Source organism: Mirounga angustirostris, unplaced genomic scaffold, assembly GCF_029215605.1.
Source record: "Mirounga angustirostris isolate CCGP_5_RB_7025 unplaced genomic scaffold, mMirAng1.0.hap1 SCAF_10, whole genome shotgun sequence".
Classification (NCBI taxonomy): domain Eukaryota; kingdom Metazoa; phylum Chordata; class Mammalia; order Carnivora; family Phocidae; genus Mirounga; species Mirounga angustirostris.
Window position 1 is genome coordinate 76,014,025 of NW_026991718.1, and position 50,893 is coordinate 76,064,917.

Below are 50,893 nucleotides of genomic sequence, written 5' to 3' on the forward strand. Positions count from 1 at the left end.
TAAATTTCAAACAGGGTATAGCACCTGAACTTAGAGGTAAAATTTTGAGGTTTGTTTTAAAATACTCTGGAGGAGGGGTGCCTGGTTGGCTCAGTCGGTAGAGTCTATGACTCTTGACTTCTGCGTTTTGAGTGTGAGCCCCATGTTGGGCTTAGAGATTACTTTAAAAAAAAGAAAAAAAATGCTGTGGAGGAAAATCATGTGTGTGTTAGGGAGAGAGTAGGATAGATGAAAAAAAAAGCAGCAAGATCTTGATAAATTTGAAGCTGGGTTATGGGGATATGGGGATTCCCTCTAGGTTTATGTGTTTGAGAGTTGCCATAATAAAAAACTTTTTTTAAATCTCCCTTGGAGATGATTACGAAATGTGCTGGGTATGCATTTGTGGTGCTTTCTAAATTTCCTCCAGGGAACGAAAACTGTAATTAACTGTAATCTGTAAAGTTCATTGTGACCCATCCAATATAATGTCATAACTAAAAAGAGAGGAGTCTGCAATCTAGAACAAGAACAGTCAACAGATGAAAATATGTCCGAGTGGGGGCGCCTGGGTGGCTCAGTCAGTTAAGTGCCTGCCTTCGGCTCAGGTCATGATCTCAGGGTTCTGGGATGGAGCCCACATCTGGCTCCCTGCTCAGTGGGGAATCTGATCTGCTTCTCCCTCTGCCCCTCCCCCTGCCCCCTACTTGTGCTCTCTCTCTCTCAAATAAATAAATAAAATTTAAAAAAAGAAAGAAAGAAAAAGAAAATACATCCAAGTGTATCAATTCTGTCCAGGGAGACAGTATTTCTAAGTATCCTGTGTTGGTTATTCAAATCAAGCCTACTCTCCTAACATATTCCTAATGACTTCCCACTTAACATTCTAGCTCTCTTAGAATTTCTCAGTATATTAATATTTAATTTCTCAGTGTTTTAAGACATTAGTATTACTACATTATCATATTGCTAATATGAGCATATTTGTATGTTAATTAAGAAATTAGTATTTGGCTTTATCACTTCATTACTATGTGACTTACGCTTCCCAGTGTGTTTACCCATCAGTGAATTGATAAAAATCAATACCTCAGGGACGCCTGGGTGGGTCAGTCGGTTAAACCCTTCGGCTGAGGTCATGATCCCAGGGTCCTGGAATCGAGTCCCGCATTGGGCTCCCTGCTCCACGGGGAGCCTGCTTCTCCCTCTGCCTCTGCATCTCTCTCTCTGTCTCTCATGAATGGATAAATAAAATCTTTAAAAAAAAAAAAAATCAAGGGCGCCTGGGTGGCTCAGTTGGTTAAGCGACTGCCTTCGGCTCAGGTCATGATCCTGGAGTTCCGGGATCGAGTCCCGCATCAGGCTCCCTGCTCAGCAGGGAGTCTGCTTCTCCCTCTGACCCTCCCCCCTCTCATGCTCTCTCTCTCTATCTCATTCTCTCTCTCAGATAAATAAATAAAATCTTAAAAAAAAAAAAAATCAATACCCTGAGGACCATCTCTCAGATCTGTGGTGGCTCTAAGAAGGGACAAATGAATTAGGGACTGCCTCTAGGTCTCCAGATGCCTGCTTATCACAGGGAAGTTGGGACATAAGATTCACTAAGAATTGCAGGATGAAGGTGGGAAGGAGGGAGGAGCACTCTGGCATGTGAAGTTGGAATGAAAACATCTGCTCCTTTGAGATCCACCTCTACCTTTTGACCTGGGGCAAATTACATAACCTCTCTGAGCCTTAAATTCTCCATCTGTAAATTGGGTGTTGAAACCTACCACACTGAATTATTGACAGCATTAAACAAAAGAATGTATAAAGGATGCATAGTCACATTTTAGACTCAAGAGTTCTGTAAGTACCCAAATTACTATTGTTTGTAAAGCTTTGTTACAGCTTGTCTTCTTGTGTTCTGAAGTGTGTTCTGGGAAAGTGGATTTGGTCCCTCTAGGAGAAAGTACATGTGTTGGAGGTTGGTTTATAAATGGAATAGAAACCACTGACTGATTTGAGAATATTGCTCGGGGATCTGGGGTGCAGTGTAGAAGTGTAGAATGTACAAATCCTATCACTGGGGTTTATAATTAAAAATAGGATAAGCCCTGTCTTTGAAGGCCAAACAACTTAAAAAAAAAGGCTTTGTGGGTATAATATTCCTCATTCACCTCCTGCCTATGGAAGATGAACAGATGGAGGAGCCCTGAGCTCTCCAGATGCTGGACGAGGGAGGAAGGGCATGGGGACAGCTGAGCTACAGCTATGATAGAAGCCAAGAGAGGGGGTGAGTGAGGTTGGAAATTCCCATGCTGCACAGAAGGCTCTAAGAAATGGCAGGCTCTTCAGTTCGAGCGGAGGCCATGGGGACAAGGGAAGCCATCCTGGGGCTTTGGCAGTTAACCTGGCCCGAAGTCCTGAGCCAACCTGATGATGGAGGCCACTTCCAAAAGTCTGACTGAGGATTATTGGCTCTGGCATGGAAGCCAAGAAGTCGAAGCTAGACTAAACGCTGATGGATAAAGACTGAAGATTAATGCATGAGGAGCCCAACTGCAAAAATATGATTGTATTTCTTTACATCATATTCCACTTTGTATTTCTTTAAACAACTAGACTGGGGCCCCTGAGTGGCTTAGTCAGTTAAGCGTCTGCCTTTGGCTCAGGTCATGATCCCAGGTTCCTCCTGGGATCCCAGGGTCCTCCCTGCTCAGCTGGGAGCCTGCTTCTCCCTCTCTCTCTGCAGCTCCCCCTGCTTATGTTCTTTCTCTCTCTGTCAAATAAATAAACTCTTTTAAAAAATAAGAAATAAAAAAAATAAACAACCAGACTCATGCATGGCTGTTTTGTAATAAAGATTTCTATATTCTATAAAGTCATGAAGACTTTTATGATGTTCCTTGGTTCCAACATTTCTCAATGAAAATGACAGCTTGGAATGCACTGGAACTAGACAGGTTTGGGTTTCAATTCCTGGCTCTGCTGATCTCGTTGATCTTGTATGACCTTGGGCAAGTTATTTAACCTCTTTGGACCCAGGTTTCCATCTGTAAAAGGAGACCAATAGTAACATCTACCTCAAATAATTGCTATCAATATTTAAATGAGGAAAGAAGTGGAAAGCACAGTGTCTAGCACAAAGCACTCGATAAATGGGAGGTGTTTTTTTTTTTAATGTTATTTATCACTTCACATCTGGATTACAATGGCAGCTTCTTGGCTGGACTGCCGCCCACCATTCGCCCAGCAGACTGCCGACCATTAACCTTCCCAATTTTTAGTTTCTATCACATTATTTCCCCAATAAGAATTTTCTGGCTCGAGGGGCGCCTGGGTGGCTCAGTCGTTAAGCGTCTGCCTTCAGCTCAGGTCATGATCCCAGAGTCATGGGATCTAGCCCCGCATCGGGCTCCCTGCTCGGCGGGAAGCCTGCTTCTCCCTCTCCCACTCCCCCTGCTTATGTTCCCTCTCTCACTGTGTCTCTCTCTGTCAAATTAATAAATAAGATCTTTAAAAAAAGAATTCTCTGGCTCGAGGGGCGCCTGGGTGGCTCAGTCGTTAAGCAACGGCCTCTGGCTCAGGTCATGATCCCAGGGTTCTGGGATCGAGCCCCGCATCGGGCTCCCTGCTTGGCGGGGAGTATGCTTCTCCCTCTCCCTCTGCCGGCCTGTCTGCCTACTTGTGATCGCTCTCTCTCTCAAATAAATAAATAAAATCTTAATTTGACAGGGAGAGACACAGCGGGAGAGGGAACACAAGCAGGGGGAGTGGGAGAGGGAGAAGCAGTCTTCCCGCCGAGCAGGGAGCCTGATGCGGGGCTCGATCCCAGGACCCTGGGATCATGACCTGAGCCGAGGGCAGACGCTGAATGACTGAGCCACCCAGCTGCCCCTAAATAAAATCTTAAAAAAAAAAAAAAAAGAATTTTCTGGCCCTCCATAATTGGATTAAGACCAAACTCCAGGGGCGCCTGGGTGGCTCAGTCATTAAGCGTCTGCCTTCGGCTCAGGTCATGATCCCAGGGTCCTCGGATCGAGCCCCGCATTGGGCTCCCTGCTCGGCGGGAGGCCTGCTTCTCCCTCTCCCACTCCCCCTGCTTGTGTTCCCTCTCTTGCTATCTCTCTCTGTCAAATAAATAAATAAAATCTTAAAAAAAAAAAAAAGACCAAACTCCCGTTTGTAGGCGAATGGCACCACTTTGGGTGTTACTTTAAAAGAAACTGGGAGGGCTCCTGGGTGGCTCAGTCGTTAAGCGTCTGCCTTCGGCTCAGGTCATGATCCCAGGGTCCTGGGATCGAGTCCCACATCGGGTTCCCTCCTCGGCGGGAAGCCTGCTCTCCCTCTCCCACTCCCGCTGCTTGTGTTCCTGCTCTCGCTATCTCTCTCTCTCTGTCAAATAAATAAATAAAATCTTAAAAAAAAAAAAAGAGGGCGCCTGGGTGGCTCAGTTGGTTAAGCGACTGCCTTCAGCTCAGGTCATGATCCTGGAGTCCCGGGATCGAGTCCCGCATCGGGCTCCCTGCTCGGCGGGGAGTCTGCTTCTCCCTCTGACCCTCCTCCCTCTCATGCTCTCTGTCTCTCATTCTCTTTGTCTCAAATAAATAAATAAAATCTTTAAAAAAAAAAGAAAAGAAAAGAAAAGAAACTGGGAGTCTCTGGAAGGTTTTGATCAGAGGAGGTATATAATCTAATTTATATTTTTAAAGGACCACTCTGCTGCTGGCTTGAGAAAAAAAACTGTAGGGAGGAAAGGGTAGAAGCAAGGAGACCAAGAATATTGGTAACCCAAGTGAGAAAGGAAGGTGCCTGGGGCCTGGGCGGTGGCAGCAGAAGTGGGGAGAGGCAGCTGGAATTTACATGTATTTTCAAGGTGCAGTCAACAGGATTTGCTGATGGAGCTGACAGAGGCATAAGAGAAACAGAGGAATAAAGGATGACTCCAAGATTTTCTGGCCACAGCAACTGGAAAGATGGAGTTGCCATATACTGATAGAAGTGAAATTGTGGGAGATAAATGTTTTGGAGGAAAGATCAGTATTTTAATTTTAGTGATACTAGGTTTATGTGTCTATTGGACATCTAAGCAGAGAACAGGCCCTCTGACCCCAATCATCATCCCAGTAAGACCAAATTCCCAATATTTAAGAAAAGCAGTTGGGGGTCAGGGGCAGAGGAAGTTTATCAATTGATTAGCCTTTAGTAGAGAGGGTTTTCCCTTACCTACTGTGATAGCCAGACTCTAAATGGCTCCCACTGACCCCTGTCACCTGCTCGTGGATAGTCCCCTCCCACAGGGTATCAGTTTTGGTCCATAGGACCAATAGAATAAGGAAGACGTGGTGGTATATCATCTCTAAGGCTAGGTCATAAAAAACATTGTGGTTTCCATCTTGGATCACTTATTATAGGCAAAGCAAGCTACCATGTTGTAAGGAGCCCCATGAAAAGTCCATGGGACAAAGAACTGAGTCCTCCTGCAAATATCCATGTGAGTGAGCTTGGAAGTGGATCTTCCAGCCCCAACCAAGCCTTCAGATGACTTCAGCCCCAGCCAACATCTTGACGTCTGTTTGTGAGAAACTGAGCCAGCTAAACTGCTTCCTAATTCCTGACCCACAGAAACTATGACCTAATAAAGGCTTACTATTTTAAGCCACTAAGTTCTAGGGGTAATTTGTTATGCAGCAATAGGTAACTCTATTGATATACCTCTCAAAGTCAAGCGAAGGAGGTGCTCTAAGAAAATTTGGAGGGTCCTGCAAGAAGAGAGACTGGCATCTTATTCCACAATCAAACCTCTGCTCAGGCAGTACACTTACTGTTCTGCCCTGGGCAGTCTATACTGTAACCATTGGGAGGACTCTATCAGGAGGGGCTGCCTGACAGGCAAAGTGTCCCCCAACAGCAAAAAGCTGGATTAAGTAAAGACAAATTACCCTTCTTCCCCTCTTGCCCTACCAGGCCCCAATACTAGAGAAGTTTGACCCTGAAAAGGAAGAGGGGAAGTATCCTAGAACCAATACATGACTCCCTTTGCTGGACACCAGACACATACACACACACACACGCACGCACATGCACACGCACACGCACACGAACACCTCCCCACCCTGAAACTGGCTGCAGTGATTGGAGGACTGAAGGCTGACCAAGGCCCTTCCCCCCCTCCAAGTCCCCAGAGCAGAAACTGGATCCCAAGCCTGGATGATAGGAAGGGGGTGTAAGTGATGTAAACCAGAAACGAGATAGGAGTTCTTAATAAACCTGAGTGGACTTCTAATACCAAAAGTCGCACTAAAGCTCTGGGATCATCTAGGATCTCAAGAAGGAAGGGTAAAGGGAAATTTGATAGAAATTGGTTACAAGATTGTCATGTTAAGGCCCCACTGAGTGGAGATTCCTCAATCAACCGATTACAATTCTGTTCCTCTAACCCAAGTCCTTAGAGGGGCAGCACAATGCATGGGTTAAGAAGGTTTGGAGTCAAGACAGGTTTGAACAGTATTGAAATCCATTTTTGTGTGATCCTGAACAGGTTTCTTAAGCTTCCAAATCTCTCTTTTCTGATCTGTACAGAAGAATAATGGTACCCCCCTCTCACAGGGCTATGGTAAAGCTAAGAAAGAAAGACTGCAGGGTGCCTGGGTGGCTCAGTGGTTAAGCGACTGCCTTCGGCTCAGGTCATGATCCTGGAGTCCCAGGATCGAGTCCCACATCAGGCTCCCTGTTCAGCGGGGAGTCTGCTTCTCCCTCTGACCCTCCCCCTCTCATGCTCTCTCTCTCACTCTCTCTCTCTCAAATAAATAAATAAAATCTTTAAAAAAAGAAAGACTGCAGTCAACAGGGAGAGAAGACATAGCCCCAGAGAGCTCAAGGCCTCTGATCTCCAGTTAGGGACCCTCTCCCCATATAAAAGCCCACACCAGACTCCTGATTGGCCCTTCTTGGTGTCCTGTTCACCCTCGGTCAATTGACAGGGCCTGAGATACTTTTGTCCAGGCCTGGTCCATTGTCCGTCTCCACTAGAACCCATGGGAAAGGAGGTGGGACAGGTCTCCAGAGAATAGGGAGGTACTGTTCCCTGAAGAAGGGGACAGGAAGCTGGACAACTCAGAGCAACAGATGCCCACTACAACTGATCTTGTTGATTTCACCTTTACCTTCCTCTCTTGGTTGCCTAGGAAAATTAATACATCAGAGAATTTAAATAAGGATAGAACCTCATTATCTGACCTAATCCCCTCTTGTTGGAGATAAAGGCCCCAAGGCCCAGTGTGGGATGAGCCAGTTGTTAAAGGCTCCACAGGTTATTTGGTGCCTCGGCAATTGTTTTGGACAAACCTGCAGAAATCCGGACACTCGGGAATGAAAATCTCAAAGGCTGTCTCCACTCTGGCAGACAATAAGATTCAGTAATCAGGCACTTGCCTCACTGATCTGCCTGGGGAGATTTATTGCCTCATGTGGATTATGCCAGGCACTATGGTTGTGAGTGTCATTCACACAGAGAACATTCTAACTCCCACCAGCCCTCCTAAGGCTCCTCCAAAGAGAATTCCAGGGTGCCTGGGTGGCTCAGTCATTAAGCGTCTGCCTTCGGCTCAGGTCATGATCCCAGGGTCCTGGGATGGAGCCCCGCATTGGGCTCCCTGCTCGGCGGGAGGCCTGCTTCTCCCTCTCCCACTCGCCCTGCTTGTGTTCCCTCTCTCGCTGTGTTTCTCTCTGTCAAATAAATAAATAAAATCTTAAAAAAAAAAAAAAAAAGAGAGAGAATTCCAGTGTATGCCCATGAGCAATGCATGAGAGTATTATTCAAATTGAAGATCAGTCAAGAAATCAATTTAGTTGGTTGAAAAGCAGACTTTTTTTTTTTTTAGACGTAGGTTAGAGTGGAAATTATATCAAGGGGTAAATGTAGTTTCATGAGACCGTTTTCTCGGTTGCAATTTTATAAATAAAGCTACTGGCTAAAAGCTTCCCCCTCATTTCCCATTCCTGGCCCCCAACAGGATTATTCCTACCTCCTTTTTAAGGGAAATCCAACTCATTCCACAAATGCATATGGAATGCCAAGCATGCCGGATACAGAGAGGACTATGACATAGTTTTTGTCCTTGAGGAACTCTCAACCCAGTGGGAAATGGCCTCCAGTGCAGAGTGGGGACAAGGAGAAAATGAGGAAGCAGAGGGTGACAGATTACAGAAAAACAATCTCTGGGCAGTGGCATAGGGGAGGAAGGGGACCCTGTGTTTTCTATTTTTTTTTTTTTAAAGATTTTATTTATTTATTCATGAGAGACAGAGAGAGAGAGAGAGAGAGAGAGGCAGAGGGAGAAGCAGGCTCCCAAGGAGCAGGGAGCCCGATGCGGGACTCGATCCCAGGACCCTGAGATCATGACCTGAGCCGAAGGCAGACGCTTAACCATCTGAGCCACCCAGGCGCCCATGTGTTTTCTATTCTATACTTTGAATTTGTGGCAGTGAACATGTACCGCTTTGGTAATTTTAAAAGCCCAATAAAAAGATAAAGATACAGGAATGAATAAATGAATGAAATGTAATGTGAAAGTCCTAGTCTGAGGGAAGGAAAAGAAACACATTTAGGAGCAGCGCTACCAAACTTGGGCTCATTTAGTACTTTTAGTCCGACACAAGGGTCTCTTGATCCCCATCTTAAAAATGGAGAAATTGAGACCCTAAGAGGTCAAGCACTTGGCCCCAATTCACCAGCTGATAAGGGACAGAGCCCAGGGCATTTCTGCTACGGCCTGTTTCCATTTGCCAACTAAGAAAAAGGGTCAGAAACAGAAGGACAATGACTCCAGGAACTTTGTTCTTAAGCTTTTGTAAATACTCAGTGCCTGTTATCTTGTTCTTCCTTATTTTTCTTCAGCGATTAACAGTGAATCTCTTAACATAAAAAAGGGTCTTTGTGTTCTGGGAGGCAGAAGGAAAAGCTTGCTGGGGTAGCCGGTCCTGGGAAAGGAGGAGGGTGGCCAATGGCGGGGGAGTGCGGGAGCTCCAGTGCACGAGAGGAGGAGGGAAGCAGAAAGGGGAGGAGGCAGAGTCCTGGGCCCGCTGGGCCTCCCCCAGACCCTGCACTGCCTGGCACTCCTCACAGGGGCCCAGCTGCGAGCAGGGGGCTTCCCAGCAGTCCTTGCCTCATGGGCCATCAGGTCTCCTAGATCCCAGTGATAGGCTTCCCTCTCCCCAACTTGCCAGCTTTTGCAGCCTGAGCCCCAGAGCCCGTAGGCACTGCGCAGACCCCTGTCTTACCTCCAGTGGTTCTACCTGTGCCCCAGCCTCTTTTCTTCCCTTAGCCCTGAGGCCCAAGGAGTCCAGGATGTGGTCTTGTTTAGTCTCTTCTTCCCCACCATCCTCTACGGATTTTCTCTCTCTGCAGGAAAGGGAAGGGAAAGAACAAGAACACAGTGGATGGGGTTGGATGGAGACACAATGGAGCTGAAGAAATCTGAGTGTCCTCCAAAAATCCTAGCCCTGTCATGTCCATCACCATCATGGTGAGGGATCATGTTTATTGGGCTCTTACCATGGGCCAGGCATCACCTCACTCAGCACTCCAGAATGTCCCAGAGTCCCAGGTCACACAGGCAATCCCTGGCAGAGCCAGCCCCACAGTGTGCCTCCTGAGCTGTGCCAGAACCCCCACGGCGGGGCATCCTGCCTGCTGTGGTCCTGTCCCAAAGGAGAACAATTTATCCTCTGGCCATGGAGCCTTGAAGCCGACCCGATTAATACAAATGCTTCCTCCCCTTTGCTGCTCTGGCATTCCACTTCCTGTCACGGGCACATCCTTTAATGGGCCTGGATCCCCTGATCTGATGCTTTCATCCCCTCCTCAGCTTAATGAAGTGTCTGTCTCAGGTAGAAAATGACACCAGGTCCTCATGCCCCCACCTGTTGGGGTGACCTGAGTTGGGATTTGAGCTAAGGTACCATCTCAGCTAATCCCATGCTTGCTCTGTGCCTCTGCAGAGGGATGACTACCCCTTCTCTCCCCAGACAACTTAATAGCACAGATAGAACCTGCAAATGCTCAGGGGTATTGCAGACTTACAGACAGCTGGGGAACAGGCCACTGCATTACCCCCAGCCAGGCTCTTGAACCCCAGGACCTGGGCATCCTCCGAGAGACTTGTGGGGCCCTGGTGGCCACAGGCTCTGAGCTCCACCAGCAGATGGGGAGCTGCTGCCCGAGAAGCAGCAGCTCCCCATCTTGGACACCCAGAGGTTGAAGAGGACTAAGCAGCCTGGGAGGATCACAGCCTGTAGGGAGTGGTGCCAGGGGTCCCAGGTTACTAATTCAGGACCTTGTTCACCACTGGATCCTCAGCATCAGCACCATGCCAGGTACAAAAGAAGGGGCAATAGACTTTTAAGTCTGTCTCCCTGCACAGGACCGGAAAGGCGTGGGCTCAACCCTGGGGGTGTGGACATACTGCCATAGAGTCCAGAAACCTGTCAGGTCCAAAAGTCATGAATGGAGTGCTTTGAGCTGCTCAGGAGTCAGGTATCAGACCCCTCTGAGACTGATCTTCACCGAACTCCTTACTTGCGAATGGAGACAGGTGAATAAGGGCTTCCACCCTGGGGCCGAGAAACAGGTCTGACCCTCAAAGGAGACAGACTTCTCATTCGCACATCACTTTCTACAGTTCTCATGGCCTGGTGCACGGAAGCCACACGTTTGTCCAGGCTTCCTGACTCTTCACACACATAGACCTCCATCTCCATGTTGTCCCCTCCACTCGGTGGGAAAGGTTTAACTCTGCAGATGAGGAAAGGTTAAATGCTCTCATCAGGGATAGAAACCCGGCAGGGATAGAAACCTGGACACTGGTCTGGACCTCAAATACCTCCTCAAGACATTTTCCAAGTTATAGTGCTTTTTTTTTTTTTAAAGATTTTATTTATTTATTTGACAGAGAGAGACACAGCGAGAGAGGGAACACAAGCAGGGGGAGTGGGAGAGGGAGAAGCAGGCTTCCTGCCGAGCAGGGAGCCCGACGCGGGGCTTGATCCCAGGACCCTGGGATCATGACCTGAGCCGAAGGCAGACGCTTAACGACTGAGCCACCCAGGCGCCCCAAAGTTATAGTGCTTTTAACTTTGGTGGAGAGATTCTTGTCTCTTCTGCTGGATTGAAGGCTCTGGGTGGGCAACAAAGAGTTTTGTATCTTTACTTCACTGAATCTGTTTTTTTCCCTTTTTTTGGTAAGATTTTACTTATTAATTTGACAGAGAGAGAGAGAGAGCACAAGCAGGGATGAGGAGCAGAGGGAGAGGGAGAAGCCAACTCCCCGCTGAGCAGAGAGCCCAAGGGGCTGGATCATGACGAGCTGAAGGCAGACGCTTAACCCTGACTGAGCCGCCCAGTGGCCCCGTTGAGTCTGTTCTATTCATCTAAGTATGCACGTGAATGCAATGGTGGATGAGTGGAATTAAATGAACTTTAGCAGAAACTAATTCTTCCTACCAGACCCTCACCACCCCTCCCACTTTTACCCAAGTATCTCAACAGCTTATTTTTTCCTTCGCTTTGTTGGCTTGTCGTTGGACTCAGTGTATACATAAAGAGCTCTGAGCACAGACAGTTTGAAAAGGGCAAAATAAAAATAGCCGATTAGTCGATAATAGAATGGCAAAGTCTCTAAGTACCATGGGGGAGGGCCTTAGTCTTAAAGCTGGCTGGAAAGAGATGAGGTGGGGTGGGCAGAAGCCTCTCTTGAGAGCTGGGCTTTCTCTGAGGTGATGGCAGATGGTTCCTCCTGGTCAGTGGAGATGGGAGGGAACAGCCAGTCAAAGGTTCTTTCTGCTTTTGTTCTGTCTTGGCCAGTGCCCATCCCGAGGCTCCTGTTCCTTACCAAACTGGCCTGCTAGATGCTCACTGTGGAATGGGAAGTGAGGTGCCTACCTGCAAGGGACTGCTTCAGTCTCGCCTAGTATGCAGGACCCTCTACCCCTGCTAACAGTACTTAGCTAAATCAGGCCTCTCTACCACCACGTCCCCTCCCATGACACTGTACCTGATTGTTCCTCTCTGCTTAGGCTCTTTCTGGCTGGTATTGATTGTTGCTTTTATTGGCAAGCAGTATACCACGAGAAAAATAAAACACAAGTGTTTGTGCAGGGAGAGTAAAATGGCTTCTGTGTCTCCAGGGCTGGCAGAATACTTGCTCTGAGACCCAGTGGTCAACCTGGTACCTGATTCTCCCCTCAGTGCACCTCTGCAATTATTGTAAGGACGTTTGTCTGTCTGTCTCCTTCCCCTTGACAGGGCAGGCGGCTGTGGTCTTCCCCACACCTCCTAAGTGCTTAGTGCTCAATTCCTAGTTGCTAACTGACACCAAGGTAGGGCCTTCCAGGAAGCAGTCATTTCAGGGCTAGGCCTGGCGCCACACCTCTCAGCTCATTTTCACGTGTCTGCCCCAGCTGGCCAGTCACCACCACAATTGGGGGTTAGGGGTTTGGTCCCGTAGGGCAGGCAACAACATCAGCTACATAGAACATTCAGAGTTCTCCTGTCCTGTTCAATGCCTAGGCCAGTTGTTCCCATAAGCTTGGAGAGGTGGTGCCCTATTATTATTCTTACCCCCATTTTAGAGCTGAGACACTCCAATGTGCCTTACCAGTCACACAAGCCTCTTCTTAAAATAGCAATGTGGGGGGACTCCGATTTGTGCCCAGGTTCAATTTCTTCATCTGTTATATGGACAAATAACACTACCTCTTAGGGTTGTTCAAAGGATACTTGTTGATGGTCTGTTTCTGCTCTTGACTGTAAAAAGTGGGCAGGGACTTTGGCTTATTCACTGCTACATTGTCAGAGCCTGGAACAAGTGTCCACCCGGCACATAGTGGGTGCTCAATATTTGTGTCCTAAATGGAAATGGCATGAAAAGAGCCTGGGCCAGATCCTGACGCTTCCATCTGCTAGTACCTTCTATATCCTTAGTTCCCCAGATTCTCCTCCCACCAGGTAGTCAGTGGCCGAGGGGTGTCGGCCTGGGGGCTAGGCCCCGGGAACCTACTTCTGGCCTTGGGACAAGGTCGGCAACAAAACTCCCAGGCCAGAAAAGTCTCCAAGGGCCAGTGTGCCATTCCGGTGGACCTGAAGGCCTCAACCCTCAGGATCCCCTTTTCTTTCTTTATATCAGGAAAATCATCCACCACCCCCACCCCCGCCCGCCCCGGCCCAACGCCGTGCTGCTTCCGAGGTGCCTGCAGAGAAGGGCCACCCTGCCCCGAGCAACAGCTTTCTGGGGAAGGAGCCCAGCACGCGACGCCCGACTAGACTGCAGCAGAGGAACGGCGAGTCCAGGCGTGCAGGCCCGGTGCAGGAGACCCGGCCGCACCGACGCCCAGCAGGCCGGAAAGGCCGGCAGGAAAGGGCGTGCGAGGAGAAGGGCGGGGCGAGCGTCCGCCCGCGGCTCCCGCGCTCAGGCGCCGCGCCACCTTAAGCTCGGGACCCCCTTAAGGGCGGGCACTGGAGCCGCGCGCCCGGAGGCGGGGTCTCCCATGCAAATGAGGGGCGTGAGTCGGCGGGGCGGGGCGGGCGGGGCGCTGACCTGACGTCAGGCCGGCGGCCCGGGCAGTTGGCTCGGCGGCGGCGAAGCGGCAGGAGCGGCGGCAGCAGCGGGGCCGCGCGGCGGGGCGCGGGGAGCGGCGGCGGCCGAGCCGGAGCAACATGGCGCCGGTGGGCGGGGGCGGGCGCCCGGGCGGCGGGCCGGCCCGAGGGCGCCTCCTCCTGGCGGCGCTGCTGCTGCTGGTGCTGATGTGGGCGCGGGGGGCCCGGGGCCAGGGCGACCCCCAGCGGGGCGCCATCCTGGGCATGAGGCTGGCGAGCTGCAACAAATCGTGTGGGATGAACGCGGATGGCATCATCTTCGTGTCCGAAGGCAGCACGGTGAACCTGAGGCTGTACGGCCAGAGGCTGGGCTCCATCTCCAGCAACCTGATCTCCTTCACCGAGGTGGACAACTCCGAGGCCATCCACAACTCCACCAACTGTCCCGAGCTCACCAAGGACCTGGTCGTCCAGCAGCTGGTCAACGTGAGCCGCGGGAACACGTCCGGGATGCTGGTGGTGCTCACTAAGTTCCTCCGGAGGAGCGAGAACATGAAGCTGTATGCGTTGTGCACCCGGGCCGGGGTGGATGGGCCCTGGCAGAGGTGGACCGATAAGGACTCGCTGCTCTTCATGGTGGAGGAGGCTGGGAGGTTCCTGCCCCTCTGGCTGCACATCCTCCTCATTATGGTGCTGCTGATGCTGTCGGGCATATTTTCTGGCCTCAACCTGGGGCTTATGGCCCTGGACCCCATGGAGCTGCGCATCGTGCAGAACTGTGGCACCCAGAAGGAGAGGCGCTATGCCCGCAAGATCGAGCCCATCCGGCGCAAGGGCAACTACTTACTCTGCTCGCTGCTTCTGGGAAACGTGCTGGTCAACACGTCCCTCACCATCCTTCTAGACAACCTCATCGGGTCTGGGCTCATGGCGGTGGCCTCTTCCACCATTGGCATTGTCATCTTTGGGGAGATCGTACCTCAGGCCTTGTGCTCCCGACACGGCCTGGCTGTGGGTGCCAACACTATCATTCTCACCAAATTCTTTATGCTAGTCACCTTCCCCCTCAGTTTCCCCATCAGCAAGCTCCTGGATTTTGTTTTGGGCCAGGAGATTCGCACCGTTTACAACCGGGAGAAGCTGATGGAGATGTTGAAGGTAACGGAGCCCTATAACGACCTGGTGAAAGAGGAGCTAAATATGATCCAGGGTGCCCTGGAGCTACGGACCAAAACCGTGGAGGATATCATGACCCAGCTCCAAGACTGCTTCATGATCCGCAGCGATGCCATTCTGGACTTCAATACCATGTCAGAGATCATGGAGAGCGGCTATACCCGCATCCCCGTGTTTGAAGACGAGCAGTCCAATATTGTAGATATTCTCTATGTCAAAGACTTGGCCTTCGTGGACCCTGATGACTGCACCCCCCTCAAGACCATCACCCGCTTCTATAACCACCCAGTGCATTTCGTCTTCCATGACACCAAGTTGGATGCCATGCTGGAGGAGTTCAAGAAGGGTAAGGCCTGATGGAGCTCTCCCCATTCACTGGCTTTGTGACGCTTCTCGTTCCCTTGCCTGTTCTGTGTCGGCTGGTCTTAAGTGTTTTGGTGTGACTGTCCCTTTGCCCATCGCTTCCTGTGCCTCTGAGGTGAATGGCATTTGGGGCAGCAGGAACAGTTCATAAGCATCTGCCGTTTGCCAGGTACTGTGCTTTGTGCTCCAGGTGAATCAGAGCCGAGACACGCTGGTGCACTTGGAGGGATGGAGCAAGGCCTCAGGGAGCTACTGAAGCAGGACAGAGTAAGGCCTTAAAAGAGGCCATGGAGATTACAGTGTGGGGCCACACATCTGGTGAGGTGGGGAAGGGGCTGGGGCCCTGGGAAAACCTTCACAGGGGGAGGGAGCGTTGAAGGGAGAGCCTGAAACCTTGTGCCTCAGGCAGGGGGAGCCCCACAAGGAGCAGGGCACCTGAGTGGGGAAGCAAAGGATGTGCTTGTGGCCCAGCAGGTGGTCCTATTGAGCTGGGTTTGAGTCTGCTGCTCGGTGGTCAGTGGGGAGAGGCTGAGTCATCTGGGGCCGTGGGAAGCACCTGAAGACAGGGCGGTGCGTTTGCTTGGAGCTTGGCGCTCTCGGAAGTTTTTGAGCAAGAGTGGTATTTCTGGAGCTCCTAACCCACAGAAGCTGAATTAGGAGGTCTCTGGTTGGCTCCCCACTCAGAACAGTCCATGTAATGCTTTCGACTATTCTGCAGAAGCAAGCAGATCAAGTTTTGGTTATTGTTCTGTCTTTTCCCAGGCGCCAAACATAAGCTTCCCTCCTGTGGTCTGCTGCTGGAAATCGTCAGCTGGCCTTGCAGTGCCTTGTGTTTTTTTTCTCACATGGGTTCTTGGCCAGTTCTCAGGTAGTTAGAGAGGCACTTGGAGGTTTTACTCATCAGCCTCAAAGCTCAGGGCACACACCCCTTTCCTTACTTCCAACAAAACTTTCCTCCCACCTCTGCCACTCAGAAGCCCTCAGTGGCAGTAAACAAGCCAATTATGGAGTAAAACCCTCCTAGGCCACAGGGAGTGAGGAGGCAGAAAGGGAAGCTCTTTACAAAGGAATGGGTGAGGGGAGGGCGCACATCTTAAATCCAGGACTTTGCTTCCCTTCCCCATAGGTAGAGCTCCTGCTGGCTAAGGCAGCCTGCCAGCCCAGGGCACTCCAGCAGGGAGCAAGCCTCAGATGGGGAGGGGAGAGCCTGGAACTGGATGGGTCAGTGGTGATGGGGTGGGATAGGTAGGAGCAGGCCTTGCCCAGTTTGCTCTGAAAAGATGCTCTGGTCAGGACCAGAGTGGGATACTGATACCCTCCCTTTTTCAGAGGGACGGACAGAGTGAATCTCAGCATCAGAACTGAGAAGGACTCGAGTAATAGAAGTCCAAGTGGGAGACAGCCTGGTAAGGTGGCCTCATTGCAGAGAGACTGAAGGGACCTGGACATCTGGTGGTGATGGCACTGTGCTGGGGGAGCTTTGCAGGTGCAGGCCCAGGAACCTGTTTCTCCCAGGTAGCCGATCCTGGAGTAGAGAAGTGAGGATCTGTGCCCTAGCCCCACCCTGCAGCCTCTTGGCCCTGAAAACTTCTCCCATGTTGTTTGGTCAGGAACCTGGTTAGGCCTCACCAGGGCGGCTTCCTGCTCACCACCTCTATGGTCTTTGGGACGGTTGCTGGTGACACACCCAGCAAGCACGTTTGCATCGTTCAGCTTGGATCTGGAGCCAACTGGTATGGATCGGCTTGGCCAGGCTTCCCAGCCCCTGATCAGGAGGGCTGAGCTCTTGTCCGGTGGGAGCTTCCTGGGTCTTGGCAGGGGCATCTTTGGACTCATCTTGTAAAAAGGAAGCTGAGAAAACAGAGCTAGCATCTTTCAGGCCAGAGCTCGGATGAGTGGAATTCTCCAAATGTACATTTTAGTTCACTGGAGTCTCCTTAACAGAGGCTGGTGGTCTGAGCCTGAGCGCGAGCGCTAGCCCTAGCCCTAGCCCTGGAGGGGGTGCTGCTAATTCCGTGGAAACGCAGGCACAGTCTACCCAGGGCAGCATGAAGCCGTGAAGGTGTGAGTGTGATATGATGGTCACCCCTAATGGACACACCCTGGGGCTTTGTGGTTCCATCCTAACTCATTGCCACTCTGGGCTGCCCCCCCGTATGGTCTCTCACAGATCTTTTCATCTGGCATTTACCTTTTTAGTCTGAGGCCCTCTTGGACATGGCAAACACTTTACATCTGCATCTTAAAAGATTCTCTTTACAAATCTGGTGTTGGGAAGGCTTTTGTAGCTAAGAAAAACAAGGGAGCAAGGTTACGTGGCCAGCACTGTCAGCAGCATCAAAACAAGAGCTGGGGGCCTGCCAGGTGTAGCCAAGCATCTCCCTGAGGGTCTTTCCTATGCTTCCGTGGACTCTCCAAGTTGGGTAAGGTCCCTAACCTCTGCCAGAGTCTTTCTGCTCTGCGTGTAATCCTCTTTTAAGATCATTTTATTTCCTCCTTGCTCCCCAGCTTTATGAGCTCCTCGTGGGTAGGGATCATACTTTACTAGTGTTTTCACCACTCAGTGCCTGGAAAGGGATGGGTCTTTAGTAAATGTTTGTTAAATGAATAAATGAATGAATGAATGAACGAAAGAATGAGCAATGAATGAATGACAGACAAGCCCTGCCGGCCTTCTTGCTGTTCCTTGTACACACCAGGATGCTCCCGCCTGAGGGCCTTTGCCCTGGCTGTTCCTTCAGGCTGGAATGTTTTTCCCCCAGATGTTGTAGGCCTCACTCTCTCCCCTCCCTTGTGTCTGCTTCAGCTTCACCTTCTCAGTGAGGCTTTCCTGGTGCCCTATTTAAAACTATGACCTCCTGGGGCTCCTGGGTGGCTCAGTCGTTAAGCGTCTGCCTTCGGCTCAGGTCATGATCCCAGGGTCCTGGGATCGAGCCCCGCATCGGGCTCCCTGCTCAGTGGGAAGCCTGCTTCTCCCTCTCCCACTCCCCCTGCTTATGTTCCCTCTCTCGCTGTCTCTCTCTGTCAAATAAATAAATAAAATCCTTTTTTTTTTTTTTTTAAGACAAGCAGGGGGAGTGGGAGAGGGAGAAGCAGGCCTCCTGCCGAGCAGGGAGCCCGATGCGGGGCTCGATCCGAGGACCCTGGGATCATGACCTGAGCTGAAGGCAGACGCTTAACGACTGAGCCACCCAGGCGCCCCAAATAAATAAAATCTTAAAAAAATAAAATAAAAATAAAACTATAACCTCCCATCCTCCCCGACCTTCCTCATCTCCTCTACCCTGTGCTAATTTTTCTTTTTCTCATAGCACAAATCACTTTCTAACAACTCCGTAATTTACAAATCTACTATGCTGTTTATTGTCTGTTTCCTCTGTTAGAATATTAAGTTCCAAAGAGCAGAGCTCTTTGTATTGTTCACTGGCATATCCCTAGCCCTTAGAATGGTTCTTGGCACATAGTAAGATAAGATCTCAATAAAAGGTCACTGTGTGAATGAATGATCTGTTAGATTTGGGACAGAATTATCCCCTTCCATAGTGCTAGAATGTTGAGGAGCCGATATCCAGGGAACTTGATATTTCTAGTTGCACCGAGGAAGACAGGAGGGGCTCCTACGATGACATATATATTAATGGTTCAGGGACCGAGAAGCAGAGTTTGGGGTCTTGAGAGTGATGCACGGTTCCCCTTTCCTTTGCCTCAGTTTCTGTGAATAGCGGTTTTTGACCATCAGGCATGTACATAGCTTCCCTCATTAATGTGAGTCATGAAGATGCTCCTACGTACACACTTAGAGACAGGCTCCGGGAGTCCATGCAGGCATGGGTCTGAGCTTCCCTTGGAGACTAAGGCAGGCTTACAGCTTCCCAGCTGCTTTGCCTCCCAACTCAAGGCATTTATCATTAGGTATTTATTGAACCTCATACTCTCTGTGCAAGACACGGAGCTAGGCACCACAGGACCTAGGAGTTAGACCATCTGGTTGGCTAGCGCTGTAAGGCCACTGAGAGGCTCATGCCATTTGACCTTGGTCCTTCAACTTACACCTCGCCTCGAACTGTTTGCAGCAAGAAGTGTTGTGGTTGACTTTGTCTACAGCTTGAGATCTTAGAAAGAGGCTCCCTGGGCTCCTCCTGGCCCAGTTGCATTTTTCTTTTACCAAAGATGCCCTCCCAGACCCTGGAGGCAGAGTAATGAATAAACTCTCCCAAGTAGAAGCCAGAAGCTCCAGCCCCACAATGAAGCCCACCTTCCAGCTTTCCGCTGTCCCTCCCTCTGTGACATTCCTGTCCCTCTCAGGCACTGGGCTCATCTGTAGTCATCTTATCTGTCCCCACCTACTTTATGACCATCTAGCCCCCTGTAAAGACTTGGGTTTAAACTCCACCCAGCTTGGTCTCCGACCCATGAGGTGACTTTGGACCTATTAGTGGCCTCATAGAAAGTTAGCGTGTTTACATATTGAAGGGGAAAAAGCTAGAAATATTTTTGTTGAAAACTCCTCCCGTATTTCCATCTGTGCCACATCACACTTCTCCCACATACTTTTTTTCTTCCTGAAACAACTTTATCAAGTCAAGAACAGTGCATAATTTTTGCATTCACTTTTGGTTCCTACCATCTGACACACTTTTAAGTATCTTATTTCCCTCTGTTTGCTTGTTCATTCATTTGTTGCAACAAACATCTAATTTTCTGAGGCCTGTGGTGTCAGACACTGTACTCGCTGTTGGGAGTCAGAGAGGACTAAAACAGCCCTGTTGACAGAACTCTCAAGTCTAGCAGGGAGACAGACCTTGTAAACAAAGCTTACGTTCCCGGTTCAGGTAGGTGCAGTGGGGCTGAGGAAGGCCTGGGCCCGTGAGATGCTTCTGAAGTCGGAATAACAGGACTCGGTGATCACTTCGGAGATGTTGGAGTCAGGACCAGGAAGCAATTGTGAATATCTGAGCTTTCTAGCTAGGGCTTCAGGTTGATGATGTTGTCATCTAACAGAAGTGGGGAGAGGGAGAAGCAGAGACAGTTTGGAGGGTTGCGGCGGGGGGGGGGGGCGGTTGGTGGTGGTAGTAAACTACAGCAGTGTGGCCCTTTATTGGACTCCTCTGTGCTTACCAGAGCTTCTCACACTGAAACGTGCACCCGAACTGCCTAGATGTTTTGTTAAAACGCAGAGGTGAACTCAGGGGGTCTGGGGTGTGGCCTAAGAGGGTGTCTTTCTGGGAGGCTCTCAGATGATGGTGTGGTCCTGGACCACACAAAACAGCATGAGGGCGCGGTCCGTCCAGGCAAGCGTGCAGGTGAAAGTGCCCATGTGGGACTTGGGAGTAAGGCCAGGACCAGGGTTAAAGGCTTGAGAGTCAGCCGAGCGCCGGCAGCACATGCGAAGCGTGTAGAAGCCCCATTAAAGTGGCTCCTCGGAGAGGTGACAAAGAGCCAAGCAGGCGTGGTTTGGGGAGCCTTCTGGGGAAGCCAGATAGGGTGAGGGCCAAGCACAGACTGTGGGGCCGGGACAGTTAAGTCGCAAGATGCTGGGAGAGGACCGCCTCAAGAGTGGAAAGTGCAGGTAGCCACCCACCTGGTCTCCCACAGCAGCTCCACCTGGAAACAGTCTCCAGCTGAGCTGGCGACTTGCTCTTGAGAAGCTGCCCCGGGGGCAAGAGTATCTGCAAGAGGGACTGGAGCCGCCTGCTAGGGCGGAGGTGCCCGCCGGGCAGCTGACAAGACGCTGGCCAGGCTCCTGGGCCCTTTCTCTTTGTGAGGCGCTCACGGGCATGGAGCATGGCCGCCATGGGTAGCGTGATCGGGTGCTGGCCAGCAGGCATCTGCAGCTCTTCCCTCGCTGGCCTCGCTCGGCCGCTGGACCAGCTGCCATAGAGGGGCCCGCGCTGAGAGCCGCTTCCTCAGCCTTCTTTTGACAGATCTCGCCCTAAAGCTCTTATTTGTGCCCCGGAAGGCAATGGCTTGTGTCTAAGCCCAAATAAGAGCTTAGATCACACCAAGATCACACTGTTGTTTACTTTTCAAAAGTCTTACATTTTCAATTGGAAAGCCCAGCTCCAGAGTTTTTAGGACAGGGGGGTCCTGAACAGATGTTTAACCTTGAAAATACTTGAGTGCACAGAAACACAAAAACACAGAAACACAAAAATACTCCTACAGGAGAAATGCGTAAGGGGCAGGGCCTTCCAGGAAGCGGACGCCTTTCTGGTCAGTAGAAGTCAGGGAAGACACTCCAAAGGAGGTGGCATTCCCACTGGATCTTCAAGGGTGGAGAGACACGACGTTTTTCCAGTTCTGTGCCTCTTGTTCTGGGAGAACTTGGACAAGACCACAGGATGAGAATTGAGCTTCTCAGTCGTTGATACCAACTTTGGGTAAAACTGCTTCCACATGTTTCGACTGCTTCTCAGCCCTTTCTGTGGATATGAGAGTTACGGAATTTGCCAGGGGTGCCCGAGATGGCCCTCAGCGAAGACAATGGGGCACAACTGCCGTTTGGTCCAGCCCCCTCCTCTCCTTCTCTGAGCCTCTCCGTCTGCTGTCAGACACAGCCCTGTGACAAGGAGCTGGCCCAGCCTGTCCCTCAGGTTACCCCTCTCGTCACGCCTGAGTGTGCCAAGACAACCTGTCATGAAAGGCTTTGTGGCTGCATGAAGGACTCCTGGTCCATTCCACAGACTGAAGTCTGGACTCCTGAGTCTATCCTTGTTCCATTTGTTATACGATTTTCTTTTTACTAGTGGTTATTATAAGAGATACATCTGATTTTTTTTTTTAAGGATTTTATTTATTTATTTAACAGAGAGAGAGCACATAAGCGGGAGGAGAGGGGGAGTGGCAGGCAGAGGGACAGGGAGAAGCAGGCTCCCCACTGAGCAAGGAGCCCAAATGATGCAGGGCTCCATCCCAGGACGCTGGGATCACGACCGGAGCCGAAGGCAGATGCCCAACCGACTGAGCCACCCAGGCGCCCCAGAGATACATCTCATTTTCAGACCTTTAGAAAACACACACATCTAAACAAAAACAACGCATGAACCTGTGATCTGGAGAGAACTACTTTTAAATATTTTGATTTATTACAATAACCTTTTTAGAAATTGACTCTAAAAGTCACGTCACAAACAGCAAGATCAAAACCATTTTCATTTTACAGCCGTGTAAAGTTTCCTATTAGCCACTCATATGTATTTTCACGTGGAAACCGTTGTCTATACTGCCCTGCTTTTGGAACCCAGTTTAGATTGGTTCTTCAGATTTCTCCTCCGATAAGACAAGAAATCCCTTTCTGTCCCTGGGCTTCTTGGGAGGAGCATCTTGGAGGGTATCCCCAGACTGAGGGCTGGGCTGCACTGTGTGGCTGATGAAAAGGTGAGCCCGGAGGGCTGGGGTGTGCAGCCTCCAGCCTGGTTTTTTGTTGTTGGGTTTTTTTTGTTTGTTTTTTGTTTTTGCCGCCCAGCCTGTTTTGCTGGGGGTTAAACTTGGTGTTGCTGGAGCATTCCCCAGAGGTTATAGTCAGAGTCGCTTCCATGCTGCAGGGCTGATTTATTGTGACCTGGGCAGGGTTCTTGAAAGACTGGTTTCCCCGGGCTCTCTGGAACGCCGGTCTCTGGCCAGCAGGCAGCCAGGAGCTGCTCCATTCCCCCAACCCCAGGCAGGCTTACTCCCACACACACTCATGCCTTCCCCCACCAAATACACACAAGGACAGGCTCACACATACACACACACACCCCCGCCCCCACACAGGCATGCTTAAACACACACTTCACCCCCACACACAGGCAAGCAGACTCAGACAGTTACCCCTGCAAGCAGGCTCTCACACCCGGACACATGCATGTACGCACACATGCACAGTCACCCGAGTCCTGCTTTAAAAGTAGTCCAGGCGCGCCTGGGTGGTGCAGGGCGTTGAGTGTCCGACTCTTGGTTTCGGCTCAGGTCGTGATCTCAGGATCTGTGGGATCGAGCCCCTGGTCAGGCTCCGTGCTCAGCGGGGAGTCAGCTTGGGGTTCTCTCTCCCTCTCCCTCTGCCCCTGCCCCTCCCGCTTGTGCTCTGTCTTTCTCTCAAATAGATAAATAAAATCTTAAAAATAAATACATAAAATTAGTCCAGCTTTCCTCACACTTCCCTAAGAATAAGTTTAAAGCTTATGCAAGTGGAGTTTATTTCATGAAAGGCTCAAAATAGTGACTGACTCGTGGTCTCTGAAAAATTTCACTTTGGTTGCTGGTGATTTGGCCATCCACATTAGTGATGGTATCCAGCTCAGAGGGCTGTGGTGAGGACTAAATGAGGTAAGGCATATAAAGTCCTTAGCTCAGTGCCTGGCACCATTGTCCTCATGCAATAAATGTTAGCCATTTTAAAAATTATTGTTATTACTATCCAAAGGTGCCCCAGTGGGCGCGGGTACCAACTTGGGCTGAGGTGGTTCTCATATACTGGCCCAGGTGGCAGGCTGCCCCACTGTCCGGGCATGGTGCCTTTCTTGGAATTGTGAATACATTGAGGTCAAATGGGCCCACTAGATAATTACATGCTAATTCAGATACCATCTTATCTGGGTCCTAGTGTGTATATTAAGGGGAACAGAAGCCAGAGCTTAAGGGAAAAAAATGTATGGCAGAGAAACTTAAAACTGAGGAGATGCTCCTCATTTACTGAATTGTTTGTTTCCTGCAAATTGGAGAAACTTAAGCTTGCTATCCTGATTGGCCGCACATTTGTGTTCTCACTGCAGGAGCATAATCTGAGGATCAGGGAAGCCGGGCAGGGCAAGGGGTTTTTGCACCTCTCCTTGAGTTGTTTCACGTCAGGATTCCCTGGTGTCCCAGTTAGGGAGAGAAGAGGTTAAGATAGATAAGCAGCAGAGAGTAGAGAGGCATCCAAGGGAGCAGAGATTCCCCAGGAGGCCCAATCTCCCCGGAAATGCCCCAGACCCAGAGCTCTGGAAAAGGCTAAGTAAGAGCAGAGAGCAGAAAGAAGTGCCTTCATTAATGGTTAACCTTTATTGAATACTTAATCTCCCAAATGCTATAGATAGGAACTGAGGCTCAAAGAGGCTAAGAATCTTTTCCAGACGTGTGACAACTAACTGGCAACCCCAGCTATTCTCCTCCAGAGGCCAAGCTCTTAACCCTTGCTCTGTGTCGCTTTTCAGTAAGATCGTGGCTATTAAGAAAGAGAAGATTGGGAAATTCCAATAATTCCAGGCTGGAAAATTTATTGTCAGTTCTAGATTTTTTTTTTTTAATTGAGGTACAGTTGACATATAACAATTTGTTTCAGGTGTACAGCATAATAATTCCATATTTTCATAAATGTTTGCCATAGTAAGTCTAGTTAACTATATCCATCACTCACCACACGTAGATAACAAAATCTTTTTTTCTTGTGATGAGAAGTTTTTTTGGTTTTTTTTAAGATTTTATTTATTTATTTGACACACACACACACACAAAGCACAAGCAGGGGAGAAGCAGACTCCCTGCTGAGCAAGGAGCCAGATGCCGGACTCGATCCCAGGACCCTGGCATCATGACTTGAGCCGAAGGCAGATGCTTAACAACTGAGCCACCCAGGTGTCCCGTGATGAGAAGTGTTTTTTTTTTTTAAAGATTTTATTTATTTATTTGACAGATAGATAGAGAGCACAAGTAGGCAGAGAGGCAGGCAGAGGGAGAAGGAGAAGCAGACTCTCCACTGAGCAGGGAGCCCGACGCGGGGCTCAATCCCAGGACCCTGGGATCATGACCTGAGCCGAAGGCAGCTGCTTAACCAACTGAGCCACCCAGGCGCCCCCCGTGATGAGAAGTTTTAAGATCTTCTCTCTCTCTTAAAAGATTTTATTTATTTATTTATTCATTCATTCATTCATTCATTCATTCATTCATTCATTCATTCGAGAGAGGAGAGAGCATGAGCATGGAGGAGAGGCAGAGGGAGAGAGAGAAGCAGGCTCCCAGCTGAGCAAGCAGCCCCCCTGGGGCTCAATCCCAGGACCCTGGGATTATGACCTGAGCTGAAGGCAGACGCTTTAACCTACTGAGCCACCCAGGCGCCCCTAAAATCTACTCTTTCGGCAATTTTCATATATATGAATTAATATTATTAGTTACCGTGTAGTTACTGTAGTTACCATGCTGGGCATTACATCCCAGAACTTCTTTATCTTACAACTGGAAGTTTGTACCTTCTCACCACGTTGCCCCATTTTGCCCACCCCCCACCTCTTGCCTCTGGCCACCACCTAGATTTGTTTTAAAGGAAACTTTTCATTGAAGCAAAGTGCATAAATCATTAAGTATACGACTTGATAGTTTTTCACAAAGGAACACCCCTGTGTAACTCTTACTGAGTTCAGGAAATAGAACATTACCGACAACGTCGAAGGTTATGTACCCTCTAGGGTACCCTCCCAATTACTGCCTCTGTTCCCCCAGTCATCGTGGGTTAATTTTTTCCACTTCTGAACTTTTACAAGCGAATCATTAGTATGTGTCCTTTGTGTCTGGTGCCTTCTGCTCAACATGAAGGTTAGGAGTTTCATCCATGTTGTATGTAGCTGTAGTTTATTCCTTTTTTTTGCTAGATAGTATTCCATGATAGAAATATACTGGGTTGTTGATGACATCTCAGTTGTTTCCAATTTGGAACTGTTTAAATAAGGCCACTAAAAAGTGCTCTCATGCATGTCTTTTGGTGATGTTATGTAGGCATTTCTGTTGGGAATATGCCCAAGTTTGGACTTGCTAGGATATAGTATAGGCACAGGTGAGACCGTTTTCCAGAATGCTCTTTGCTCTTACCAGTTTACACTGCTGTCCCTACAGCTGTGGTGTTATCAGCTCTTTATTTATTTATTTCATTTTAGCCAGTCAGGTAGGTTTGTGGTAGTATCTCCTTGTCATTTTATTATACATTTCCCTAGTGACTGGTGATGTTGAACACATTTTCATATACTTAGTGTCCTTTATGGGTTAGTGTTTTGTTTTGTTTTTTTTAAGATTTTATTTATTTGACAGAGAGAGAGATAGCGAGAGAGGGAACACAAGCAGGGGGAGTGGGAGAGGGAGAAGCAGGCCTCCCGTGGAGCAGGGAGCCCGATGTGGGACTCGATCCCGGGACCCCGGAATCATGACCTGAGCCGAAGGCAGACGCTTAATGACTGAGCCACCCAGGTGCCCCTGGGTTAGTGTTTTTATATCCTGTTTAAAGATTCTTTGCCTAGGGGCACCTGGGTGGCTCAGTGGTTAAGCGTCTGCCTTCGGCTCAGGTCATGATCCCAGGGTCCTGGGATCGAGCCCCGCATCGGGCCCCCTGCTCAGCCAGGAGCCTGCCTCTCCCTCTCCCTCTCCTGCTCCCCCTGCTTGTATTCCCCCTCTAGCTGTCTCTCTGTGTCAAATAAATAAAATCTTTAAAAAAAAAAAAAAGATTCTTTGCCTATACACAAGTTAGGAAGCTGGTATCCAGTGTTATTTTCTAGAAGCTGTAATGTTTGCTTTTCACATTTGGATCTGTAATCCTTCTGGAATTTTTTTTTAGTGTCTGAGGTGTTACAGTCTGATTCTTTTTTTTTAAATCCATATGGATTATCCAGCTGGTCCAGTACTGCTTATTGCAAAGACTGTCTTTCCCCACTGAGCTGTGGTATATGTGTGGGTCTTTCAGGACTCTCCTATTCCCTTGGTCTGTTTGTCTGTCCGTGCTCCAGTACTACATTGACATACTTGCCGTAGTTTTCTAATAGGTGTTGATATTTGGTAATAATGATTCTGTTCTTTGTTCTTCTTCAAGATTATCTTGACTATTCTTTAGCTTTTTTCCTGAGAATTTAATGGAATTGCACTGAATCTAGAGATCCACTTGAAGACCTGACAGTTCTATAGTGGTGAATCTTCCAGTCCAGAGACATGGCTACCCCTCCATTGTTTTTTTTTTTTAAGATTTTATTTATTTATTTGACAGAGAGAGACACAGCGAGAGAGGGAACACAAGCAGGGGGAGTGGGAGAGGGAGAAGCAGGCTTCCCGCTGAGCAGGGAGCCCGATGCGGGGCTGGATCCCAGGACCCTGGGATCATGACCTGAGCTAAGGCAGACGCTTAACCGACTGAGCCACCCAGGTGCCCCAGATATATTCTTTATGATACAACACAAGTAAGGATAATTTTTGTATAGTGTAAATTTTGTATATAATTTTTGAATCCATTGACCTTGTTAAATTCACTCATTCTAATAGTTTATTTTAGATTCTTTTGGACTGTTTACACATAAGTATGTTGCCTGTGAATAATGGCAGTTTTATTTACTTATTGCTACACCTTGTACATTTTATATCTTGTTCTTGCTTAATTTCATTGGCTGGGACCTCTAGGACGGTGTTGAACTGGTGCCTCATTCTAGGTCTCAGGGAAAAGCTTTCCAAATTTGTCAGTAGGTATGATTTTACTGTGGTTTTTTGGTAGATTTCCTTTATCAGATCAAAAAGGTTTCCTTCTTTTTCTAGTTGGCTAAGAGTTTTTATAATGAATAGATGTTGCATTTTACCAAATCCTTTTTAAATAACTGTTGAGATGATTGATTTATTGCCTTTATTCTGAATTATACCGATTGATTTTTGAATGTTCACCCATAAACATTTATTGCATAACCAGAATAAACCTGACTTAGTCATGATGTATGATCCTTGCCACGCATCATTGGATTTGATTTGCCAGTATCTTTATTTAGAATTTTGGCATCTGTGTTCATGAGAGAAAGAGGTCTACCACTGTTTTTTCCAGCCATTAAACAACCAACCACCGAGGAAGACATTACAAGATATCTCTGTTAGGGTTTTGGTTTTTGTTTTATGGCAGGAAAAATAATTGTTTAGTAATTAAGTCCTTTCCCTCTTCTAACTAATAGCCCAGTTTGGGTGAGCAAGTTTGAACATATCAAGTAATATTCTTGCCCTCTTCCACCTCCTCCCCTGAACAGTATAAGCCCCAAACCAAATGTTGCTTCAGGTTTTCTTCCTCTCAGGTTTGGATGTGAGGTCTAGGATGATTTTTATAGTTTGTAAACATTTGGACACAGTATGTGATTATCAGTTACCACTGGGGGCTCACCAAGGTAAAAAAAAAAAAATGCTTGCTTTCTTTTTTTTTTTTTTCTTTTGTGATGGGGATAGGATTACTCCGTTAATTAGAAAGCTGGCCCCAGACTTAATGTATCTTGATGTCAGTCAGCTAAGCATTTAACAATTTCCTGTTACATCTTTGTGACAAACAAACATGGGACATGTGGGCTCATTAATAATGGTCCATCTTTTAGATCGAATCTTCTGTAGGTTACTAGCTGGTTGCACAAACAGGGCCGAAGAATGGGTGCTTCCCAGGGCAGTAAGGGAGCTCTGAGTCTGTAAGCAGTTGAGCAGAGAGGCATGATAAAGAAGGGGCTCCTCCTGGGGGGGGGGGCGGCTAGGGTGGGAGGCTAGATGGCCAGGAGCCAGGATAATAGAGGACAAGGTCAGAGGTGCTCCTGAGAAGAGAGGACAGGGAGAAAGGGGGAAGCAGTTTGCTGTAAGGGTCCGAAGTCGAAAGGAGGCTGGTGGTGCTGACGGATGGCTGGGGACCCCCTGGGCACCTCCTGATCGGTCGTTCGCCCCTGCCCTTCCTTCCCATGCTCAGGGAGGCATTGTCAGCCGGGCCAGCACCTTCTCTCCACTTCATTTTCTTCGGTGGCACAAAATAGCTCTAGTTCTGTGTATTCCTCCCTGCCTTCCGAACTGCCCCTGGCTGTGTGCTCCAGGAGAGGTTTCCACATCCCTGAGAACAAAGACACCAGCATTAGATCTGACCTCACTCCTTAGATAACCTAAGAAGCTTAAAGCCCCAAACCTATCTTTTGACCCGGTGATTCTCCTTCTAGGAATGTATCTCAAGGACAGAGCTATAACCAAATATATTTATTACAAAGATTTTCATAATGGAACAAAGTGGGGGGGCACAAGTTAAGAGCCCAGTGGGGTTTGGGATTATTTACAAATGTGTACAATGAAATATTATGAGGCCTTTCAATTTTTTAAAATGTTTTTATGACATGGGAAAATAGAGAGAATGTGAAGTATTTACAAATTATCTAATTTTAAAAAAAACCCCAAAATAGTTAACAGTAGTTGTCTTTGAAAGGCAGGATTATAAGTGATCTTAATGTCCTTTGCACTTTTGTTACCAATATCAGAAAAAAATATATACATATATATATACAAATCAGGTGTAAAAATCATTATAAGAGAATTGGGGAAATTAGAACACTTGATGTTAACGATCTTAAGGAATTATATATTTAGATGTGGTATTGTGTTCTATTGTGGTCTGCGTTGTAAGAGTCCTTATCTTTTAGAGATACCAACCCAAATGCCTGTAAAACTTATAGATGTTTACAGATAAAATCTGAGATTTGCTTCCAAATAAGCCAGTGAAGTGGGTAGGAGGGAAGAGGAAACAAGATGGGCCACAGGAGTTGGAGTTGTTAATTGTTTAAGTTCAGTGAAGGGCCCTGAGGGTGTAATTACATTATTTCCTGTACTTTTGTAGATGCTTGATAGTTTCCATCATAAAAGGTGAAAAAATTAGAGACTGCTGGCTAAATGAAAAAATCAAAGGCATGAAGCCCTGTCCCTGGGTGAGAGACCAGTCTTAGGGTCTCCTGACATCCGCTTGTCAACAGCTTCACCCCTGGGGTGCTTGGGTTAAAAGAATATTATTTAGAGAAGCCCGATTTCTGAATTCCAGCCCCCCCCCGCCCCCCCGCCCCGCAGTGTGATGATCCTGGACAGGACTTCCCTGAGCCTCAGTTTCCTCCCGTGAATAGTAGATGTGCGAGGGATAGTGCCTGGGCCCCCCTCCCCAGAACATGCTCACCCTCACTGTTCCATAGCTGGGGGGGGAGGTGGGCCCTGAGGGGGACACCCGAGTAACTCCTCTGAGAGGGGACAGTGAAGGTCTGGCCACCACCTTCAGGGCTCAAAAGGGAGCTCTCCAGACTTTTTTGTTCATGCCACCCTATTAGAAAAAACGTTTTAAAAATTTGTACCTCCGTTCATTCAAAAATTGTATACATGTACTGTTTTACTAATACATATGTTCTTTTTTTTTTTTTTAAGATCTTATTTGTTTATTTGACAGAGCGAGACACAGCGAGAGAGGGAACACAAGCAGGGGGAGTGGGAGAGGGAGAAGCAGGCTTCCCGCTGAGCAGGGAGCCCAACATGGGACTTGATCCCAGGACCCAGGGATCATGACCTGAGCCAAAGGCAGATGCCCAGTGACTGAAAGGGGGATGCCACCCCGGCGTCCCTTCAAACCGTTTCTTTACAATTTTGAATTATTTTGGCCAACCACTCCTCAGTCGTACCCCCCCCCCGCTGCTACTGGTGTTCCCCCTGCTGACTGACAGAGGGCTGGCAGGGGGAGGAGAGGACCCACTCTGGACTTTGTAGGTGCCGTGCTTGCTTTACTCGTGTTCCCTTCACTCTGGGATTTCCTTGCAGGGGTCTTGTTAAGCGACGGTCCATTTTGTGAGCATTGATTTGGCTAAAAGTGCTTAACATGATCTGTAAACCGTGTCACTGGGCACACCTCATCTGTAGCTCCTCTCACTTGGCTGGGGAGCGATTGAGTGAGGCCAGGAGCCCCTTCCCGTGGGGACAGAGCCCACTGTCAGTCTTGTATAAACAAAAGCTAAAGTCACTTATTTATTTTGGAATACAAATAAATGTGAACGGAGTCTGGGATGAATACCCCTTTTGGCGACCCTGTTCTAGAAGGTCCCAGACGGCTGGGCTGTGTGTGTACGTGCAGTGTCAGGCTGCGTTGTTGTCTTGCTCAGAATGGCTGGGCAAGTCTCCTGGTAAGTCTCTAGAAATGCTTTTCTGTTTTGGCAACTGGGCTGCAGTGTCTGCATTTCCATTTCTCTTTTCCCTGCAGCTGTCCTCCTGTTCCTTCCTGTCTTTTTTTCTTCCTGCTTCACTCAGTTTTTTCCTTTTTGTTTTGCCTTCCATTTTCCTTTTCCTTTTAAAAATATAGACCAGCTATAGTGGCTGTATTTATTGATGGCTTACTTATTGGGCACCTGCTGTGTATTTAGCCTCGTACCAGGCATTAAGGAACGAATCAAGAGCCAGTGGATATAACTTCTGCTGGCGAGAGTGGAAATCAGGGAGCCCTACCAGGGAAGGCAGTTTGGAGATTTTGGACAGATTTGGCCAGTGCACAAACCCTTTGACCTAGTAGCTCTGCAGCTGTAGATGTATCGGGATCTCACATGCATCAAATGAGGGAGCACAGGGATTTTCATGGCAGCACTGTTTGCAGTAGAAGGAACGGGAAACAAGTGTGTGTCCATCAGCACAGGGAGAGGGTTGAATCCACCCTGGCATCCACCAGTGGGACACTCCACAGGGGAAGGAGAAGGGAGTTCGGTGCTCCAGTGACATCACTCAATGTAAAACTCAAGGTGCAGAAAGCTGTAATATATTTGTAATTACAATGTAAAAGTAGGGCACCTGGGTGGCTCAGTCAGTTAAGCGTGTCTTCTTCTCAGGTCATGATCTCAGGGTCCTGGTCAGCAGGGAGTCTGCTTCTCCCTCTGCCTCTCCCCCCCGCTCTGATCTCTCTCTCTCTCACACACACACACACATACACACACACTCTCAAATAAATAAAATCTTAAAAAAATAAAATGTAAAAATAAATAATAAATTTATTGTAGAAACTTTCAGAAAGGAGGAAAATGATTAGAAAATGAAAGGCCCCCCTTTTCCCACCACTCCGAATGTGAATTTTTTTGGTGTGTTTTCTAGTAAGTCAGCAATGAACCAACTATGTTGCTTTCTCCCGCCCCTCAATATGAGACATCATTCTTATCCTTTCTGATTGTAAATGTAAAAACAAGAAAGTAATATATGCTGACTTTAAAATGCATTAAGCAGAAGAAACTGGCGTAGTTCACTTATTGTCTTGTTTTGTAACTTCTTGCTTTACGCAAATGGTGAACTGCTCTCTCTAAATAAATTTCTGTCTACGTCAGCCTAATTTTTAGTGGCTGCAGTAGTGTGTCATAAACCACACTGGATGGACCCTCCTGGGCACAGCTTGCACACCAGCCCAGGTTTTCCCTTTGTATTAAGGTCTTTCCTAGAAGTGGAAGAAATGGCTGAGGCCAAGGTCTTGCACATTTTCCGTTTTGACACGTGCTGCCAAATCCTGAAGAAAAAATGCCATTGTTCTCTCCAGTACTGCACTGATTTTGTCTCTGTGGTCTTACAGTAGATTTTAACTTATATTAAAATTAAGGATCTCCTCAGTGTTCTTTTAAGTTGCTTATTGATTGAACAGCTCACCTCCTGCCCCTCCCGTCTGGTCCTCTCTACTTAGGGATACTTAACAGAAACTTCTTGTTGTGTGTAGCTCTCCCAGCCTCTTGTTGAGGGGTGCCAGGGTGGAAGGTTGTGCAGGGGTGTGTCTCCTGCTGATGGGCTTCTCTGCTTCCTCGCCTACGCCCAAGCATGCCCCCACCTGTGTCTTCTTGCTGGGATGGGCTGCCCCTCCTGCTGGTCGAGGTCAGCACTATTAATAGTCAGCTTAATCCTGCCCCTGGCCTGGGTGGAGGGAGGAATGAGGGGGGATTCCCAGGAAATCAGGGTGCCCTGTTGCCTGCAAGTGCAGACCCATGGCCCGAGGTCCCATCTTTTGGCAGCCAGGCCAGCACCTCTCCCCAAGGGAGGTGTCTGAGAGCTCAGGGCCTGTGCTGGGAGCCTGGGAGGTTGGGGGCTGGGATTTGCTGGGGGACGAGCGGGGAAGATGCCCAGGACACCATTTAGGGTAGTGGGAATCCCTTGTCTGATCTGGGGCTTCTGGATTTTTCTGCATGAGAAAAGGCAGCTGGAGCTAGTGAGTAGGGCCCTCTCCAGGACCTAGTGGACTTTGAAACCCAGCACCTTGTAATGTGTTTCTCTTACGGTCTTTGAGAGATAAAGTTTTTTATGGGGGGGGAGAGGACACAGCCGTTTGCTAAGATGGGCACTGTGGAAGGCTGGACAAAGGTCGATGGAAGGCAGAGTGGGCAAGCTTGCCAGCCAGGTGTGGCCCAGAGCAGACCGAGGGCGGCTTAAAGGTGCCTCCGTTCCCACAGCCAGGTTGCCCCTTACCAACAGTGCGTGAGTTTAAAAGGTGCTAGAAGCCCCAAGTCCCTGGAGGAAGCAGAAGGAGAGTCTTTTTTAAAGTTACTTTAATGAATGTATTTCTTTCTGATTATAAAATTATAAAATTAATACTATTGACTTTGGAAAGGTTGGAATTTCTCTTCAGAAAAGTGTAAGAAAGAAACAAACCATCATGAACCCCCCCATACGTTTAGGTTTAATCATATGAAATTGTCATTGTGGTTGGTCAAAAATGGTCAAATATCAACAATTTCACATGGATCAGCCAAATAAGAGCATTTTGCTGTATTTCCTCAGTCTTTTTTCTGTGAACAAGGACTACTTTGAAAAATGGGGACTTCTCAGCTTTTGGGGTAGATTATTATTTACATTTTCATGTTCCATTTCTCATCCCAGCCACCCCCAAAATCCAATTATCCAGTTGAATGGACACTAATAATAAAATGAGGCAACTCATTAAGATAAAAATTCTGTAGTAGACTTAAATTTCATACAATGAGGATCATAAATAAAGGTCCTCAGTTGGCTCTTTTATTTATTTATTTTAAATTTTTAAATTTTTTTAAAGATTTTATTTATTTATTTATTTGACAGAGCGAGATACAGCGAGAGAGGGAACACAGGCAGGGGGAGTGGGAGAGGGAGAAGCAGGCCTCCTGCCGAGCAGGGAGCCCGATGTGGGCTTAATCCCAGGACCCTGGGATCATGACCTGAGCAGACGCTTAATAACTGAGCCACCCAGGTGCCCGGCTCTTTTATTTTATTTGTTTATTTATTTTTAAAGATTTTATTTATTTATTTGAGAGAGAGCGTGCATGAGAGGGGGGAGGGTCAGAGGGAGAAGCAGACTCCCCGCCAAGCAGGGAGCCCGATGTGGGACTCGATCCAGGGACTCCAGGATCATGACCTGAGCTGAAGGCAGTCACTCAACCAACTGAGCCACCCAGGCGCCCCCAGCTCTTTTATTTTAAAAGGTAAATAAAAAATGATTTTTGAATTATAGAAACTTCTTAATTACTAAAATTCAAAAGAATTCTTCTAGTCTTCACCCCTTTCCCCCTTTGCATTGATTACATTTCTCCTAAGGAAACGTGTGAACTGAGTCATTCATTCCACAAATATCCATCCATTAAACACTTGCTGTGTGCCACTCACCATTCTGAGTTTTGGGGACACAGACTAAAGCCCCTGCTGTGATGCAGCTCAAAATCTAGCAGAAGACGGGCCATAAACGATAAATAGAATGAATAAGCATTTTTTTTTTTAAGATTTTATTTATTTGAGAGCGAGAATGAGAGAGAGAGAGAGAGAGCATGAGAGGGGGAGGGTCAGAGGGAGAAGCAGACTCCCCGCTGAGCAGGGAGCCCGATGTGGGACTCGATCCCGGGACTCCAGGACCATGACCTGAGCTGAAGGCAGTCGCTTAACCAACTGAGCCACCCAGGCGCCCTGAATAAGCATATTATATCATGTATTTTAGGTGCTTTAATGACTAGGGTTGGGGTGCTGGAGGAGGGGTCGCAGTTTTAAGGGCCACATTTGGACAAAGACCTCAAGCAGCGGGGGCAAGCTACCCAGTTATGTGGGGCAGGAGCAAGCCAGGCAAAGGGAGCAGCCTCTTGTATGAGGAACAGCAAGGAGGCCTGTGGCTGACCTGAGCGCTGGAGAGAAAGGAGTAGGGACGGGAGAGGGTCAGCATCAAGGGCCCTGAGACCGGGGCCACTGTGGGGGGTGGGGCTTTTCCTTGCAGTGAGTCAAGGAGCCGCTTGGAGGTACTTGGTGGGGCATGAGGTGACCTGACTGTGCCCCTCTTGCTGCTGTGTTGAGAGCCAACCCGGGCTCTGGGATAAAGCAGGGAGCTGACCAGAGGCTAGTCTAGCTGTGTGGATGAGGAGGAGATGATGTAGCCCAGACTGATAGTAGCAGTGGAAGCCACCAGAAGTGGCTGGAGTCTAGGTGTCCGATGCAGGCAGAACTGACGGGATCTGATGGAAAGTTTGGATAGAGAAGGGTAGAGAAACAGAGGAGGCGCAGTTTACTCCCCCATGGCCTGATCTACTGGACAGACAGAGATGAGGACTGGACAGACAGAGATGAGGAAGGCTGGGCGGGGAAAGGGCAGGAACTTGGTTTGGGCCATGTGGAGTTCAAGGTGTTAGGCATCCGGAGGAGCTGGCTCGCTGTCAGCCTGCAGTTGGGTATAGAGTTTGGAGGATGCAGGACAGGGATGGGCCCCAAGTGTTTATTGGAGACACCTTGACATACAGTTTGTATTTAAAGTCATGAGGCAAGGGACCAGGTCCAAGGACTGAGCCCTGGGACCCTCTTACATAAAGAGGTCAGGGAGAAGGAGCAGCCCCTGAGGTCAGAGGAACACCAGGAGAGCTGTGTGCCTGAAAGCCAAGGAGAGGGAGGGTTTCCAGGAAGCGGGAGAGAGTGACCCCTGGTCAGAAGCTGCAGCCTGAGCATGAAACCCCACCACTGGAGGTCAGTGGTGACCTTGGCAAGAGAGGTTCTCTGGCCAAGGAGGAGAATCTCTGGCCCAGCCCTCTCCTGCACCCTCCAAACTCTATACCCAACTGCTAAGAACATTAAAAAAAAAAAAAAAAGCCTCCTCCGGGCAGAGAAATTAGAAAAAGGCAAACGCAGTTCAGAGTCCCATGGCTGGGCCAGCAGAGGGTAGCCTACTGTCCCCCAGCCCAGCACCTGTGTGTGGGGCCCCAGCTAGCCAGCCACAGTCAGCACCCCACACTGGGCTTTCAGCGCTCCCAGCAGGGCTGACTGTGGGCGGTGTCCCGGGTTTGGACACCTACAAGTTCCTGTCTCTAGAGGGCGCCCGCACGCACCACCGATGCCACACACAAAGGATCCTCAGAGAGAGGAGGGCTGGAGGGCTGAGAGTGGCGGCAAGACTGGGCTCAAGGAATCAGCTCATTTCCTCTGCACGACGGATGTTTCCCTCCTTTAGCGAAGCCACCAGCCTTTCCCGGTGTGGCCCAGTGCGACCCCTGACTGTGTGTCAGGATTTGTTGTGAGCCCGTGGTTAACTGGAGGTTTGGTGGGGAGGAGGACGTTTTTCTCAGGTTATTGAAGCTGTGTCTCTTCTGCGTAGGGGCTCTGACTTCTGGGCTCTGAGCAAGGCTCTGCTGACTGAGCCACCTTCAGACATATCCCATTCCCCGGGACTTAGTCTGTGCCAGTTGAGGCACAGAGGGTCCTTGCTCACCCTAGACTCTCACTAGTTTCCCTCTGTGTGTTCCCCTTGTTTTTGTTTTCCCCTGATTTTTTTCTCAATTAAAAAAATTCTAGAGTTGGGGCACCTGGGTGGCTCAGTTGGTTGAGCAACTGCCTTCGGCTCAGGTCATGATCCTGGAGTCCCGGGATCGAGTCCCGCATCGGGCTCCCTGCTCAGCAGAGAGTCTGCTTCTCCCCCTGACCCTCCCCCCTCTCATGCTCTCTCTCTCTATCTCATTCTCTCTCTCAAATAAATAAATAAATAAAATCTTAAAAAAAAAAAATTCTAGAGTAAAACCTGCCCATCGAATAGAACAATGTTAGAAGGAGCCAGAGTAAGGAGGGGTAGTAGGGCCCCTCCCCCAAGCTCTACTTAACGCGGGAGGAGACCACTGTTACCTCTTCTCTGCATTTCAAGGCAGTTCAGCATCTCCCCCAGCTCCCCGAGTCTCTGCAGAGAAAGCGGGCACCATGCAGTCTGTCCCTCTGCTTGCTCTTCCGCCAGCAGCCTGTGTTGGGCTTCATTCCACGTTCTGTCCATTCAGCCTGCTGCCTTTTCCCCAGAGCAGTGGCGGCCCCCCTCAGTACTCCTGGTCCATTGCTATTGATTTAGGTGGTTTCTGGTTTGAGGTTGTTAAAAACAATGTTCTTCTGTTGAACCTCTTTGCTTCTGTGTCTTCCTGCTTTGGAGAAGATTATATCCAACTTCCTACCAGTGGAATTTCTGAGTCCAAGGTTAGGGACCTTTCGTTTTTTTTTTTTTTTTAAAAGATTTTATTTATTTATTTGAGAGAGAGAATGAGAGAGAGAGAGCATGAGAGGGGGGAGGGTCAGATGGAGAAGCAGACTCCCCGCCAAGCAGGGAGCCCGATGCGGGACTCGATCCCGGGACTCCAGGATCATGACCTGAGCCGAAGGCAGTCGCTTAACCAACTGAGCCACCCAGGCACCCAGGGACCTTTCGTTTTGAGTCATGCTGCCAGATTGGCCTCTTGAAGTGCGCCCGTTTACCTGCCCATCATCCCGAGGACCTGTGAGGGCATGCTTGTTTCGCTTGTTTCCCCCAACACTGGGCATTACCGGTCTTAGAGCGTGCCAGTCTGGAAGGTGGTCAAAGCTTCCCATCTGATGGCATAGTTTAGCCGACTGCCTTAGACCACGGAGAGCATTGTTTCTCTCTTTAGAAGGCACTCTTGGGGGGGCAGCCTCCAGCAGGCAGAGCAGAGAGGCCCGGGGGGCCAGACCCCAGGGTCCTGGCTCTGAGTAGCTGCTGCCCGCTGGAGGCCCTTGATGGGTCTCTTGTTCTAGTTGGCTCACGTCTAGAAGACACCGGCAAGTCTTTGATCAAGTCTAGCCATGGTTCTGTCTAGGTCTGGTCTAGGTGCATAGTTCTAGCAAGGTGCTGAAAGTTTTTTGACCACAACTCGGAGCTGGAGATGAGTGTATCACAGTGACTGGCACGTGATAGTGAAAGTTGCACAAAACAGTACCCCCCCCTCCCATCACATGTGTCGTACTCTGATATCTTTCTCCTTTATTTTATTTTTTTAAATGCTGGTCCTGAGAACTGGCACCTCTCTGGAGTTCTGAGGAGCACATCCTGGGGTTGGGGGATCTGCAGTGGCCTTGGAGCCTTGGAAAATGCCCTCTACAGAGAAGTCCTTTGATGGGGCCCTCAGACTTGGTTGTGAAGGGGAAGCTGCCCAGGAGACCCTGGCTTGACCTTCCCAGCTCTCCCAGGGCTTTTTCCCTTAGGCTTCTCCAAACCTGTGTCCCTGTGTGGGGTACACAGTTCCATCCAAACTGAAGTGCAGGCCAAGCCTTGGCTGTCTCCCTCCCGTCACGCACTGGAATGAGGGGCACAGGAACAGGATAGAAACCCGGAAGGAGGGCCTGGAAAGCCCTGCCCGCCCTCCCAGCCCCCTGACAAAGCTTCTGTGAAGGGTCCCTCCTCCCCTCCCTCTGCCTTCTGACTTTCTCTTGCTTTAGGTTGAAGGGGTGGCCCTTCTCTAATTATAGTACTTGCCTGGCCTAATTACAGCCTGGGCTAATTTGTTAATGGTTTTGGGAACTGAGAGCCTTTGCCTTGGGCAGTATCACGGCCCCTGGGTACATGCTGGGGCCTTTGCCAAGGAGAGCGGGGTGAAGGAATGTGAGTGGCCCTGGAGGCCCCGTGGGCAGTGTGGGCCGTCTGAGGAGCCCCATGTCCAGTTGGCGCATACACATCTCCAACCGATGGCTCACTGTCCACAGGTTGTCATTGTGGGTCTTTCCCTTCTCCAGGACTCTCAGGAGACCCTGATACATGGCACCAGGCAGGACCTTGCCATTTTCATTCTAATGAAACAAAAGGTCTTTAATGAAATGCCTTTAATGAAATGAAAGATCTTTAATTAAAAAAAATACTTTTGGTTTTCCTTTTCATAAAAGCTGTATCTGTTTGCAGCAGAAACTTCAGGAAATACAGAAAAGGGGAAAAAAAACCACCCATGACCCCACCCCAGTGACTCATGACCCCAAATGTGTTAACATTTTTGTGGTGGTGTCTCATGACTGGGCCCTTTGCTCTTGTCTGACTCATTGCATCTCCCAGGGAAGTCCCACCTGGCCATCGTGCAGAAGGTGAACAACGAGGGTGAAGGTGACCCCTTCTACGAGGTGCTGGGCCTGGTCACGCTGGAAGACGTCATTGAGGAGATCATCAAGTCTGAGATCCTGGACGAGTCGGATATGTACAGTGAGTTCCAGGCTTTCCATTGCCCGAAACCCCTTGCCTGCTCATTCCCTGGGTGTCCCTAGGTGGGAAGGCCACAGTGCAGGGATGTGGGAGGCCCGGCACCCTGAGGCCCAGGAACTGGATGCCTCACATTGGCCAGGGTGAGCAGCAGGCTCGCCCCTCAGATCAGTGAAACCAGGCCACCTTTGTTCCCCCTGGCGTCGTGCCTCGGCATCGAGCCAGGGACCCTGCCTTGATGCAGGCACTGCTGCTTGTGTGTGGAAGACGGGACTGCAGAGCTGGGAGCTGGCGTGCAGGTTCTAGTCTGTTCTGGAGTCAGCAGGGACAGTGTTCTCAGTTCTAGATTCTTTCTCTCACAGCTGACAACCGAAGCCGGAAACGAGTATCTGAGAAGAACAAACGTGACTTCTCAGCCTTCAAAGATGCTGACAATGAGCTCAAGGTGAAAATTTCACCTCAGCTACTTCTGGCTGCTCATCGCTTCCTGGCCACGGGTAAGAGCAAGAGGAGGGCCCTCAGGTGTTGGTGGGATACAGTCCCGGAGGGGGCCTTCTGGGTCTCTGGCTACTTCTTCCCATGGCACAAGGGCTGTGGCAGGTGAAAGGTGCAGGGAAAACATGGCTGCCTCTGAAAGGGGGCGAGGCAGCTTCCCTCCATCCCTGGGGTGCTCCTTGTGGTTTGTTTTCTCTGTTGATGGGTAGTCATTGCAAACTTCTAGGAAGCATTCAAGTTCTGAAAATAACCACTGGGAGAGGGGGGAGGCCAAAAAAAAAAAAAAAAAAGAACCACTGGGAGTACCTGAGGTGGGCACTGGGGATCCCCTGGATGCTGGGGAGGAGGAGGGAGAAAGAGGCCCTTCCACATGGCATGGGTCCATAGCGCTTGTCTTGACTCATGTACTCAGAGCCTGAATCCAGCTCTGTTCTCGTCACTGCCCCCTCCCCTCTGCCTGCATACGCTGGGGCCAGCAGGACTTCACCTCTAGATCAATGACATTCCTCTCTTCTCACCCCTGATTCAAAGCCCCTTTGGGAACCTGGGTGATTGATTTGAAAAGCTCCTGCCTATTCCCTCCCTCCCCCCAAATCTGACTTCCTTCCCAACCCTCACTTGCTAAAGGGTGTTAATTCTTTATTTTTCCTGCCAGGATATTGATGATGGTGCTAATGATAATAATGATGGTAACATTTATGAAGCACTTTCCATATGCCAAGCATGTGTCTAAGTGCTTTACATGTATTATCCCCTTTAACCTACCATGACCCTACCAAGTGTATTTTGTTCTTGTTTCGTTTTTTAAGGAGGCTCTATACCCAACATGGGGCTCTAACTTGCGACCTTGAGATCAAGAGTCATATGCTCTACCGACTGAGCCAGCCAGGCGCCCCAACCCTATGAAATTTTTTCTTTTTTTTTAAGAGTTACTTATTTCAGGGGTGCCTGGGTGGCTCAGATGGTTAAGCATCTGCCTTCGGCTCAGGTCATGATCCCAGGGTCCTGGGATCGAGTCCCACATCGGGCTCCTTGCTCGGTGGGAAGCCTGCTTTTCCCTCTCCTTCTACTGCTCCCCCTGCTTGTGCTCTCTCTCTCTCTCTGTCAAATAAATAAATAAAATCTTTAAAAAAAAAAAAGTTATTTATTTCAGAGAGAGAGAGAGAGCGTGAGCAGAGGGAGAAGAGGGAGAGGAAGAGACTCTCAAGCGGGCTGCAGAGCCCAATGCAGCCTTGATTCTCACCACCCCGAGATCATGACCTGAGCCAAAACCAAGAGTCAGATGCTTAACCGATTAAGCCACCCAGGTGCCCAACCCTATGAAGTTTTTAATCCCATTTTACAGATGAGGAAACTGAGACACAGGTTAAGTAATTGGCCCAAGGTCATGCACTGTCAGCGCAGGAACCACCATTCCAGCCCAGGCAGGCAGACCCGAGTCTAACCAGTCTGGATCCAAGGGATGCTGCTTTCCCACAGAGGTGCAGAACCGAAGGGAAGGGGGGCCTGGGCAGTGAGCAAGCACAGTGACAGTGTTCCCGGTGCTGCCCGGCCAGGGCCCCCTGTGAAGTCTTCTTCTTCTCTCTTCCTACAGAGGTTCCCCAGTTCAGCCCCTCTCTGATATCAGAGAAAATCCTGCTTCGGCTGCTCAAGTACCCAGATGTCATTCAGGAACTCAAGTTTGACGAGCACAACAAATACTACATCCGCCATTACCTGTACACCCGAAATAAGCCGGCCGACTACTTCATCCTCATCCTGCAGGTGAGCAGCCTGCTCCATGCCTGCCCTCCTGTGCCCACTCTGCCCTCTTTACCTGCTGAGATGGCTGGGGGATGCAGGGCTTTCCTGCGTGTGGCCTGCCCCTGAGCCTCTGCTCCCCCTTTGCCTGTCCTCTTCTTGAGAGGCTACCCTGGAGCCTCCAGGTCAGGGCCCCTGAGCTCGTCAGGGCTCTGGAACCAACTCTTCCTCGCCCTCACTTCTCCCTCTTACCTCGTCCTTTTTTTCCCTCAGTTGAGCTTTCCTTCTCAGCCTGTTTGTCACCCTGACCCTGTGTTCTTCCAGGGGAAGGTGGAGGTGGAGGCCGGGAAGGAGAACATGAAGTTTGAGACAGGCGCCTTCTCCTACTATGGGACCATGGCCCTGTCCTCGCCCACCTCTGGTGAGTCACTGGGCTGCCTCCGTGCTGCCCTCCAGCGTACCTGGTTGGGGGGGACCATGGGGAGTAAGGACGTGTCGGGGAGCCCCGGAAAGCTGACAGCATGTGGTTGTGATAGGAAGCAAGAAGCCCTGACTGGCCTTGGAGCAGGGAGGATGTACGACAGCAGACTGGGCCAGCTGGTCTAGTAGCCGTAGCAGTGGGAAGAATGAGAGAAGGCAGGTGGATGGAGGCTACAGGGTCTTGCTCACGGAGGCGGGGGCAGGGGAATTGAGGTGGGGAGTGAGGGCGTCCAGGGTGTCCATGGCCAGGAGTCAGGCCAGGGCCTGTTTACCAGGCAGGGTGCAGATGGGCTTGGCTTTTCAGGGGGCTTAGCTACTGCCTTTTGGTTAAGGGCTGGTTCTGATGGCATAAAGGGACTTGGGGCAAAGAGGGGACTGGACACACCCTCCAGGAGAGGTTGTGGGAAGTCCAGGGAAGGGCCGCTCTGGTCACTGTGGTGCTTTCTGCTTCTCTAGTCCTGGGTGGCTCAGGCTCCTGTTGCCAGGGGGCCTTGTGGCCGGAGTGGGCACCAGATCAGCTCCTTGCTAGTTGCATGGCCCCTTTGAGCCTTGACTGGGGCCCCGGGTTGCTGCAGGCTGGAAAGTGAAAGTCCACTTTGTGGCTGGAGGACAGGCCACACACTGATGTGTGTGTGTGGCTCGTGGAGAGCCTCTGTGCTATGCCTGTTTCTGTCCTTTGACAAAGAGGACCCTGTGTGCAGGTGGCCAGGGTACCCCTGTATACTGATACAGCTCAGCTTATCCACTGGTGTGACACAGCTCTGCCCCTCTCCCAGCAGGAGCAGGCTCCAGGAAGGAAGCAGTGGGAGACAAGGCTCCAGAGCTGGGTTTTGGCGCGGGGGGCCCCTGCTTGGATGCCTTGGACCTAGGGAGGACTTCTCGGCCCCTCCCAAGAGCACCTCTCGCCAGCCAGCTGGGGGAAATCTTGTCTAGAAGGGCACACGGTCATGGGACATTTCTTCCAGGCACTTTTTCTCTGCAGCGATGCCTCAGAAGCTTGGACCAGGGTCCTTGGCTCTGTCCTTTGACCTGGAGGCAGTCCTGGAGGTCCCACTTGAAGTGGCCAGAAGGGAGAGATGATTTTGGCGGGGGGGGGGGGGCGCGGGGCGGGGGGCTATGGCTTCATTGTGGGAGCCTCTGCCCCTCTTTGAGCAGGGCTCATTGGTCTGCTCCCTCCCCATCAGAGCCATGTCCCCCTTTCCATTGTGCCCCCTCTCTGCCCAAGGGAGACTGGCCCCCAGCAGGTCTGCTTCTCCATCCTGTTCCTGTGGCTCCATGTTCTGTCGCCTCACCCTACCCATCGCTGACCTTTTCCTCTTTTGCTCCAGTGCCTTCAACCCAGGTCGGGTGTCCGCCTGGCAAGCGGAACTCCCTGCTCTCCTGGCTCTCAGGTAACACGGCATGGCTGGAGAAGTTTGCACTGCCACCTATCGCCTGAGCCCACATACCACAGCTCTATTAACCTCACCCAGCAGCCACTGGGGCTCCCCCCTCGCATCTCGGGCCATTCCACCTGTTCACACTTGTGGGCCAGCCTGATTTGCACTGGCTCTGCTTGGCCTCAGGCCCAGTTACTGGGTGGCTTTGCCCTGGTCCTGGAAGGGCCTCTCCAAAGGTCCTCAGTCCTTGAGAAGACACAGACACACGTGCACATGTGCGCGCGCGCACACCAACACGCAGCTAGAGTGGGAAGGGAGGGTTGCTTCTGGCCAGGCCGAGTGAGCCCAGCTGTTCCGCACCCCCCTGATCAAGGCCACTCACAAATATCAGAATGCCTTGTCATCTCATCAGCTTTCTCTAAAAAACTCTCCTCCTTTCTTCACAGGCTTTGCTCTTCATTCTGTTGCTGCTGGTGTCTGCCTGCCAGGGGGAGGCAGCCGCCGGGCATCAGAAGTGCGGCCCCGGGCAGATGGCCCCGTGTGAATGCTGTCTCTGCACTTGGCTAGCTAAAATGCTTCCGGGAGCTGACTTCCTCTCAGTCTTTCATTCCCTCTTGTGTAATGGGAACAATAGATGTGCCCACTTCTTAGAATTGTCAGGAGCAGTGAGAGACTGGGTATGAAATGTTCGGGTAGAGCTCAGTTTTTATTCCTGTTTTTCTCTCGATTACAACTAAACTGTGACATTCCAGTCAGAAAGTATTGAGGAAAAGGCCCAATGCCACATGCTGTTTCTGGCCTTTGATACGTCACACTCCTGAGCCTTAGCCCAGGATTGCTGGTAACTGTGTTGGTTGGCTCCGTTCACGGGACTCCCGTCCCACTTAATGGAGGTGGCAGGGGGTAGCAAAAGGTGCTGGTCTCCCCATCAGAATTCTGGCCTGGCCTGGTGAGCCCTGAGGAGGTTAAGTGCATTTATAAGTGCCTTTGAGCTCCAGTCTCGGTGTGTAACTTAAAGAAGCTCCTGGGGCCCCAACAGTCCTAAACACCTATCACCAGAGTCCATCATTTCCCATTTTATATTCGTAGAGCTGGCTTTTTTTCTCCCTCTCCATTGTACCAAAGCACACTTTTCTCTCGATTCTCTTTAAAAAAAAAAAAAAAAAAAGTGAAAAGGTGACTTAGAAGTCACTCGTCCCTTTCAAACAGCCAGCTTTTGGTTGTGATAGGAAGTGGGAAGCTGCTGGGGCGCCTGGGTGGCTCAGTTGGTTAAGCGACTGCCTTCGGCTCAGGTCATGATCCTGGAGTCCCGGGATTGAGTCCCGCATCGGGCTCCCTGCTCAGCGGGAGTCTGCTTCTCCCTCTCCCGCCTCTTGTGCTCTCTCTCTCTCTCACTCTCTCTTTCAAATAAATAAAATCTTAAAAAAAAAAAAAAAAAAAAAAGGAAGTGGGAAGCTGCTAACGGCCTTTGAGTGGATGACCTCTGTGGACCATGCTGGTCTTCCTTGGCCAACACCGCAGCCCCCTTCTCTCTTCTGCGCTTGCTCTTGTTTCATGGTGGCCAGGAGTTAATGCATCCATGGCTTGGACCCTGCTGTTTTTACCTAATACAGGCGCAGAGATGCTTTTCCATCAGCTTTCTGGTTGGAGCCACAGTGTTCCGCCAAGCACACGTGCCTTCATTCGCTATCCCCCCTTATGGACAGTCTTTGGGGTCTGTGTTCTAAATAACACCGTGACGTAAACCTCTTTACGAAAAAACTTTATCTGTGCTTAAGATTGTGTCCATAGGATAGCCTTTCAGAAATAGAATCACCAAGGCATTTTTTACACATTGATTATTCTGTTTTATTTTATTTTTTTAAGGTTTAAATTCATTAATTTTTTATTTTTTTGAGAGCGCGAGTGAGCGAGCGCAGGGGAGGGGCGGAGGGGGAGAGAGAATCTTGAGCAGGCTCCATATCCAGTGTGGAGCCCAACGCTGGGCTCGATCTCATGACCCTGAGATCATGATCTGAGCCGAAATCACGAGTCAGATGCTTAACCATTGAGCCACCAGGGCGCCCCGGATTTTATTTTTAAGTAATCTCCACACCCAGTGTGGGGCTCAAACTCACAACCTGGAGATCAAGAGTCACACGCTCCACAGCCTAAGCCAACGAGGCTCCCCTCATTGTTCTGTTTCAATCATAAAAGCAATATAGCTTATTTAGAAAATTGAGAAAAGGGGAAAAAGTCTTAAGAAAATTAAGAAGTATTGGGGTGCCTGGGTGGCGGAGTTGGTTAAGTGACCAACTCTTGGTTTCAGCTCAGGTCATGATCTCAGAGTCCTGGGATCAAGGTCTGCGTTGGGCTCTGCGCTCAGTGTGAGTCTGCTTGAGATTCTCTCCCTCTGCCCCTCCTGCTAGCGATGTCTCTCTCTCCATCTAAAATAAATAAAACTTTAAAAAAAAAAAAGAAAATTAAGAAGTATCATAATTTCATTATTCAGAAACAAAGGTTTCGTCTTTGGGTGTATTTCTTTTTAGGGCCTCTATTTTTAAAAGACCATGTCACTAATTTGTGTTGTTTCTAAATTCAATTTCTGGAGTGTTAATAAGCATTAATTAAAAGCATTCCATCATCTTCCAAATGATTAATGTGAAATATTAGGTAATAGCCATAGTATTTGTGTTTCTTTTCTAGAACTTCATCAAAGGTGTTACTTGAGTTAGGATAAGTGACACACGCACATGATCCTCTTAATGATTGTACACTGCCCAATAATAGACTATCCAGACTATATTTTCCTAGTTTTAGGAAGGAAACTCAAAGACAGGGTATTACTGAGTTCAATCTCAGTTAAAGCTGTATTGGTCACTCAGTCACCCAGATTCATTATGTTAGCTCTCTTCGGAGATGTTTGTTAAAATAGCTAACTTAGTAGTTAGTTAGTAACTTAGTGCTCAACTAAGTAAATAAGCTTAGTCCACTTCCTGTTTGCTTAAAAGAAGCCAGCATGCCTTCACAATTAACTTCTTGTGTATTTCATTGTTTTCTAAGTGTTCTCAAAAATAAGAGCTAATGATGCACAGTATGTGTACAGTTCCTTTCTGAAAATAAGGAGTCTGCTCCTTCCTCATTTGCGATTGAGTCTTCCCCTGTTCCTGACAAGGGGCTGCAGGAGGCCTTGTTGCCCCTGGGGGAGGAGGCACCTCCACCACCACCCCAGACTTTGCCTCAGGGCAGGGGGACTTGGACCAGGCTGGAGGAGACAGCAGTGTGGGAGGCCTGGAGCTCTGGGAGCACAAGGCTCCTGGGAGAGGGACCGGCTGCCCCTGTCCCCCTTGTCAGACTGACGGGGGGTGGGGGGGGCAGCAGACACACGTGGGCAGGTCTGTTCCACATAGAACAGGTCTTGTGCAGGGGCGCCCGGGTGGCTCAGTTGGTTAAGCAACTGCCTTCGGCTCAGGTCATGATCCTGGAGTCCCGGGATCGAGTCCCGCATCGGGCTCCCTGCTCGGCAGGGATCCTGCTTCTGCCTCTGACCTCCCCCCTCTCATGTGCTTGCTCTCTCTCATTCTCTCTCTCTCAAATAAATAAAATCTTAAAAAAAAAAAAAAAAAGAACAGGTCTTGTGCAGAACACACTTTTGACCTCTTGAAAGCAAGTTAAGATGTGAAAAGGGCGTCATGTTGAGAGGTCTGTGTGGATGCGTTGTGAGAGGATACAAGCTGTACGTTCTTCCTTTTAATGTAATTGACACGTATGCAGCATATGTCCCTTGATAACAAGCTGCTGTGGAGACAGGGACAGTGCCTGGTCTCCCGTGGAGGGGTAATCACTGTGTTGCCCTTGACTGATGACTTGTTGGGACATGAGGGCTTCTGTAGACCTAAATTTTGTGTTTTTGTTTTCTGCTTTGGTAGGCTTGTTAATACTGCACAACACCTCTAAACAAACTAACTCATTTGCTTTGATGAGGTCAGACCTTCTGCAGTTGCAGCTTGTTTGTCCTTAAGAACTGTTCCATTCCAGTGGGGGCCCCGCTCCCACGTGTCCACGGGACAGGTTAGACAAGAGGCTTTGAGGGGCACCGGGGGCTCCTGGCCTGACCGTGTGTCTCTCCCCACAGACCACTCCCCATCCCACCCCGCCACCCTCAGCCGCTCGGCCTCCCTTAGTTACCCGGACCGCATGGATCTCGCAAGCACAGCCACCTTGGCAAGCAGCACCAACCAGTTTGGCAGCTCCATCCTGGGCCAGTACATCTCCGACTTCAGTGTCCGGGCGCTCATGGACCTCCAGTACATTAAGGTGGGTGCTTCCTGTGTCTCTCCCTCTGGGCAGCGCTGTCTTCCTCGTCCTGGGCATTTGGATCACTCTGCCTCAGGAATCAGCAGCTTCTTTCTTTTTCATCCACCACACACAGCACAGAGGGCCCGGACCCGAGATGTGTGTCCTCCTTATTCGTGCTCCTCACTCTCTCCAGCTGGTCAAGTCCTCTCTTCTGGACCGCCCAGCCCCAACCCTGGCTAGCACTGTTTCCCTGGGTCTTGGAAGGTTTGCCTCTCAGTCCCGACTCTCTGTGAACCTCATCCCTTCCTCCTGCAGATCACTCGGCAACAGTACCAGAATGGGCTCCTGGCCTCACGCATGGAGAACTGCCCTCAGTTTCCCCTGGATGGCTGCACCATCTGCACGGAGAACTTAGCCGGGAAGTCCGAGCTGCCCGTGGTAGATGAGACCACAACTCTTCTCAATGAGCGCAACTCTTTGCTGCACAAAGCTTCCCATGAGAGTGCCATCTGACAGGAGGGCCCGGGGTCCCCCGCCAGCCCCGCGGGGGTCTCCCCAGTGGGCCCACATGACGACAGGGAGCCTTTTAGGCCAGAAGGGGCACAGATAGCCTGTCTAACTGAGCAGCCAGATGGCCCCCAGAGTGTGGGGAGTTTTGGCCTCTGACAGGGACCTCTGAATAGCTCCAAATTAGCAGCTGCCCAGCCCTGGACTGGCAGGGCAGTGGGCCAGCTACCATGAGCAAGGCTGTTTTTTACTGAGAGAATTTCTGAACTAGGCTCACTGCTCCTCTTTTTAAATATTGTTTGGAGAAAGGAATGGGGAAGGGAAGACAGGGTTAAGGAACTTTATTTAAAACAACAAAAAAAAGTTTTTTCCACAAAAACTTTAATGAAAAGGGGTAGGGTTTCTCACCCCAGGAAGCAATAGCCATAATCTGCTCCCAGCCGTGACCTTCTGGCTTATGTCCCTGATTCAGGGAGCCCACTCCTCCTCTTCCTCCTCCTCCTCCTCGTCCTCCTCCAGAGATGGTATCCCAGAGGCCCACTGGAGGAAGGTTTTCTCTTGGGAGGAAGACAGTTCCTTCCAGGAAGCAAAGAACCAAATAGCGCTGAGAACAACTGCCTGGACACATGCACTGAGGCTTGTCTGACGTTGCTGAGGCCGAGGGATTCTGGGTAACTGTGATGAGGGACATGGTACTCCCAGCTACAGAGAGGAGCACACCTACTCCTGTCAACTGCTGGATCCTGGAATTTCCTAGGACTCCGCTGATGGGCTCTCCTGGTGAGTTGGGCCAGGCTGAGGACTCTCACCCTTGTCTCTACTGGTTTGACTCAGAGTGTTAAGCAGGGTCTGACACTTTTAAGGTTGCTTACCCCTGCTCCCCAGGCCCTGCCCTTACTTTTACCAAAGGTTTCCCCTTAGGTGGGAGAACATCTACATTACGGGTGACTTGTCTGAGATACTCCTTTCAGTTCCAGGAGGGAACCTGGTCACGGGCATCTGTGTTGGTAGCAATTAAGACCATCCCCTTTCCCACCCCGCGGTGAAAGTCAAGTGTCAGTCACTGACCTATGAAGCCCCTCTTTCCAGACTCCCTACTTCTCATCCCAAAGCCCACTGCCTCTTGGGGATTGAGGAGAGCAGGACACATAGGAAGCCAACCTAAGCAGGTTCTTCATGCCCTTTCCTCTGTGGCTGAGGCTTACCCAAACTTGTTCACACACCTAAAAAACTCAGGAAAGGATGTTTCCACCTAAAAGGCACACAACTGGCAGCCCTGTTTCCCCCATCTTTGTAATCCTAGCCTGAGTTGTCATCCTGGCCTTTGCTGAAGCTAGTGGTACTGGATCCTGAGAGCTCCCCCGCCCCCCACATGAAATTCTGCCCCAGTGCCTTTTCCCTGGGGCTGAATGAGGCCCTGCTGCAGAGCCCCAGGCTTGCCACTGTTGGGGAGGCTGTGGGACTAAAGTCCATGTTGGCCCTTTTGTCGGGTGGAAAGGTTGCTGGGGGCCCAAGATCAGGTAGGGGAGACTGTACACCTTCCACCTAAGTAGTAGTTATTGACCCTTTCCTCAGCCAGTGACTTCTGTCACCCCAAGTGCTCTGTTCTTCAGGCGCCTGGAGAATCCTAGCTTTTGGGACCAGGAAGTGTCTGCACCAAGTACACTTGCCCCTGGCCGGTTCTGAAGTCTCCCCTAGTCACAGAATTTATTCCTCGAAGTCTGGAGAGAAGGTGGGGACACCCATAGGTTCTCAGTCATGAGGAAAAAAACCCCACCAGACCTTTATACCCTGCGGGGGGAAACCCCTCAGTTTTCTACAGGAGCAGTTTGCTTTCCGAGTCCACATGGGAGCTTGCAAAGCTGTGTTCCTGAGAGACCTGAGTGCCAGGTGGGGCAAACCACATTGGCCTGAACCAAGTGAGTGTGTGAAGTAAAAGGAGCAGGTGCACACACTTCCACAGCTACCTCTTTGCACACACGGTTACCACCAACAGATGGTCCTCCCTTTCCCCACTTATAATCACTTCTTACAGAGGGTCATAATTATCTCCAAATATTACTGGTCCGATGACTTCCTCCTCCCAGTGCAATTTTTCACTTCCTATTCCAACCTCTGGTTCCTGGGCCGAGCCGTACCCTGGAACTGGCGCACCCCTGCGAGTCTTCCCATGTAAGGGAGACTGTCGCAAATGGCCTCCAAATGGGTAGGCAAGTCACAGCCACCGTAGCGAATAACTCGTATTTATTTTGCATAAGATTTTAATTTGTATATTTTTGTGATTTATTTTGGCATTGTTATGAGTTTGACTCTCGGGGAGTTTTGTTGTTATGACTCTTGTGTCTTGTCACAAGACAATGATAATATTTGCTAAACAATATATGGAATTTATTTTTGATTGGTAATAAAAAATGAAATAGGAAGTCTTGGTGAGTGTACAATTTGCCTATTTGAGTTCTGTCAGTATTCAGTACCTGTCGTAGAGATAGTGGCTGTGGTTGGCTGTCACCTATGACAGGGCAAGGGGCAAGTATTCTGGGACTGTTTTGTTTTTTTTTAGATTTTATTTATTTATTTATTTATTTATTTATTTATTTATTTGAGAGAGAGAGAAAGAGAAATAGCACGAGAGGGGAGAGGGTCAGAGGGAGAAGCAGGCTCCCTGCTGAGCTGGGAGCCCGATGTGGGACTTGATCCCAGGACTCCGGGACCATGACCTGAGCCGAAGGC

At 49.6% G+C, this 50,893-nt stretch overlaps 1 protein-coding gene across 5 annotated transcripts; it reads left to right on the top strand.

The window, feature by feature from the left end:
- Window positions 1–13,574: 13,574 nt before the first annotated feature.
- CNNM4 (cyclin and CBS domain divalent metal cation transport mediator 4) lies at window positions 13,575–50,586 on the top strand. 5 transcript variants are annotated; one of them, XM_064572566.1, is made up of 8 exons: window positions 13,576–15,077; window positions 39,144–39,287; window positions 39,647–39,781; window positions 41,374–41,543; window positions 41,844–41,940; window positions 43,328–43,390; window positions 47,493–47,674; window positions 47,972–50,586. In XM_064572566.1, the coding sequence occupies exons 1-8, from the start codon at window positions 13,676–13,678 to the stop codon at window positions 48,167–48,169; spliced, it is 2,391 nt and encodes a 796-aa protein (XP_064428636.1). In that variant the 5' UTR covers window positions 13,576–13,675; the 3' UTR covers window positions 48,170–50,586. The 5 variants fall into 5 exon arrangements, with proteins under 5 accessions (XP_064428639.1, XP_064428636.1, XP_064428638.1 ...); XM_064572569.1 differs by lacking the exons at window positions 47,493–47,674; window positions 47,972–50,586 and adding an exon at window positions 43,825–47,477 and having other exon boundaries at window positions 13,575–15,077; XM_064572567.1 differs by lacking the exon at window positions 43,328–43,390 and having other exon boundaries at window positions 13,577–15,077.
- The last annotated feature ends 307 nt before the right edge of the window (window positions 50,587–50,893 follow it).

What these genes read in the sequence shown, in the direction of transcription:
- CNNM4 (XM_064572566.1), top strand. Translation starts at nt 13,676, where the DNA reads ATGGCGCCGGTGGGCGGGGGCGGGCGCCCGGGCGGCGGGCCGGCCCGA. An exon ending in TCATCGCTTCCTGGCCACGG is followed by an intron (nt 39,782 to 41,373) that starts GTAAGAGCAAGA and finishes CTCTTCCTACAG; the next exon opens with AGGTTCCCCAGTTCAGCCCC. An exon ending in TGGACCTCCAGTACATTAAG is followed by an intron (nt 47,675 to 47,971) that starts GTGGGTGCTTCC and finishes TTCCTCCTGCAG; the next exon opens with ATCACTCGGCAACAGTACCA.